At 32.9% G+C, this 69,067-nt stretch overlaps 4 protein-coding genes and 1 long non-coding RNA gene across 11 annotated transcripts; all 5 read left to right on the plus strand.

The window, feature by feature from the left end:
* Positions 1-17,574: 17,574 nt before the first annotated feature.
* Positions 17,575-20,350, plus strand: LOC111994203 (protein NUCLEAR FUSION DEFECTIVE 4). The gene has a single exon (XM_024026077.2). It carries the CDS (start codon positions 17,920-17,922, stop codon positions 19,699-19,701), a length of 1,782 nt encoding a protein of 593 aa, XP_023881845.1. The 5' UTR covers positions 17,575-17,919; the 3' UTR covers positions 19,702-20,350.
* Positions 20,351-25,319: 4,969 nt separating this feature from the next.
* On the plus strand, positions 25,320-25,928 carry LOC136066732 (uncharacterized). The gene is made up of 2 exons (XR_010628220.1): positions 25,320-25,550; positions 25,654-25,928. It is a non-coding gene; the product is annotated as an uncharacterized LOC136066732 (long non-coding RNA).
* Positions 25,929-26,442: 514 nt separating this feature from the next.
* On the plus strand, positions 26,443-36,546 carry LOC111994205 (uncharacterized). 7 transcript variants are annotated; one of them, XM_065771462.1, is made up of 13 exons: positions 26,443-26,652; positions 27,306-27,477; positions 27,608-27,670; positions 27,810-27,915; positions 28,076-28,180; positions 28,428-28,504; positions 28,651-28,756; positions 30,080-30,152; positions 30,362-30,553; positions 31,903-32,023; positions 32,591-32,815; positions 32,892-32,949; positions 36,465-36,546. In XM_065771462.1, exons 1-12 carry the CDS (start codon positions 26,576-26,578, stop codon positions 32,937-32,939), a joined length of 1,365 nt encoding a protein of 454 aa, XP_065627534.1. In that variant the 5' UTR covers positions 26,443-26,575; the 3' UTR covers positions 32,940-32,949; positions 36,465-36,546. The 7 variants fall into 7 exon arrangements, with proteins under 7 accessions (XP_065627534.1, XP_065627533.1, XP_023881849.1 ...); XM_065771461.1 differs by having other exon boundaries at positions 32,892-32,945; XM_024026081.2 differs by lacking the exon at positions 36,465-36,546 and adding an exon at positions 33,864-34,192.
* On the plus strand, positions 35,846-40,180 carry LOC111994208 (shugoshin-1). Its single transcript, XM_024026084.2, has 9 exons — positions 35,846-36,545; positions 36,651-36,688; positions 37,126-37,234; positions 37,331-37,354; positions 37,442-37,510; positions 38,655-38,693; positions 38,796-38,889; positions 38,993-39,053; positions 39,658-40,180. Exons 1-9 carry the CDS (start codon positions 36,384-36,386, stop codon positions 39,959-39,961), a joined length of 900 nt encoding a protein of 299 aa, XP_023881852.1. The 5' UTR covers positions 35,846-36,383; the 3' UTR covers positions 39,962-40,180.
* A 15,246-nt stretch (positions 40,181-55,426) lies between these two features.
* Positions 55,427-57,201, plus strand: LOC136066719 (uncharacterized). The gene is made up of 2 exons (XM_065771463.1): positions 55,427-55,626; positions 55,811-57,201. The coding sequence occupies exons 1-2, from the start codon at positions 55,573-55,575 to the stop codon at positions 56,549-56,551; spliced, it is 795 nt and encodes a 264-aa protein (XP_065627535.1). The 5' UTR covers positions 55,427-55,572; the 3' UTR covers positions 56,552-57,201.
* Positions 57,202-69,067: the final 11,866 nt, after the last annotated feature.

Here is a 69,067-nt window from a genome sequence, read left to right on the forward strand (position 1 = left end):
GCCCAGACAGACAAAAGAATGTGACTCCTAGGCTGATGATTCTAAGCACTAACTGCGGGGTGTAGTCTTTGTCAAACCGGTATTTGATTACAAATTTGTAGTTGATAATTGATATCAAACTGTTGAAGTATGCCGACAATAGCATTAGCATGTGAATCATGATATATGTTTGTTCGTGTCATCCCACTGGTGTAATATGGTTGGGATGCAATCATATATGTTATTTCTTCACCAACTACTGAGAAAGTGAGAATTAAGCTTATGCCCAAGTGGAAGGTCCTACACTTTGACAATGTCCTAGCACACACCCAAGTTTCTTGCTTTGGCCTCGCTAGTGGGTATGATGAAATTCCCTTTTCTTTTATCAATCATTGAATTTGCTACAAGATATTAACACATTATCTCACATAATATTTGTGATATAACTTTTGTTTGTTGAAATTGGATCTAATACGATTTCCCGAAGGAAATGACAGATAGCAAACGAATTATATAGATATGAGTGCTAAGAACATGGAAGAATAAGAATAAGTATCGTTAAATATGGTAAAATAGATGCAAAAGCAAAAACATAAAATATAGTAACACAGTGGTTCAATTTGATAGCCTATGTCCAAGAATGAAACCCTTAAAAGTTACATCGATCTTTAATATTTTGCTAAATATTAGCATTGATGTATACCATGTTGAACATGTTAGAGTAAATGCAGAAGAGAAAGTATAAAATAAAAACACAAGAATACGAGGATTGCATGGTTTAGTCTTGCCGGCCTACTTCTATGGAGGAAACTCTTAAGGGTTACATCTTTATTATATAAGAGTATAGCACTAGTACAATAACTTATGTTACAATTAACTATAAAATGAGTATATATATAGTAGGCTAAACCCTAAACTTCTAGTACACGTAGAAAACTTGTCTTGCATAAAAAGTAGGTGTGGGCTTGGGCCTATATTTCTAACATATATGAGTTTAATATAAATCTTTTGTTACAATAAACCTAACATAAGTATATATAGTAGGCCAAATCATAAACTAATCATACACTAACTATAGTTAATAAGGTGTAGTATAAGTAGAAGATTTAACCTACGTAGGTTTAGACTTGAACCTATTGGGCTAATATATCTCTACCTTGCTATAAAAGGGTTCCATAGCCTTTAGTTAAGAGCAAAATCTAACTTCAAACATCTATATCTATATATTATTAAAATCTGAAGCGTGACATTTATTGCTGCTGAGCTCCTGTAGAGCCACCTCATCGCCACATCATTCGCCACATAATTATTATTTATTATTTATTCCTATTTTTTTACAAAAAAAAAAAAAAATAGATTATTGACTTTACATATTCATCTTTGTCGGTTTTAACATCTATATATATATATATATATTTCTTTTTTATTTCCAATTTTTCTATAATTTTTTTTACATTCACTTATTTTTTAAATATTTACACTTTCTTCAACTTTTCTTCTTCTCTTACCTTTTCATCTCTCCACTACCCTCATTTTAATATTGTTATTCATCTTTCCCTTCATCTTTCTTTATTTGTCTCTTCTTATCACTTTCCTCTTATTATAAATTTGTCACTCTTTTCCATTTTTTGCATAGTTTTCTCTCACAAAAGGGTTCTCTCTCTCTCTCTCTCTCTCTCTCTCTCTCTCTCTCTCTGTTTTGGTGGATTTTTATTTTTTATTGTATCTCCGCTTTAGGTTAATAAATTTTTGTATTTTTAAGAACTCTAATTTAGGTTGATACGATTTAGTTTTGTCTTTTAAGTTATTATTATTATTATTTTGCTCTTTGATTGTTAAATTTTATCCAATTACATTATAAAAAATAAAAGATAGTAGATAAAAATAAAATAGTATTACATTACACAGCATAATTTGGATAATTTAGTGTTTATTGTTATATCTTTTAATTTTTCTTTTTTTTTTTCTTCTCTTCTATTTTACTCAATATTGAAATTCAACCACATCCTCTTTGTCATTAAATTATTTATATTTTCTCTCTTTTTCTTTTAAAAAATAAAAAATGTAATATTTTACTTAAATTCAAATAAAAGAAAACTGTACTCATTTTTTTTTTATCACTTACACTTTCTCCAATATTTCTCCTTCTCTTTACCTTTCATCTCCCCAAACATTCTACCTTGATATCACTCTTCCTCTTTCCATTTTTCATCCTTTATTTTGTTTTTTTTTTATTATCACCCTCTTATTATAAATTTGTAATTCACTCTTCCATTGTTTACATAATTTTCTCTTAAAAAAAGTGATTATTTCCCACTCTTTCTCCCTTAATTTTTTGGTGGATTTTTATTTTATTTTTCTTGCATCTTTATTTTAGCTTGATAAAGTTTTGTATTCTTTAGAACTCTATTTTGGTTGATGGGATTTAGTTTTGTGTTTTAAGTTTTTTTTTTTAAATTTTTTTTTAATGACTTTGATTGTTAAATATTATCATATTGCATTAAAATGTAGGGATAAAGGCCCAACATTATAAATTGGGCCTTGGGCCTTGGGCCTTATCCGAAGACGTTGGTATGTCCGAGGAGAGGCAAACAGTTGTGAGGAGTTCCAAGTTTGAAGTCTCATAAGAAAGGAGTTAAGGATGGTCCGAGGAGTGGATCCTCCTCGGATGTGATGAATACAGTTCAAATTTGTGTTTCAACAATCTAGGTGACCCTCCAAAAGGCTCCAGCGATAAGGATGTGCATCATATACGTATTAGAACGATAAAAACTCAGAAATATCTAAGGAAAAGTTGCTACCATCGCATTAAATGCATTGCATCTACTTTTCTGACCGCATTTATGTAGAGAAGACCCTTGAACAGAGTTGTCCTAGCTACCACCACTCATAGAAAGCTAAACAAGATGTTTGATGGGACATAAAAAAAAAAAAAACTCAAATCAACATGTACTTAAATATAAACACAATCACATTGGTGATAGTGATTCCTCTTCTACATTTGACTTTAGAACCATTAATGTAAAAGAGAAATGTATACTTTCAAACCAAATCAAGTAATATAATGAAATATAATTTAAAAAAAAAAAAAAACCAAAAAACAAAATAAAAGAAGATATCAATGACAACGAACCCCAATAACAATGTAAAATATAGTGTATTGGACTCCAATGACAGCGCAATCTCACTCACAATATGTTCATAGATATTAATTAAAAAAATGGAAGGAAAAGAAACTCATAATTGTAAACTCAATAAACTAAATACGAAAACACTACTGTAAACCCGGTGAAATAAATAGTACGAAGGAAAAAAAAAAGACAGAATTTGATTTCTTTTCTGGTACTAAACCACTGTCAAAATAAACTATTTTTTCTTCCCATTCTTCAATCAGTATTAATGATCTTTGGTTTGGTTCCACAGTGTCTGAACAATTCAACTAGAGAGGCTGGGATCAGGAACGAATGGAGAGACAATATAAAAAGCATGTGCAGAGAAACTTAAAAATAGATGTGTGATTTTTTTTTTATAAGATATGTGTGATATTTTTAAATAAAGATTGTGTGTGCTATTTTTTAGGAAAAATATGTCAAAGATGTGTGAGATATGTTTTTTTTTATTATTATTATTATAGAAATTGTGTGAGAATATCTAAATTAGAGATAGTATCTCCTAAAAAAAATGGATAAGCAGTAAAAATTTGATGGAAGACAATATGTGGGTTTTTAAGTATAAATTGAATTTGAAAACTAATGGGAAAGTGATCCTATTTTGTAGGTAATGTTATTTATGAGAATTAGAGATGTATTTTTACAGGGTTGTTCTTCAGCTTTATCTCTTCTAAAACCTAGGGATGTATGGGTATTTTTAAACCAAAGAAATGTCCATTCCAAATAGGAGAAACTCTTTAAATGGTAGTGTATAGATAGAAGATAATCCTATAATTCATTTCAAATAGGGAAACCCCTTAAATGGTAGTGTATTCGATAGTTACAATAATTGGAGGATTGAACCTTAGTTCTCCTCATAAAAAAAGAGCGAGCAATATCACTGAGCTACAAGGCTCGATAATCCTATAAATATAATTGGAACCATTTTTTTTTTTTCATTTACAGTCAATTGACTTCTCGCTAATCTATACCATTTATAATTATGGAGGCCATAGAACTTCTACTAAATTATGATAAGTTGTTACATTTACTTCACCCGCCTCTTCTCTTCACCTATCGTTAAGATAACAAAATGGTATTAATATTTAACGCGCCAAGTTCCAACTTTGCTGAAGAGAGCCATGGAAGATGGGAGTTGAGGTTGAAATTGCAAAGGTTGGTCTTGTAAAAAAAACAAAAACTTTTTGACTTCATTTGTAATGTCATGGTTTACAGTGTTGGAATATACATCTTGTATTGGATGAGATGAGGGGCGTAAGTGCTGTAGATGATTTGGGCACGATATGAGGTACATAATGTTATGTTGTACATGAGATGAGGTGCTTCAAAACTTTGGGGTCTGCAGAGAAAACAAGAGAATGCCATTGTAGAAAGTAGATACTGAAGCAAGCTTCGGTGTCATATGTAAACCATAGAAACCATCATTCAGTAATTTTAAGTCCAATGGGAATTAAGTTGGGAAGGGTAAATGCCAAACCAGTAAATCCTACTAAAATTGAGGTGAGTTTTCTTCCTTTGTAAGAAGGTATCTCCTATCTCGTGGATTTGGTATATCTATTATCACTCTTACAATATGTAGGTCTCATATGTTGAAAAAAAAAAGTGATGTATATGTCGAATGTATGAGATAATTATTGTTCTCTCTTTTACTACTTTTTTTTTAGAGAACTCTCTTTTACTATTTGTGTGTGTGTGTTTATATATTTTAATGGTCATACATTTTTTATATGGTCTTGCTTGCTTCTCTAATCAGCCTAGAGGTGATGGGGTTCATTCTCATGGGTCATATTATTGTGATTTAGTGATTTACACCAAAATTTTAATGTTTTATTATTTTATTTGGTATTTAATGGTTTGCTATCGTTTATTTGCTATATATATTGAAATTTTTTTGTTATTTATATTTGATTATATTAATTTGAGTAATTAAATTGAGTTATTCTTATATGCTTGTTTATTTGTCACAGTTATATTTGATATAGTAGCATGGGTAATTATTAAATTGAGGTGTTGAGTTAAAGACAAATTCACTTTAATTGTTTGGTTTTGTTTGATTGCATGCATTACATTGTTTATTTATCTTTAATGGATACATAACAAGTTTCTAAATTTAATATTCATATTTCAAAGTATGAGTAATTTATGGGGAAATTATCCATAACTTAATTCATAATTTAAGAGAAAAAGTGTTCAAAATTCATAGGCTACTACTCAATATCTCAAATATTGAAACTTTAGTTGTCAAACCCCTGAGAGAGTTCAAAGATGGGAACCTAAAGAAGTAGACATTTCTTCCCTTAGAACATGAATTCCTAGATAAATCACTAATCATGTCTTATCTAATTATGAGGATTGGCTTTGTAAGATAAATCACTTTGTGTAGGCATGATATAGATCCATATTTTCACATCACCAGGGCAGGCCAGGGTGATATTTTCCTTGGCCTAGCCTGGGCATGATTTCATTTTTCTAATTATTCAACTGTTTTTACCATTTTGTTATGCACAATCATCTTCTTTTTTTTTTTTTTTTTTTTTTTTTGCATTACAGCCTCTCAGCTAATCAATTTTGGAAGGAATGAAATATGGATTTATTATATTATAAGCTCCAAGTAATATATGATAGCTATTGTCCCTATGCAGCTCATTTGAGTGGAGATCATATTCTAGGGGACCAGAGGAAGTCACGAGTGTTGCTTAAAGAAAGGTACTATATGTTTACATAGCTAGTGGGGGTGCACTTCCTCATTGTGAACAGTGAGCATAAGATAGGGATGTAGGCTAATAATTGATGGATGATGTAAAGGGCATAAGATAGAAATTAGAAGAGACAATCACGGGCAAGTAGAAAATCTCTAATGGAAAACTAAAGGAGTTTCAACTTTTTAGCATTTCAATACGAGGCATATTGAGGCTTTAGAAATATCCCCAGTGGCCTATAATGGAAACTTTGTTGCTCTCTTTCTTTGTTCCATACTTCCATTTGCACTCTTTAATTGCACATGATTAAATATTTTCTCAAGATACCTACAAGTCATTCTTTGATGTAACAACTAACAATTATTACATTTTTCATAATTCAACTATTACAATAAGTGCAAGATGGGAGATTCGATTCTGATTCACCTCATAAAAGAAATAACTTTTTTTATAATTCAACTATTACAATGAATGTGAGATGGAGGATTTGGATTCTGGTTTTCCTCATAAAGGAAATAAAGCGGGACCATTAAACTACAAGCTTCTTAGCAAGAGTCAAGATAAAATCGAATAATTTATCACAAGTTATATAGTTGAACTTTATGTTTTGGATTAAGTGGTTTTATTTTCTAGCAGGACAACAGAAATGGGCTGAGCTTTCAACTTTCAAGGTCCCACCAATTGTACGCCTTCCCCAGACGAAAAGGTCTCGAATCCATAAAAAATGAGCAGAAATTTTAGCATTTTCTGCACTTTCTGTTTACTGTCATTAGCCCAACTTTTTTATGGTTGTCAGCCCAGACAGACAAAAGAATGTGACTCCTAGGCTGATGATTCTAAGCACTAACTGCGGGGTGTAGTCTTTGTCAAACCGGTATTTGATTACAAATTTGTAGTTGATAATTGATATCAAACTGTTGAAGTATGCCGACAATAGCATTAGCATGTGAATCATGATATATGTTTGTTCGTGTCATCCCACTGGTGTAATATGGTTGGGATGCAATCATATATGTTATTTCTTCACCAACTACTGAGAAAGTGAGAATTAAGCTTATGCCCAAGTGGAAGGTCCTACACTTTGACAATGTCCTAGCACACACCCAAGTTTCTTGCTTTGGCCTCGCTAGTGGGTATGATGAAATTCCCTTTTCTTTTATCAATCATTGAATTTGCTACAAGATATTAACACATTATCTCACATAATATTTGTGATATAACTTTTGTTTGTTGAAATTGGATCTAATACGATTTCCCGAAGGAAATGACAGATAGCAAACGAATTATATAGATATGAGTGCTAAGAACATGGAAGAATAAGAATAAGTATCGTTAAATATGGTAAAATAGATGCAAAAGCAAAAACATAAAATATAGTAACACAGTGGTTCAATTTGATAGCCTATGTCCAAGAATGAAACCCTTAAAAGTTACATCGATCTTTAATATTTTGCTAAATATTAGCATTGATGTATACCATGTTGAACATGTTAGAGTAAATGCAGAAGAGAAAGTATAAAATAAAAACACAAGAATACGAGGATTGCATGGTTTAGTCTTGCCGGCCTACTTCTATGGAGGAAACTCTTAAGGGTTACATCTTTATTATATAAGAGTATAGCACTAGTACAATAACTTATGTTACAATTAACTATAAAATGAGTATATATATAGTAGGCTAAACCCTAAACTTCTAGTACACGTAGAAAACTTGTCTTGCATAAAAAGTAGGTGTGGGCTTGGGCCTATATTTCTAACATATATGAGTTTAATATAAATCTTTTGTTACAATAAACCTAACATAAGTATATATAGTAGGCCAAATCATAAACTAATCATACACTAACTATAGTTAATAAGGTGTAGTATAAGTAGAAGATTTAACCTACGTAGGTTTAGACTTGAACCTATTGGGCTAATATATCTCTACCTTGCTATAAAAGGGTTCCATAGCCTTTAGTTAAGAGCAAAATCTAACTTCAAACATCTATATCTATATATTATTAAAATCTGAAGCGTGACATTTATTGCTGCTGAGCTCCTGTAGAGCCACCTCATCGCCACATCATTCGCCACATAATTATTATTTATTATTTATTCCTATTTTTTTACAAAAAAAAAAAAAAATAGATTATTGACTTTACATATTCATCTTTGTCGGTTTTAACATCTATATATATATATATATATTTATATTATATAAGAGTATAGCACTAGTACAATAACTTATGTTACAATTAATCATAAAATGAGTATATATATAGTAGGCTAAACCCTAAACTTTTAGTACACGTAGAAAACTTGTCTTGCATAAAAAGTAGGTGTGGGCTTGGGCCTATATTTCTAACATATATGAGTTTAATATAAATCTTTTGTTACAATAAACCTAACATAAGTATATATAGTAGGCCAAATCATAAACTAATCATACACTAACTATAGTTAATAAGGTGTAGTATAAGTAGAAGATTTAACTTACGTAGGTTTAGACTTGAACCTATTGGGCTAATATATCTCTACCTTGCTATAAAAGGGTTCCATAGCCTTTAGTTAAGAGCAAAATCTAACTTCATACATTTATATCTATCTATATATATCTAAAAGCTGAATCGTAACATTTATTGTTGCTACGCTCTGATTAAGCCACCTAAGCAGCCACGTCATTATCCTTTTCTGTTTCTAATTTTTCCTAAATATTTTAAAATCATTTTCTCATTTAATAAGGGGACTTAAAAATTCCATTATTTAAAAATTAAAATATCTTTTAATCATTATTTTTATTATAAATATCTTTTTTCTTTTCAATTTTCCTATAATTATTTTTAACATTTATTTTTTTAATATTTAAACTTCTCCAACCTTTCTCCTTCCCTTACCTTTTCATCTCCCCACTACTTTTCCAACATTTCTTCCCTCCTTACCTTTTCATCTCTCCACTACCTTCTACATTAATATCATTCTTCCTTTTCTCCTTCATCTTCCTTCATTTTTGTCTCTTTTTATTCACACTCTGTTACTATAAATTCGTTACTATCTCTTCTATTCTATGCATAGTTTTCCCTCATAAAACAAAGGTTCTCTCTCTCTCTCTCTCTCTCTCTCTCAATTTGTTTTTCATTTTTCATTGCATCCATACTTAGGTTGATGAATTTTTGTGTTAATTAGAATTCTATTTTGGGTTGATGCGATTTAGTTTTGTGTTTTAAGTTGGTATATTTTATATTCTCTTTTATTATTAAATATTATCCTACTACATTATACATATAGTATATAATAATATAATGTTATTATATTACATAGAATGACTTGGATAATTTGATGTTTATTGTTATATATTTTATTTTTACTCTTTTTTCTTCTTAGCTTATTTTATTCAACATTTAAATTCAGTCACATCCTTCATACTTATGCAGCACAAATCAAGAAAATAGCTAGACACACACTTGCCTTCTTCTACCATACATTAGGAGAATCAAAATATTTGTGTGATAAAGGGTCATATAATATATAATTTAGATAGCACTCATTGAATGTGTCTAGGCCAAGAATTTAAACCTTTCTATTTTTCATATCACTGATGTATTTTATAGTTACAACATGTGATCATTTAAGTTTTAATATTTTTAAGTTGTTTTGGCAAAAAGAAAAAAAATTAAAAAAAAAAGGTTGTCACAAAATAGGAGTTCATGTAAGGCCACCAAACTTGATATTTTGCAAATAATGGAACCATTTGCAACAATATTTGCATAGCTATATAGTTCCAGGTAAGGCAATCAAACAAACTTTTAGTCTTTAAAAAACACATATCTACCAGTGGTTAAACGTTCATCTTGGGTAGTTTTAATTTTTCATATAATTTTACCTCTACATATTCATCTATTTTAATTTATATTTTTTTTTAAAAACTTTCATTTAGATATTTATAAGTAAACAATGAAATAATGATTCATGAATAAAAAAAATCATCTATACATATTTATATTGTGTGGTCTACTATAATTTAGATGATTATAACTTAATAATGAAGTCTATAAATAAGGTAATTAAAACAATCATATCTCTACAATTCAAAAGTTCCCATTTATTTTTTCAAAAAAAGGCCTTTTGCATTTCCTTGGAATTTTTTTATTTTTATTTTTATTTTTTTAACTTTGACATACCACTAACCTAACTGCTTCATACATTAAAAAATTTAATGTTCATTATTACTTCTGTTAAGATATTATGGATGTCTTAATTGATTGAGACCAAACTAGAGAAATGTCTTTCATATTTCCTTGAAGAAAAAAAAAAAAAACATTTGATATACTACTAACATAACTATATCTATAACTATTTAAGTCATTCATGATATCTATTTTTTATTGATAACTATAAAAACTACAACTAGCGAGGGAACATACAAAGTAATCAAGAAAAAATGAAATGAAATCAAACGTCAATAGTAACCATTATTTGGAAAATAAAAAAGTGGCCAAGAGGAGTAAGAAATAAAATAGAAATGACTATATAGATGCCATTGAAAACTTTATAGTGCAATAAAATCGACCATTAATTACATTCACTTAATTAAATCAATAATCAAAAATTAAATATAATAATACAAAATTTAATTGGAAAATTTTATAATCTCATTTTTTGACATTTCATTTAACCTTTATATATATATATATATATATACCATGACTTAAAAAAAATCTAATGAACAATTCTATCTCTTATTTAATGTCTATGTTATGCAAATCATCAACTAATAAATATATGATAATGGTAAGAAACATTATAAACAAGATTGTAAAAAATATGATAAAACATTATTTTTTAAGTTCTTTACAAAGTTTAGAGACTAAAATAGTATTTTACTTAAAAATTATCACGCGCAACGCGCGGGCCTGCGACTAGTATATTATTAAAATCTGAAGCGTGACATTTATTGCTGCTGAGCTTCCGTAGAGCCACCTCATCGCCACATCATTCGCCACATAATTATTATTTATTCTTTTTTTTTACCAAAAAAAAATATAAATAGATTATTGACTTTACATATTCATTTTTGTCGGTTTTAACATCTATATATATATATATATATTTCTTTTTTATTTCCAATTTTTCTATAATTTTTTTTACATTCACTTATTTTTTAAATATTTACACTTTCTTCAACTTTTCTTCTTTCCTTACCTTTTCATCTCTCCACTACTCTCATTTTAATATTGTTATTCATCTTTCCCTTCATCTTTCTTTATTTGTCTCTTCTTATCACTTCCCTCTTACTATAAATTTGTCACTCTTTTCCATTTTTTGCATAGTTTTCTCTCACAAAAGGGTTCTCTCTCTCTCTCTCTCTCTCTCTCTCTCTCTCTCTCTCTCTCTCTCGTTTTGGTGGATTTTTATTTTTTATTGTATCTCCGCTTTAGGTTAATAAATTTTGTATTTTTAAGAACTCTAATTTAGGTTGATACGATTTAGTTTTGTCTTTTAAGTTATTATTATTATTATTTTGCTCTTTGATTGTTAAATTTTATCCAATTACATTATAAAAAATAAAAGATAGTAGATAAAAATAAAATAGTATTACATTACACAGCATAATTTGGATAATTTAGTGTTTATTGTTATATCTTTTAATTTTTCTTTTTTTTTTCTTCTCTTCTATTTTACTCAATATTGAAATTCAACCACATCCTCTTTGTCATTAAATTATTTATATTTTCTCTCTTTTTCTTTTAAAAAATAAAAAATGTAATATTTTACTTAAATTCAAATAAAAGAAAACTGTACTCATTTTTTTATCACTTACACTTTCTCCAATATTTCTCCTTCTCTTTACCTTTCATCTCCCCAAACATTCTACCTTGATATCACTCTTCCTCTTTCCATTTTTCTTCCTTTATTTTGTTTTTTTTTTATTATCACCCTCTTATTATAAATTTGTAATTCACTCTTCCATTCTTTACATAATTTTCTCTTAAAAAAAGTGGTTATTTCCCACTCTTTCTCCCTCAATTTTTTGGTGGATTTTTATTTTATTTTTCTTGCATCTTTATTTTAGCTTGATAAAGTTTTGTATTCTTTAGAACTCTATTTTGGTTGATGAGATTTAGTTTTGTGTTTTAAGTTTTTTTTTTAAAATTTTTTTTTATGACTTTGATTGTTAAATATTATCATATTGCATTATAAATGTAGGGATAAAGGCCCAACATTATAAATTGGGCTTTGGGCCTTATCCGAAGACGTTGGTATGTCTGAGGAGAGGCAAACAGTTGTGAGGAGTTCCAAGTTTGAAGTCTCGTAAGAAAGGAGTTAAGGATGGTCCGAGGAGTGGATCCTCCTTGGACGTGATGAATACAGTTCAAATTTGTATTTCAACAATCTAGGTGACCCTCCAAAAGGCTCCAGCGATAAGGATGTGCATCATATACATATTAGAACGATAAAAACTCAGAAATATCTAAGGAAAAGTTACTACAATCGCATTAAATGCATTGCATCTACTTTTCTGACCGCATTTATGTAGAGAAGACCCTTGAACAGAGTTGTCCTAGCTACCACCACTCATAGAAAGCTAAACAAGATGTTTGATGGGACATGTACTCAAGTGAGGATTTAAATAATCAACAAGTGTAGGATCAAGAGGGGACCAAAAGGAACTATATAATGGGAGAGACCCTGTATGAGAAGAGGATCAAAAAAATGGAGAAAAGACTACTGTAGCAATTAAAACTGCATTTGTAATCAGTTCTGTTAATTAATATCATAACTGGCCTCCTTGGACAATGAACTCATTCAATTTTATAAGCCTTGTTTCTTGCTTGGTCACCTTTTAAACCTATACTAGTTGTTGTTAAATTCATAAAGGGCCTAGCTCTTTGACCCAATCTCTACAAATTTATTGTATTGGGCTCGTTGAGCCAATATCCCATATCTGTTGGGCTTGGGCTGCAAAACATGACCTTACAATAAATAATTAAAAATAGTATATAAGAATGTACTATTATTATATTACACAGAATTATTTGGATAAGTTAGTGTTTACTGTTATGTATTTTATTTTTATTTTTTTTCTCATATCATTTTATTTAACATTTAAATTCAGCCACATTCCCCATATATATCATTAAATTATTTATATTTACACTCCTTTTTTATTTTAAAAAATTTAAAATATAATATTTTTCCTAAATTAAATAAATAAAATTGTCCACATTAAGTGGAGTAATGTTAGGGAAACACTCATTCTCACACCCAATGCATCAAAGGAAGAATGAAATATAAAACAAATCATGTTAGAAACACTAAATTAAAAAAAAAAAAAAAAAAACTGCCCAGGGCCCATGCTGAGGAATAAGGAGCGCCCAAGGACGAAGCATGAAGGACTGAGTTGCTTGGAGCTCCGCCGAGGATGACCCTGTCCTCGGAGGACCGTGACCAACATTAAGTGGGGGAGCAAGCCTAGGATATATTATCACCTCCACACTAAATGCGCTCACCTAACCCTCTGGCCGCACTAATGGGGATGTGACTTTTGGACAGGACAGCCTTGGTTGCTGCGACTTACATGAGTACTGGTAAAGCGGCTGATGGGACGGATGGTCAGAAGGGAGAGGCATGGATGACCAACAGGTGGAAGAAAGAGATTGTGAGGAAAGGGGCTATATAAGGGGAAGAAGCAGATAAATGAAGGGGGAGGGTGAGGCTCCTCGGATGGGTGAGGCTTCTCGAATGGGTGCCGAGGAACGACTTTGGAAGGTAACCCTGGTGCGCCAGCCTTCAACGGAAGGGAATTCTACATTGGGCGTTGTCCGTTTGCTAGGGCCTAGTTCTTGAATCCGCTCTCTACGAATTCATCGTAATGGGCCAACCGGGCTTGAGTCCACTCTCTCAACCGTAGAAGTGCTTAAATTCAGTCCCTACACTAATCAAACTCTAACTATGGAAACTATATTAATCATAACTAAAAAAGAGATGTTCTCTGATGGTAGTAGAAATTACATAAAAAATAAAGTTAGAAAATTTTAAAATCCATTTTATTGACATTTCATTTAACCTTATTTATAATATATATATAATTTTTATATGCTATTACTTTCAAAAATCTAATGAACAATGCTACCTCTCATTTATTGTTTTTGTTATGCAAATTATCAGTTAATAAATATATGATAATATGATAATGGTAAGAAGCGTTACAAATGAGATCACTAAAATATATATATATATATAATTAATTAGCCATTATTATTATGGAGTAGTAGTCTATAATTTTACGCATCCAAAAAAGTGGAATATATAGAGTTTTCTTAAAGGTATGTGTAAAGATTCACTATGTGTGTGTGTGTAAAGGTAAAGAAAAAGGTATATTCAAGGTTTTTATTAACTTAAAAACTAATAAAAAGCCAATGGTTAATAACTAAAATTATAGTATTAATAAAATATTTAATAACACCATTCTTAAAAAATTATCACGCACAACGCGCGGGTATGTGACTAGTATATATAATTATTAGATCTTTTTAAGTCAGCCACGTGAAAGGAAATTTTCTTTTTTCTTGAGAGCAATGGCTTGCTATTCCTTAATTTTTTAGGTTCAGGAGGACGAAATCGTAGAGGTAATCTTATTTTCGTTGAAGTTGATCAGTCAATCTATTATAGCATGTCAATATAGATAGATAATTTACTTAATTGGCTAGGGTGGATGATTTTTAGGGAATATCATAATGGGTCCACGTCCCATTGATTTAATTCAATTGAATAGTACATTGAACTTTTCTTGTGGGTTTCAATATACATATATGTTCAGCATGTACCGCAGGTGGTATTGTATTGGTTTCCCGTTGGATTTGAAGACCTTTGGTCTAACAATTAAAGGATTAGATATATTAGATTAAGTGAGTGTTTGGATTGCACTGAAACAGAGAGTGTTTGTGCGTTTTGCTTAAAAAATGTGGGTTCTATAGTACTGTTTATGGACCCACAAAAGTCATTAAAACATAAATTTCAATATAAATTTGAGTTTCATAGTACTATTCACACATTAAAAAAATTAATTTAATTCAATTGAATAGTATATTGAACTTTTCTTGAGTTTCAATATACATTTATGTTTAGCATGTACCGCAGGTGGTATTGTATTGGTTACCCGTTGGATTTGAAGACCTTTGGTCTAACAATTAAAGGTTTAGATATATTAGATTAAATTTCTGATAGCAAGTACATGATTTCCTTGAGTTGCCAACAGATTCTAATATATACGTGGAGTAGCATCACATTTTATAGGGTGGTGTTCAGGTGGTCTACATATATATATATATATATATATCTCTAATAGATTGTAGTATTAGGGATAATATTAATACTATAATTTATATAGAATCTGGTATAGACTTGAAGTATATTAGTGATGACTAAGGAAAATTTTTATAAGATGACTTTTTGGATTATCAGATGCCATATTCGCCTCTCTTGCCAACACTCATCACGATTTGACAGACCACATTAACATGCAACAATAGCAACAACCAAACTACTCTCAAAATTTTGAGATCAATTATGAATCTTTAACAAACTAATCAGGGTTGGCTACACGTTTTTTTTTTTTTTTTTTTTCATTGTTCTATATTAACGTCTTAATTAAAATTGTAGTGGCAGTGCGGACAAAGGAGAAACAGAAAGTAAATGATGAAGGCCTTCAGAAACTGCGTCCTTATCTTTGTGAAGGTACAAAAACAATACTATGTAGAACAACATATGAAAAGGTTTACAGTACTTATGTGCTCAATAAGATAAAAAAAATAGAAATAGCAGGACATTAATATAAGCAATGCTGACTTGTGAGACAACCAGAAAGGTCCAGAATACGGAGCTTCTCCACATGTTCATTATTGATGTAAACTGTTGCATTGAAGAACAGTGAAAATGAAAGTTTGCACCAATGGCTTGAACCTCTTGTCTGTCAAAGTGGTATACACTTGCAGATAACAAGCATCATACTAGTGACAATTAAAAAAGCAAGCCATATCAAGTAGCGATTAATTTTAAAGTATTCATGAAAAAAAAAATAGTAATTTAAAAGTAATAAGTCTAATTTTTATTTTTTTGTTGCTAAGGAAGTTTAAAAATATTCATTTGTTTGTATCATTCATCACTTGCTCGAATTCCTAGATTTGGCTAATCCAAGCTGTCGAGCACCTGCCTCATATACTTAATCCCATAATCTTTTTTGGAAAATGCCAACTAGTACCCTTAAGATACTAGTTAATAATTTATTTTAAAAAAGTTATATTACCACTTTTATAGAAAATGAAAAAATGTGTCAAAATATTAATTACTGTTTTTCTCATTTCTCATAAAAACTTTCTTTAAATGAATTATTAACTAGTACCCTAAGGGCACTCGTTAGCATTTTCCATTCTTTTTTAGTTGGGAATCCCTGTCTCTTTGTTGCACTTAATCCCATAATCTAAAAATATGGGTCCCTTTCGTTTGTTACCATTGTTTAAATAATAGTTTTCAGTGTTTAAACAACATACACGTATTTTCATACACTTTTTCACATACATGTATTTTCAAAAAATACAAATAACGTCACTAGCACAACGTTACCAAACGGCCCATAATATCTCAACCAAGAAATGTATTAAGAATTATATATAAATAGAAATAACTCTCAGATTAGTCCTCTTCCAGTCCCGGAAAGAACCTATTTATAGGATCAAGATGATTATTTATAATTATTACTACTAATTTTATTTCTAGGATAATATAATTAGATGTTAAATGACTTGGAATAAAACAAAATGAGTCACGGATGTTCGTTATTCGTTATTCAATTTTATCTGAAAACTTGAACAGATCAAAGTGCCAAATATAGGATTAATAACTAATTATCTTCCTAAAAGCTTTGTGATACCTAAATCTAAGGCCTTCACATGTCCAGGCCAACTCAACGGTGAACGAAAATGGCCTTTATTACCCTTCATAAAGAGTAATTTTAGTATCACCTAAAAAGTCACAATTATCTTACATGGAAAGTTGTGATTGACTGCTTATTATTTTTACATAAACCTTTTACTTTTTCTCCATCATTTACTGTCTGCCACGTGTACATTTGCGGCAAAAAAAAACGAGTTTTTATGTGGTCTCAAAATTTTTGAAATTGAAATATTTACTTCAATAGAAGTAAATATTTCAATTTTTAGTTAGTAGTAAATATTTACTTATGTTTATGACACTTTCACAAAAAATCATAGTTAGTAGTCAGTTATTTTTTGTTCGAATTTGAATCCATTGCTGAAATTATTTTTTTGCCCATCAATAACAATTAATAACAATTTACTACTTAAAATTTATTGTGAAAATGTTGTGTACTTGTCTTATTTTTCTTACTTGAATTTCATAACCACAAGATTCTCAAAAAATAAAGAAAAAAACAAACAAATTTCATGGTCACCGCCGTAAATTCAGGTGAAATTTTCTAAGATATTGTGAGTTTTATCTGCAACTTGAACAGATCAGGGTGCTAAATATAGGACTAAAGTCCTAATAGATTTGGTACTAAATTTAATTCTCTGTCCTCAAATGTCCAAGCCAATTCAACAGTCAATAAAAAGGGACCTTAGTACAATCGAAATTCAAATATTTACTTGCAATTTTTCATAACCACCATGTTAATCCAGATGACATTTTCTAAATCATAGTCATCAATGTTAGTTAAATATAGCTGTCAAAGACAAAATCCATTGGTTCCAAGAATAGAGAGCTTTCACTTTACCTCTGATCCTTACAGCTCCCGCCGTTAAGATTAAGCCCCCACATAAACTAACCATAGATGTTTACTTATTTAAAGCCAAGGACCAGTGCATCTTTTTTCTTCAATAGTGCTATCCTTATCCACGGAGTGTCCGAAGTTTCTTCAACCCCTCTCATTTGCCTAACTCTAATGTGAATCTCTTCTCATTTCTGCAATCTAGTTAATCTCTCAATGTCCCTCTGGTTTCAAACCAATACCATATAGGCAAACTTTTACCTTAATTTCCTATACGCTTTTTAACAGCCATAATCAGAGAGCAAGAATGGGCTACACATCAAGCAGTGGTGGCGGAATCAGGGGCAGTGAAATATTACCATTCACCGTGCAAGTGGTAAAGGGGCGATGGTTCACGGTGTTTGCTTCCTTTCTAATCATGACCGGTGCTGGTGCAACATACCTGTTTGGAATCTACTCCAAACAGATAAAAGCTTCACTTGGTTATGACCAAAGCACACTCAATCTCCTTGGCTTCTTCAAGGACTTTGGAGCCAATATTGGAGTCCTGTCTGGGCTAATAGCTGAGGTAACCCCAACTTGGTTTGTGTTGATAATAGGCGCACTTATGAACTTTGCAGGATACTTCATGATATGGCTAGCTGTAACGGGCAAAATATCCAGACCACGGGTCTGGCACATGTGCATATACATATGCGCTGGAGCCAATTCACAAAACTTTGCAAATACAGGAGCTCTTGTCACTTGTGTCAAGAACTTCCCTGAAGGCAGAGGAATTTTGTTGGGGTTGTTGAAGGGATTTGTTGGGCTAAGTGGAGCTGTAATGACACAGCTTTACTTGGCTATCTATGGAACCGATGCAAAGTCTCTAATTCTTCTAATTGCGTGGCTTCCAGCTGCATTATCCATTGTTTTTGTATATACAATCCGAATATTGCATACTGCGAGGCAACCGAATGAGGTCAGAGTCTTCTATCATTTCCTCTATGTGTCAATTGTACTTGCTTTGTTCCTCATGGTTATGACTCTACTTGAGAAGACGGTCACTTTCTCCAAGGGAGCCTATGCAGCAAGCGCCACAGTGTCTTGGTTCATGCTCTTTGTTCCACTCTTAATTGCAATTAGGCAAGAGGCGGCCCTCTGGAACCTCAAGAAAAAGGCTGCTTTTGCGAGAGATGAGGTGCCTGTTGAAAATCCACCAGAAATTCAGCAAAAAAAGTTGCCATCACCAGCACCATCACCACCACAATCACAACCTCCAGAAGACGAAAAACACACATCTTGTTTTGCAGACATATGTAATAAACCACCAAGAGGAGAGGACTACACCATACTGCAAGCACTCCTGAGCTGGGACATGGGGATTCTGTTCCTCGCCACGCTATTTGGACTCGGAGGAAGCTTGACAGCAGTTGACAACTTGGGACAGATTGGAGAATCATTAGGATATCCAACTAAAACTATTAGTACTTTTGTATCGCTGGTTAGCATATGGAATTACTTTGGCAGGGTCTTCTCCGGCTTTGTCTCCGAAACACTAATGCTAAAATACAAAGTTCCCCGCCCGCTTATGATGACATTTGTGCTTCTTTTGTCATGCGTAGGCCACTTGCTCATTGCCTTCCCAGGCCCTGGTGCTGTGTATGTAGCATCAATCATCATTGGATTCTCATTTGGTGCACAATTGCCATTGCTATTTGCAATCATTTCTGAGCTCTTTGGCCTTAAGTATTACTCTACATTGTTCAATTGTGGCCAATTGGCTAGTCCACTTGGGTCCTATATCCTCAATGTAAAGGTAACCGGGTGGCTTTATGATAGAGAGGCAATAAAGGATTTAGCAAAGAAGGGTCTTACTAGGTCATCTGTGAAGGAGCTCACTTGCATTGGGACTCACTGCTATAAGCTGCCTTTCATCATTTTGGCTGCCGGCACACTCTTTGGAGCTCTAGTTTCACTCATTTTGGTAGTGAGAACCCGTGAGTTTTACAGTGGTGACATATATAAAAAGTTCAGAGATGATCCAATGGTCACAGACATGATAGAACCTGAGAATCTCAAAGTCAAAGATAAGGAACCAGAGAAGTAGTTAAAGAGACAAAAGTTCATAATCTATGTTCAATCTATAGCTCATTCAGAAGCAGAAGTTATCAATTCCTGCTTCGTAATCCCTGGTTATTCTCTATTCTTTGTTATCAAAACCATATTTCCATTCTTCTCAAAAAAAAAAAAACCATATTTCCATTTTGTGTTCCAAAGGTCTAAAAGACAAAAAAAGAAAAAAAAAAGAAAAAAAAAAAAGAAGATAATTTGAAAATGTACCAAAAATTAGTTTTGTCTTTTGGTTTCTTTGGATATTAACTAAATTCTGTATGCATCGTTTTAGTTTCTTTGTAAGTAAACAAAAATAAATGTATTTATCTTTCCTTATATGCCTTACTTCCTGGCTCTTAAGGAAGAATAATTGCGTTTTATAGTTTTTTTTTTTTTTTTTTGGCTGAATTCTTTGCTTTTATATAGTTTTATTGTTTTTAGTTTCATCTTGTGAATTTGTCAATGTGTTCATGACTTTTTTTCACCTTTTGTTCATCCAGTGGTTTACCTATCAATACGATATGGATTGTGTCATAGTCATCCGGCCTTCCTCAATTTTTTAATCTAAAGTTAGGGACATAATGATTAAATTTTTTTTTTCAAACTTTATTGTAATTGAAGCAACTTCCCTTTTATGGGGTTCACTATTGATGTCACTTTTATTATTCACAAATTATACCTATCATATCAACAATTAAAAAAAAAAAATGTTATTACCCTATGCTTCTTTAACTTTTTATATGTCACTTTTATGGGGTGGCAAGGGTCAGAATTCAAGTCTGTAGAAGGGAGATTCACACACATATATACTTAAATTAGACTAGAGTCTATCTGGTATTAAAAAAAATAAAAAATAAAAACTTTTTATATGTCACATGTGTGCTTCCTTTGTCCATAGTCTCTTGTCTACACCATCACTCTATAAAAGCAAGACAACCTTGAATTGAACTCTTTTATTCAATTGTTCTCACTTGCTTGTCTATATCCACAACTACAAGAGATGAAGATATCTGATTGGAATAAAGACATCAACAATGGATAGTGGACCAATAAATCTAGGTACACAACAAAAGTTAACATTTAGCATACCACCTCACACATGATCAACCACAATGTATATTTTTTTTTATTTAATGCCAACTTGGGAATATTGTAAAATTGTTGTGAATTTCTAGTATATCCCTAAGTGGGACTAAATAATTTGTGAAGTTTGAAAGATAAATACAAAAAGAAAAGAGTGAAACATGCTAAATGGAGATTCCATTAGAAGTAGCTCAGTTTAGATATGTCTCGTTTCTTTTTTTTGGTCAAAAGGAATTAAATTAACAACTAAAGCTCAAACAAAGAAACAGGGCAGAGCCTATTCAAGGACAAGCCGTTAAGATTAAAATCTAAAAAACTAGAAATGTCCACATGTGGACTTTCAAAAACAATAAAATTAATGTCTTGAAGACCTCCCATTCTAGCTAAAGCATCTGCACACCGATTAGCTTCTCGAAAACAGTGCTTAAAACGCATTTGGGGAATTTGCTTGATCAAATGCCTGCAGTCTTCCATGAGCACTGAAGCAAGGATATTAGAATACTTAGGATTGGAGACAGCATCCCACAATAGCCTTCACATATAACTCCACTTCAACTGCTGCTATGCCATACCTAACACATAGGTTAAGACCATCTCTAAGTGCCCAAAGTTCAACAATAAAACTTGTTGTTATTCCTATTTTTCGAGCAAAACCAGCTACCCATCCGCCCACTTCATTGCGTATCAACACCCCCTCCCCCTGCCAATCCTGGATTTCCAAGGGAAGAACCATTTGTGTTCAATTTCATCCATCCTGCTTCAGGTTTGGACCACCGAATTTGTCTAATAACTCTAACGACGGGCTCTTTGGCAGGTGCAACACAAAAATTGTACTCAAAAGCTCTTTGGATTATTTCTTTTGCCAACTGGGGATTCGGCCCATGATTCCTGAAGACTGTATGATTTCTGCGCTTCCAGATCAACCAAATGGCAAAAAGAAATATACTACTCCAAGGAATGTGAAACTGACCCATGATGTGTTCGTTTGTCCCGTTTACTTTTAACCACTCCTGAAGCTCTCTTTCAAAGAAGTGATTGTCAACATCACGCACTCCCAGTTGAATCCAGATAAGCTTCAACACATCACAGTCCCTTAGAGCATGCAAGATGGACTTGTTGGTTGTGTGACACAATGGGCAAGAGCTCTTAGATGCAATACCCCTTGAAAAGAGGCAATCCCTTACTCATATGCTGTTATGCAAGCAAAGCCATACAAATGTTTGAATCCTGGGCAGGACCTTTGCCTTCCAAATCCAATTCCCTTCAAATTGAGCATCATAACCCACACTTTTGGCTAACTTATAAGCTGACCCAATATTGAATGTGCCATGATCCGAATCTATCCAAGTTAACTTATCTCCTCCTCTCGAAGCCAACACAACAGGAACTGCCTGAAGCTCAACTTTTGTTGCATCCGGGAAAACCAAAGGAATTTTGGTCCAGTCCCACCCACTAACGGAAACAACGTCCCTTACCCTTAGCCTAGCAACTTCTCAGGTCATTGGGCCCTGAATAGTTTGCGTAGTGGACCAAGCTTGGTCTAGTTATCATTCCATAGACTGAGATTACTTTCCCTTCCAATGGTCCATCTAACTCCTTTTCTAAACACCTCATCTCCCTTCTTCATTGCTTACCACACCCTGGAGCAAGGTAGTTTGTCACCATTTCTCGAGTTCATTCTTCGAGTGCTACAGTACTTACCTTTGAGCACCTGAGCCCATAGGGAGCTTCCTTCTGTCTGATATCTCCTATTAAACTTGGCTAAAAGAGCCAAATTTCTTCCTTTAGCAGACTGAATCCCTAAGCCACCCTCCTCCTTGGTCTTAGTAACCTTTTCCCAACTCACCCAATGAGTCTTTCTAGCAACTTCCGAAGAGCCCCAGAGAAAATTTCTATTCACTCTATCAATGCCCTCTGATATTTTGCCAGGAAGGTAGGCACATTGCATCACATAGTTGGAGATAGTTGAGGATACATGCTTGACCAAAACAGCTCTGTCTCATTTCATATTGTCGTATTATATTCTTAAAGTCTATCCTTGCAACCCCATACTCCTCAAGAAATTTTGGGTTCATCACGAAGCTGAATGTAGACAAAATTGGAAAGAAATGCTAAATAACAAATTGAAGTGTCCTACATTTTTCAGTCTTTATTCCATGCCACTTTGGAGAACAAAAATCACATAACTCATTATTACATTGTATCTATGAAGACAGACTAACCTTGAAGACATAACTCTTGTTAGTGATGCTTTAGACCTAAGAAATCTTTTGTTAATTGTACCTTTAATTGGGTTGGGTTAGGAGAGAGCTTAACACAGCAACTCAAAGTTTAGATAAATTCGATGCTGCTCATAGTCATAGGTCTTCCTCTTGTTGCAATTAGCATCTTCTTCTTTTCAGCAGTTTTTGGATGCTTGCAAGAAGGATGCTACTACTATTTCTTTTTAACGATATTCTTAGTTATTAGCCAAAAAAAAAACTCGAATTCAGCCACGGAGCCATGTTGATTTGAGTGAGTGCAATTGCATTTAAAATATATATATATATATATATATATGTAATCAAGAATAAATAAAGGAATATATGAAGGTCTTATAGGTGGAAGTCTCAAACCCACCTTAAATGAGTATTTTAATTATCAAGGCAATTTAGATACTTATAAAGCTAACATCTAACTCCTGAAACAATCGTAGGAATCCTTTAAAAAAATTTATGCGATCATTTGTTATTGTTATGTATGTGATTATTTGTTTTTGTTTTTTTTTTTTTTTTTTGAGGGGGATTGTTTTGATAGTTACTGTTATGTTTTTTGCTTTTTTTCTAAACATAAAAAAATAAGTTCGAACTTTAAGAAGTGTGCTTCTTTTTATCTCTCAATTAACTGAAATGCACAATTTCTTCTTTGCACATTTAATAGTTTGCCGTTTTTTTTATTTAAAGAAATTAAAAGTGAGGGATAGGAACGTTTAGATAATAAATAATAGATTAAATGAAGGCGAATGGTTGAGTAAGATTAAATGAATGGATTGGTAAAGTTTCTTATGTTTGAATTTATAAAGTTTTAGTTTCTTAATATTTTTTACCTAAAATTAAATGACTGGATTTGTAAAGTTAATATTTTAATATTGTTTAAAAAATAAAAGAAAAATTGATAAATAAAAAGGTAATGACGTGTGTAGGGTCACAATTTAGGGCCCAAGCCCAACGAAGGATTGGATGATGGCCCAATGAACCCAATATAATAAATTTGTAAAGAAATAGGTTAAAGAGCTGGGCCTTAATGAAGCTAATGACGGCTACTATGGATTTAGAGGATGATCAAGCAAGAATAAGACTCATTGGATTGAACAAATTCACTGTCCGAGGAGATCATTTAGAGTATAAATCAATATAACTGTTTATAAAATCAACTTTCATTACTACAATGTTTCTTTTCTCATTTTTTCTTTGATTCCTCTCTCATGGGAGGTCTTTCACATTATATAGTTCATTTCAAACCATCTTGATCCTACACTTGTTAATCATCTAGATCTTTACTTGAGTGCATGTCTTATCAGACATCCTCTTTGACTTTCGGTGAATTGTGATAACTGTGACTGCACTGTTCAGAGGTCTTCTTCAAATAAATGTGACCAGAAAAGTTGCTGCAGTGCATTTAATGCGGTGGTAACAGCTTTTTCTTTAGATATTTCTAAGTTCCTATCGCCTTTGTACGAGCTTGAGGCTCATCCTTATCGCTTGAAACTTCTTGGAAGGTCATCTAGATTGTCCAAATACAGATTTGATTAATATTCGTCGTATCCGAGAAGGAGCTCTTACTCGGACTGTATTCCTCCAATTTCTTTCTTATGTGATTCTTAATTTTGGAGTATTTTCCAATCATTTACTCCTCCTCGAACATACCCATGTCCTTAGATAAGGCCCAAGGCCCAATATACAAATTTGGGCTTTTACCCCCACAACGTGGTTAAGGAAGTGACGTTACATGAGTTTTGTAAAATTAAATGCAAAATTTTTCATTATTATATAGTATAGATAAATTACTTAATCTAACATGTAACACTAAATAAACATTGTCATGTGGCATGTTGGTTATCACGTAAGCCATTAGTCTAGACTTGGGAGGTCTTAGGTTCTACACCCCATGACCCCGCATTCTCTAGTTTGGAAGTTTCAATTAATTTAATTGATAAAATCTTTTATCATTGAATAAGAAATTTATGATTCAAATCCGTAAAACGGACGTCATAGTTTAAAATTTTATTATATGATTTGTATTTATCACAAAAAAAAAAAAAAAAAAACCAAAGGTGTATTTAGGTGGTGAGCTTATCATAAATCCAAAAATCTCAGGTTCAATCAATCGAACATACCACCTAGTTTTCTAGTATTTCACTACTTCCTTATATCCAACCCAAAAAAAAAAAATGTCATTGGGCTGAAAATTGACATACTATGGAAGCCCACCCAAAACTATTGGAAGGATACAATCGTAAGTACACAAAGACAACAGTCACACACAAGTCCAATAAGAACCGATCACTCGGCTTTCTCAATGCGCTAGTCTAGTTTGCCACTCCGCGGTTTAAAGCCACACGGTTTGGCGCTTCTCTCATATTGGAACCCAAACAACCAAAAAAAAAGGGAGGGTTTTTGCACAGAGAGAGAGAGAGAGAGAGGTGATGATGGATATGGATGATCCTCTAGATTTTGAGTTCGAAGACCAGCTTATCAGTTCCTCACTTGTTACCAAGAAAAGGTTCTATTCTCCCACTTCAATTTATTTTCTTTCTTTTACAATATTTACCCTTATATGGTTTTATGTAATTTTTTTTTTTTTTGGGTTTCATATTATGAAACAGTTTCTGGGTAGTTAGAGCTATAATCTTGTTGTTTGTCACTGTTACTGTAATTGTACATCTGGGTTCTTAGAGATTTTCACTGTTAACAACTTTTAATGTTATATATGTGATCGTTTGTTATTGTCTTTTGGGTTTTTATTTTTTTTTAAACATCAAAAATTACTTTGAACTTTGAAGTGTGATTCTTTATCTTTCTCTTGATTAAATGAAATGCACAACTTCTTTATTGCACATTTAATAGTTTGAACCATTTTATTAAGGCGATTTAGGCAAAATTTAGTTGAAAATAACCTCTCCCATTTATTCATTTTGACTGCTTCTCATTTTCTATGAAATCTTTAGAGTTAATTTTGAGACCCAAAACATGCCTTCATTTCTGGTTTATATTGAAAAAGAGTTGATCTAGTCTTAAACATTGGAGCTCATTCGTGCAGCACTGCCTTTGAATTTGAGTTCATAATGTTTGTTTAGTAACTGGTGAAAACCCCCATAGGTGCTGTGTTGGTATATATATATATATATATAAAAAAAAAAAAAAAAAAAACCAAAGGTGTATTTAGGTGGTGAGCTTATCATAAATCCAAAAATCTCAGGTTCAATCAATCGAACATACCACCTAGTTTTCTAGTATTTCACTACTTCCTTATATCCAACCCAAAAAAAAAAAATGTCATTGGGCTGAAAATTGACATACTATGGAAGCCCACCCAAAACTATTGGAAGGATACAATCGTAAGTACACAAAGACAACAGTCACACACAAGTCCAATAAGAACCGATCACTCGGCTTTCTCAATGCGCTAGTCTAGTTTGCCACTCCGCGGTTTAAAGCCACACGGTTTGGCGCTTCTCTCATATTGGAACCCAAACAACCAAAAAAAAAGGGAGGGTTTTTGCACAGAGAGAGAGAGAGAGAGAGGTGATGATGGATATGGATGATCCTCTAGATTTTGAGTTCGAAGACCAGCTTATCAGTTCCTCACTTGTTACCAAGAAAAGGTTCTATTCTCCCACTTCAATTTATTTTCTTTCTTTTACAATATTTACCCTTATATGGTTTTATGTAATTTTTTTTTTTTTTGGGTTTCATATTATGAAACAGTTTCTGGGTAGTTAGAGCTATAATCTTGTTGTTTGTCACTGTTACTGTAATTGTACATCTGGGTTCTTAGAGATTTTCACTGTTAACAACTTTTAATGTTATATATGTGATCGTTTGTTATTGTCTTTTGGGTTTTTATTTTTTTTTAAACATCAAAAATTACTTTGAACTTTGAAGTGTGATTCTTTATCTTTCTCTTGATTAAATGAAATGCACAACTTCTTTATTGCACATTTAATAGTTTGAACCATTTTATTAAGGCGATTTAGGCAAAATTTAGTTGAAAATAACCTCTCCCATTTATTCATTTTGACTGCTTCTCATTTTCTATGAAATCTTTAGAGTTAATTTTGAGACCCAAAACATGCCTTCATTTCTGGTTTATATTGAAAAAGAGTTGATCTAGTCTTAAACATTGGAGCTCATTCGTGCAGCACTGCCTTTGAATTTGAGTTCATAATGTTTGTTTAGTAACTGGTGAAAACCCCCATAGGTGCTGTGTTGGTATATATATATATATATATATTTTTTTTTTTTCAATGTGAACCAGGAAGAAGGTTATTGGGTTGGATGATCTTTTGAGTGATTACTACAAAGAGAAAAGCAAAGTTGTTGAGAAGGAATATAAACAAGTAAAGAATCAGAAGAACTACAACTCGGACGAGGATGTCAATACCAAAGAAGAATCGCTTACCAAAGTGATCAATCAATGCGAACATCAGGCACAACAATTCTCCCTATAGTATAGTTGTTATTTTCAAAATGTTTCTTATCAAAGAAAATTTCAAAATGTTGTTACTAAATTATATATTCACAAGAATCACAACTGAAAATATGCAATCCTTTGTGTAGATGACAGAAATAAGTGGTGAGGAAGAGATGGCCACGTGGGGCATACGGGTTTTTGGAAATCAGGTTTTGTGAATGACTGAAATTTCATTATCTCGGTGCTGCCCAAATAATTGCTTTCTTAATATTCTGAAGATTTTTAAAGTAACCCCTTTAAGATAACTGATACTATCTTTATGTTTCTTTCCCTCTCCATGAATTGCAGAAAGTTCCACCACCTCTAGATTTTCCTGAGCTTCAAAGTTGTGCGCTTTTGCAGTCTTTCATGAAGAATGAGCTCAATTCCCTGTTGGAACTCACTTCAGAAAATGGTGATTATTTTTTTCTATGTATTTGCTTATTAATTGTCAATCATCATGCTTATTTCTCAGAAATATTAATTTTTAATTATACACCAACTTGAGTTTCATATAATACATACTCTGTTCAGTAAAGATTGTATTCATTAACCTCGTTGATATATTCTTGCAGGAAACACTTTCCTTGAAGGTTTGTTAGCAAATGGCTGGCTTTATAAACTGGTTTCTACATGTGGTCATGTACAAAAATCAATAGCCACATGGACCTTTAATTTGAGTAAGTATGTCCATCTATGTGGCTTGGCCGTTAAATAGTCTAGTGTGTGCGTGTGTGTGTGGTGGTTGTTTTGTTTTGTTTTTTTTTTTTTTTTTTTTTTTCCCCTTCTCATGATTATCTTTTGGTTTATCAGTGCTATATTCATTAAATAGTCTAGTGTGTGCGTGTGTGTGTGGTGGTTGTTTTGTTTTGTTTTTTTTTTTTTTTTTTTTTTTCCCCTTCTCATGATTATCTTTTGGTTTATCAGTGCTATATTCACCAAAAGAAGAACTGAGGACATCTGCATGTGACTTTTGGTGTAGTGTTCTTTCATCCAAAAATGAGGTGTTGATAAAACTTATATCATTTCTTGGAAGCAAAACTTGATTATTATATATTGCAAAACTTGAAAGCGGCCAATTCTTGTTGATTGGTATTCTATGAGTTACCATGGCTTATCTGCTGTCACTTTTGACCTGGTTGATCTACAGACTCTCCTAATTGAATGGTCTCCCAGCTATTTTGAATTAAAAGGAGCTCTTGAAATCTATGGATTTCAATTTAAGTTATCATCCAACATAGAATCTTTGCATGCTGGTAAGCTTTCTTGACTCTTTTCGAGTTTTTTCATTTTGTAATACATTTTAGACAGACTGTGTCATGGACATGATAAATTTATTTTTCTATTATTTAGAGTGTGATATTAAAGTCTTTTCCTGTTAATTTATGAGAAGTTTGGGAGAGTTTACATGTGGGTAACAACCTAGCAACATCCAAGCCTTAGTTCCAAAATTTTGGCGTTGGTTATGGATCTTCAATAGATTAATCAAGGTCGGCCACATGTATGGGGATGCCCTAACGTGTATCTTTAGTGGAATCCATTCATAATAAAGTGATTAAATTTTATTCTGTGGACTTTGGATCTTGTATATGTGGGTACATAAGATTATTAATATTGGTGGCAAATGTATCCTTTTTCTAATGCAAAACTACAATGAAATGAAGAAAATATTAGTTGGTCTAATATTTAGAGCTCTTCTTTGTGTTTTGTCATCATAAGTATGTTTTAAAATCATGGTTTAACGGCAGCTCATGTTAGCTTCTGGAGTACCAGTTACTTTTCTTTTCCTCCCCATTCCATCTTGACATACACACCCCCAGCCTCACCCTCCACCTTGCTCATACGAGGGGGAAGGTCCCATTTGAACTAGAGTTCATTCCAACATATGGCAAAGTAAGATGAAGGATATTTGGCATGATGCCAATGGCCTTCGGGCTAATTACCTCCTCCACCAATATGTTGGTGGATGAGAGTGGGTTTGTTGGTATCCTCTCAAAGTGCACAAGTACGTTACCTAGCAAAAAAATTTAGCATGATGATTTGATATGCATTTGTTGCAGATTATGCTAAAACCCACTAGTCATCCAATTCATTCTTTGATATTAGAGTTTGAGTTATTAATGAGTATCATACATTAAATGCTAAGTTAGGACTTAAAACTCTATAACAAAGCTTCAGTCTTGTCAAAAATCATTTAGTTATGAATACCTGTTCTGTTTTTTATGTTGTGTCAACTTGCAATGATTGAGGAGCTATGTTGCATACTTGCATCATATGATTAAAATGATTGTTTGTCTCATTCTCATATATTACCCTAATTTTGCATTGATTCAAGAAGGCTGTCCTTGCTTCACATACAGTTTAGGGTGCCATCTTTTTCTATGGGGTAATGGATATAGTGTTTGATTGTTCATAGAGTCTCTTGAATTAATTTGTCTAATATATAATGAAGTATTACTTCTTCTTTTTCCCCCCATAATTTTGTGTTACATAAAATACCCCCAGTCTTTGTGTAGTGAAAATTTTTGTCTTTTATTGTTAGCGGTCTTCTTACAACATTCTTTAATCCTGTCTTGTAGATTCTAATTATGGAGGGCCACCTCAAAATATTAGAACTTGGATCAAATTTGCAGCTGCTTGTTGTTGTGTAAGGTAAGTGACAAGTGGAATTACTTGTCTTGGAAACACTTGAGCTTGTAGGTTTGGTGGAATCATGTGCTTTGGAATGGTTGATCGTTTGTTGGAACTTGCAAATTTAGTTGCTAACATTGCATATTGTTACTGCAAAAGTTGATCCTAGCATGCTGTTGATGATGGAGGTTTAAGATCTTGTTAATTTTTGTGATTAATTTTCATTGTAGGAATAAACAGTCTATCTTTTCAACATCAGAAGCTGAAGAGTTAATTGAAATCATTATTTTCCTGTTCTTGGATCGCCAGCTTCACGGTCTGGTGATGCTTCTGTACAAATGTATGCAATCAGTAATCAGTTACTTCACAGATAATGAGTGGAAGACCAGCTGTAACAAAATAGCAAAATCTCTTGCTTGCAGGTTTTTGACTCATACTAGTTGCTTGTTTTGGATTTATACATTGTAATATTGACCAAATATGGTGCCATTCAGATTGGTGGTCTGTTCTGTTATAGAGAGGACTTGATCTATTTATCATGATCTTTTGTAGCATTTATTGATATTGAATATTATCTCCTTTGCTTATTTATTGAATTTAATGAGTAATTATTCCCTGCCTTTTTAATTTGTAAAAGGATGGATGTCTGTTTTTTCTTTATATGGTTACCGTTGGAATCAATGTGCTGCAGGCATCATTAATATTTTAGGCCTGCATGATCCAGAAAGTGACCTAGTTTTGAATATTTAAGTATGTAATGTGTTTCTTTCATGACTTACAGTTTACCCACACATGGTTTATGCTGAAGATTTGCAAACCTGTGGTTTAGGATGTTGCACTTTGCCCATATGAGGTTTAATTCCTTAGTAAAAATTATCCCAAAATCATTAAGAATTGAACATTTGAATTGTGTTCTTTGAAACAATAAATCCAGAAAACAAAATAGCAGTCTCATTACAATATGAATACATTAATACATGAACCCAAAGCAAATACATTAAACCTCAGGTGTGCAAAGTGCAAGTTTTCAAACATAGGTTTACAAATTGATTCTCAACCCAAATCATAAGTGGCATACTGTTGGGCATTGTTGATGATGGATTTAGAGCTTTGGAATGACATCTTGAGTACTAGGGGTGGTGCCAAGAGTGGTATAGGATACTCTTGGTGATGCTAATGGTATATGTAGTGCGCTCTTGATGGTGATGGTGTCAGTGGATTTAGAGCTTTGTAATGACATCTTGAGTAGTGTAGTGGTTCCATGAATAGTAGAGGAAACTCTTGGTGATTTTAATGGTATATTGCAATGTGTTCGTGATGGTTTTGGGTTCTGTGAGAGACTGGCAATTACTTATAATAATTTCTCTAAGAACATTACATCTATGTTCAGAGCCATACAACCCTGCCACCACTCACATGCGGGGTGTCGGCAGGACCTTGAAGTTGTCACGCGTCCCATGCGTGCCTCGTGACTCTTGCATTGCCATTGTGGTGCATGTGGCCATACTCATGGTCTCTAATGCAGAATATTATGTGAGCAAACACAATGTATCACTTTCTTTGTTTTGAGGTCAAATTAAGTGGTGGCTCCTACATGAGAGTTGCTAAGAATTGAGATTCAATACCTTGCTTAGATTGTCATACAACCTTTGATTGATAGAATGAATGATTGGAGATTACTATTATTTAAGTATATTATTTACTTCCCTTCTGCTGTTCACCTTTTCCACTCCCTATCTCTGATAATGATCATTTCTTGTTTTCAATGCAGGGTCCCTAGGGACTTGAACTGCTTGCGAGCTGTGGAATGCATTTCAGGAGTTAATACTCGTAGTAAGCAACTTAGAAGTGCAGTTTCCTATCAAATACTTCTCGTTGGTTTTGATAATAAGGTAGCTTATATTCTCTTTACATTTTAGCTTAGTGTCTTTTACAAGTACTTTTGTGTAGAGGCACAAGTTCCTCTCTCTTAGTTTAACTAATATGTTGCTCATACATCCATGTTAACACGGACTTGGCCTGTATTGTAATCTATGGTCTGTATACAATAATCTTCTATCCGGATTGTAGTTCTTGCCCTTAATAAATTTTACCAACAAAAACAGAAAATTGCACAAGTTTAGGGTGGCTGTAAGTATGCAGTTTCTTGCACTATATTAATGTTTATAAAATCTTGAGGAACCATGTATCTTATCTGATTTCTGTCATTTATAAGAGAACATCTCTATTGTCATGTGTTTAAGCTGGAAAACCCTAATTATATCTGAAAAAAGCATGAATTTATGCCACCACAGGACTGTGGGGGTTTCTTAACACGAGAACTCTGTCAAATAAGTTAGCTCTAAATAATAGCAAATGATTGCTTCAGCCTGTTTACACTTCTGTTTGAATTTAAAATTTTCATTTTTAAGCCAGGTCAAGTGTTCTTATATGTTATAATTTATTTTTCTTTTCCTCAGGCTTGTGATGAAGAAGAGATCCTACGATTGCTTATCTCAATTAATGTAAAAGAAAAAGGTTGTGATCTTTTCAAGATGTACATTTACCTGGTTTTGACAGAGAATTGGCTCTTGGTTAATCAAATGCTGGAAAATAATGAAGAAATTAATGCGATGTGGGGTCTTTATCTTCGAAACTGTTCTTACCAAATTGCCAGCACTGACTTGAGAACTTATGCGTCAAAGGTATGGAGCCAAACTGTTGCTTTATCTCTTTTGTTCTAGTGTTTTTACTTATAAAGAATATTTTTCTATGTTGCAGGTCCGTAATAAGGCTTCATATCTTCTACAAGGCACCATCAACAAATAGTGTAGAGTATGTAAGCTTTCCACAAAAAGAGTGAAAAAATTTCATTTACACACCTTCATATAATCTATAGTGATGTTTGATATCTATTAGCTGTCTATTTCTTGCAAGGCATTTGTTATAATGGGGTGTAGCAGAATTCAAATGAAAAATTATGGTAGATGAGTAAACTAAACTAAAATATATAATTAAATTTCTTTTAACTTTTTATAACCTTTTGGCAACAGAACTTTATCTGAAGTTGTATTTTAAACTTTATATATTTTAATAATAGAGTTTTACTTTTACCTAGAGCAAACTATCTTTACAATTTTAATATACTTACAAGAGCCACTTGTAAAAAGCATATGGTACAACAATCTTCAATGTGTAAAATAAAAAAAATAAAAACAATCCACTAGGTGCAACCACAACATGTGATTTCCATTTTATTGTATAATAAATGACTATGAAGAAGAGATATATTTGTGTTGTTAAAAGGTGTTTTGTGTGTAAAAATGATTGGGAATCGGTGGATCACGTGCTCATTTGTTGTCCTATTCCACTGTAAATTATGTGGAACATATGGAGAGAATGGAACAACAGAATCTTTGAAGGGGAGGAGTGTTCTTTCATCAAGTTTAATTGCATTTTCCTTCTGTCTTTATTTGAATGGAGGAATTCTTTGAGTGGTCTTGCCATGCCCTCTGTTTTTAGATTTCTTAGATTATATTGAAGTCCAATTTTATGTCTGAACTCTGAATTAGGAAGAAACTAAGTACATCTTTATGGCCAAAAAAACAAATATTGCCTTCTTCTGACGTGAGGAAAGAGGGGTTACCATGTATTGGTTGTTCTATGTTCATGATCACACCTGGTCTGTGATTTTTGTCTATGCCTTGGTACAAGATTAACTCTAATATGATTTTTTGAATTTTGCCTTGTCAGTTCATTGCTTGCTTTGTAAAAAATTTGCTAGTGTGAAGGCTAACTTCCCACTTGAAATTGTGGCATTCAGTATTTGCAAGAAATTTGATTCCGCAAAATGAAAGTGTGCAATAGATCAAAATCCAATCTCTTTTGTAAACCATGAGTTGGCCAGATTCTAATCCAGAAGGTTTTGAAGAATGTTGAAATTTGCCTACTCATGATGTCAAATTCTTCGGGGATGCCCCCCCATTTTTTGTTTTTTTGTTTTTTTTTTCAATAGCTGTTGGTAAATGGAATCTACTTTCTGGATGTATATAATGGTTGACATTAAGTCATTAATTATTACACGTGCTCTCTCTCTTGCTTCTTTTTTTCCCGGGGTTGTTGGCATGCGCATTAACATAAAGGTGTTGACTTTAGCGTTGCTGTTAATTATTCTTAATGGCATTACTAGTACTTCACAACTCTTTTCTACTTCACATTCACAAGAGATCTCATTCTAGTTTAATAAACAAACAAGGGCCTTAGCATTGTTACCGTTGCTCTTTGACGCTATTGAGATCATCTCAGCATCTCTAGCCCCTCATCTCCTGGAAGCACTTGCCCATTACCCAACTGTTTAAGACATCACCAACAACCCCCAACATGAATTTGGTTTGAAGAACTGCCATGCTAAACTTACAAGTGATGTTTGTTGGCCAGCAACTGAGCTATACATAACAGATGCAACGTCAATTGGATACCATCAAGAGCCCCCTCATTTATAGTAATAAAACCTTTTTGAGTGATTTGAATGCGGTAAAGCAGTAAATGAAGCCATGGAGGTATCCTCTTTTATTGCTAGAGAGGACAAACGATGGAACAAAATGATAAACTCCACCAAATGCCTGTTTTACTATTTCTATCCATATTAAAATGAATTTGTTGAAATGCTAGGCCATACTCGAGAAGGTAAGGGAACCAAAAAAGGAGTTTTAAATAGAGCTTTATAATGTTAGGAAAATGTTAACAAGCACTGTGGGGTGCTTGTTAAGATTTTCATATATGGGTCCCAATTAATAAAAAAGACAAAATTATTAAAAGGATTATCAAAAATGATAATAAAAAATAAAAAATAAAAAAAACCGCTAAAAATTTGTCAAAAATGACAAAAAGTTGCAAAAAGTTGTTGTTAACAAGCACCTTATGGTGCCCGTTAACACAACCAATAATTTTAAACATCCAATTTTACAAAATAGTTATATCCTATGGCATTAAATCCAATGTCTTATCTCCATAAAGGTGGTATGGTTAAACCCTAAAAATTGGATTCCAAATTTACAAATATATATATAGGTATTTCAAACCAAAATTTGAATGCTTTCATACTTTTAGTGAGAGACAAATTTTAGGATATAGAGGGATTTTGAATTTGGGATTTTTTTTTAAACCTTTTATTGTGCCCAACAGTTATGTTGCTATCTACTATCAAAAAATGATGTGAATTGTTGTCACTTATAAATTATTAGCAATAAACGTGACTTCATTTATGTGATCATGCATGTGATCATGTGTGGCTTTTATGTGACAAATATATGTAATATTCTCTCATACATGTGATCATGCATTTGATACTAATGTTATATTACGTCTACCTCTTAACTTAATCTAATTTTACCTAATTGTACCATAAATGAAAAATTAATTCTTTTCTATAACATGTTAACAAGAATTTATATATAATTTTTCCTAATTATAACAAAAACAAAATAAGAAATAAATAAAGCATTTCCTATTCTCTCTCAAAAAAATTTAAGTACTTCCTATAATATGTCAAGGATTTGCATAACGAAATCGATGATGATGTCAGCATGTACAAATCTAAAGATCAAAACGACAGGTCGTTCTTATAAAAAAAGGAATAGCAATTTTAAAACGAGGTTCGGAAGCGGGTGACAAATTTGAAATCAGGTTCGGAAACTTTGCTTCGGAGATCCGTTGGGCTACCCAACCTCCTTCTTCCAACCCATTTCTACTTTACCTTTCTTTGCTTTCTCAAATGCTCCTTCTTTTTCTTTTCACTTTCTTTCTTCACCCAATTTTCTCAGAATCCAAGCGTTGTTTCACAGCCCAAAATACACTCTCAAAGAAAAGAGAACAAAGATTTTTGAGTAAAAAACAAAAAGGGCTTTGCTTAAATCTTTATTCTTTGCAGCCCTTTTGAAAGAGTAGTAGTAGTAGTAGTAGTTGGTTCTTGTATATGTAATAATTCTCATTCTTTAGTATCACTCTTTTGTGAGTAACCAATAATCTCTAAGACCCTTATCAGAATATCCCTTTCTTGCTCTCTGAAACCTCCTCCTTTTTCTTCTTCTCTTATCTATAATTTTCATTTCATATCTGGGTATCCCTTGTTTTGTCAAATCCCACTCTTATTTTTCACTTGGGGTCTAGTTTTTCTTCACAATACCACTGTTTCTCAAGTGGGAATCACATTTCTTGGTGACCCTTTTGAGTTCTTGAAAGTTTGAATTAGGGTTTGTGCTGTAATTTGACAGCATGAAAGGTGATAGAATGGCAAAGAGATCGTCTTTCGGAAGCATAATGAGGAAGAAACTATCTGACATTACGAACTTGCAGGCGCAAGGTTCCCCGAGTCAAGATGAAAAGCAGCCTGAGATTTCTCAACCAGATAAGGACTACATTGACAAGCTCCTAAAGGTACAATCTTTCTTGGTTCTCTTGTTGATGTTTTGCGTTCTTGTTATATGTGATGTGGGTTGGTTGCTTAATTAGGGGGTTTCTGTTGTGAATTTTCTGAACCAGGAAAGAATGACTCTGGTGAAGCTTATTGCAGAGAGGAAGTATCCTTTGATTGTTCTATTTATTATGTTGGTTTTTTATTTTTTTAGATTTGTTATATTTTATGTTTGGTTGCTGCGGAAAGAAATTAAATGATTTAAATTTAGTCTTTCATAATTGAGTAATTTAACATGACAATAAGTAATTAAGAAATTTATTTTTTAAGTTGTTAATGTGGCACCAAATTACATTCACTGTCACCTCAGTTTGTAAACCTTTTGTGGTAAAATTGGTAGTAGTTTTAGCATTTTTCTTCATAATTTGGGACACTAGTAAGCCTTGAAGTATTGGGTGTTACTGGAGCTGGTTCTCCAAGTTTAACAAAATTTATCAACCATTTGCGTTTTCTTAAAATTTATTAAAAAAAAAAAAAAAAAAATCTTAGTTATTTTAGCCACCATCTATCAAGAATGGGTTTTCCTAAACTATGTTACTATAGTAAAATCATTGAACTGAGTGGAGCTGAGTTGCAGAAAATGCGAGTCAGTCTTCAGAAATTGCAGATGCAGAATTGGAACCTTGCTCAATCAAACAGCCAGATGTTTGCGGTGTGCTTGCTTTTCGGTTAAAGTTTATCTTTTAATTTCATATCTAGAATGATCTAATTCTCTGTGATACTGACTATGTTTTTGCTGATTGTGCAGGAACTTAATTTAGGAAAAGACAAGGTAAAAGTCTGTTTGACATTCAAGTGCATTGGTTATGAGGCCATTGCTTTTTCTTTGTGTTTAAATTCCTAACATTGTTCATTTCAGCTAAAAGAACTTCGGCATGAGCTTGGATGCAAGAATGCCTTACTTAAAGCAAAGAATATGGAACTTGAGGTTTGCTCTAATCTCTGACTCTATTCTGTTCTATGAAACATGGATACTTTATGCCCCTATGTTTCTGTATCAGATGGTAACATGGTACTTGCTTTGATACTCCTGGATACTTGCCAGGATACAGGTCTTACTTCTCCTTTAAAAAAAAAGGGTTTTTAAGTTTATTTCAGATGCATGTCAAATATATCTGGATACATGTCAGATACACAAAGACGAACATCTAGGACACATACAAGCTTAAATTTTAACTTTCACTACAAAAAGGGGAATTGGACAGTTATTTAAATTTGGGGACAAGGGACTTTAATTTTGATTTTAATATTTTCCACCTTATTCAAATTGAAAGGGAGAGAAATTATATTCATTACAAGAGGTCTAAATCTTGATGATGATGCTCAACAAATGTTTTGTTTGGTTTAAATAGCACTCTTGTCCAGGCCATCTACTCAACCTGTTCTGCAGATTTAGACTAGTAGTCTTTGCATAATTATTCTGTGAACATAAAATTCACGTCAACCTTTTTCTCACTCATTTCCTTCTCCAAGATTCAAGTCTTCTGTTCCTTCTTTAAGATTTATGACCATCTTTACTATATGGCATAGAATAACATGACCAGGCATGGCTCTGTGAAAGCACAAATTTCATTGCTAGCTTCACTGTATTTAGGCGCCTTCCGACTTTTTTGCTTTCTGCATTGTTCAGAAGTACACCTAATCTAAGAGCATACAGATTAGTAAGTGGTATACTATAGATACTTCATACAGGTCACTGGAATGAGCATTCATAACTGTCAGAAACCTTAATCAACACCCTCCAACCATGGTAGTTTTTTAACTTTAATACCCCAGTTTTCTTTATTGTGAAGGTGTTGTACAGGCATATGTTGAGTCCCATGTTGGTTATTTATTAGGTTGATATAGGCTATATAAGAAATTATGAAGAGCCCCGAATGAGAGTAATCCTTTTTGGGCTATAGCATAGATGTGGCTAGTGCATGAAGCAAGCTAGATTGAAAAAAAAAAAATAGTGTATAAAAGGAAAACATAGGTAAACAAAATCCAACCTAAGCTAGGTCTTCAGGTTTAAATGTTGAATTTCAGCATTATTTTGTTTGATTTAATCAGAAATTCTCCTTCATTTGCAGGGAAAAACAGAGACAAAGCGTAAAAATGCTGGCTCTCAGGTGTGTGAATTAATCTTCTCAGTTATGTTTCTGCTATATTGCTAGAGCCCTTTCAATTTATCGCATTTCTATCATTTTACCTTTTTATTTTGGTGGCTTAAGGAAGGAGAGGTGGCAGCAGAGCAATCATTGCATGTAACTAATGACGATGACAAAACTTGTAAGCGTAATAGAAGGCGCACAGCAAGAAGCCAATGTAATTTTATTGTGACCTAAAATGGCTTTTTTTTTTTTGGTTAAAACTTTTATTCTTCTTCAGTATAGTTTATTAATGTATGGAACTTTCAAATTACTTGCAGCTATGGGCCCTTCTACTTCACACCAAAAAGTTGTAGATAAAGAGAAGGTTGAAAATAAAAGGTTAGTTGACATGAATCACTATACCTTTATATATGTCTTTAACTGCATACTGGCGTCACATGACTCGGAAAACATCTAGCTAATCCTTTGTTCACATACCTGTAAATATGTGATGTGGGCATAGGCTCTCAGTTAAAATGTAATGGATAGTTGATTGCTTTTTGTACCTCCAATTATAATGCCATTGTCATGTCTAGATTCTTGCAGTCATGCATACAGCTGTGCAACAAGTTCTGTTATCATTTCTTTTTAGCATCCCTTCTTAAAAGAAAAGGGTAAAATCCTAGTCAATGCTCAAGTCTACTATATAACTCTAGTCTAAGTTGATGCATATAATCCTACTTGGCATGCAAGCAATGTTGTAAACTTGGGTTTGTGTAAAACACAGAGCTTCAACAGTAAAGACGTAGCCATCAGAGGCTTCCCACTATGAATGTAAACCTCTGAGACTGGACCACATTAATTTCATGCGTCTCTCTCTGCTTTCTTTTTTATGTTTCTCATACACTTTATCGTAATATCAAAGTTATGTCTTGCCTTTTCTAACATGGTGTCAGAGTTATATTTGATATTTTCTAATAATTCTTACTTTCCCTCTGACCAGGCGTTGTTTGAGAAGGCAATCCGCTAGGTTTAAATCCCATGAGAGGGAACCTACAGAGAACTTATTCGAAATAGAAGATGCTAAATTTCTGGTAAGTCAATCACATGAAAATTCTATACGAGAGGAGCCTGTTCCATTGAATTCATCTTTTAAAAATGAAGAGGAAGGCGAAAATTGTGTGCCAAGAAATGAAGCACAAGCATCACTAAGATCTTCAATTGGAAGACCATTACGCAAAGCTGCTGAGAAGGTTCAGTCCTACAAGGAAGCTCCTCTTAAAAGTAAAATGCGAAGGTTAGAGTGATTGGAATCTGTTCCATATGAATCTCCCTCCATATGTTCACTTCTTTCTGTGCGGGTGTAACTTAGGATACTCTATGGTTGTGGTACTGTTATTTCACATTGTTGTGATATTATTGTGATGTTATTTTAATTGCAAAAAATTTGTATATCCAATCAAGAAACATTGATGATGATGTACTGGTTTTATTTTTTATGGAGAGCAAATGCATTTCTTTTGTAATTGTTCATACTAAATTATTGCCATAGAAAACTCTCTCAACTATGAGTTATATAACTTGGAACAATGCTATGACCACAAAAAATTTGCACAACTCGCCATGTGACTAGTTGTAGCAAAAGTTGTGTAATTTTTTGTGGTCCTAGCATTGTTCATAACTTATGAGTCTTGCTTAAAGATTTTCCATTTGGCAGCTGAAGACATAACTGACTTTCATGTATCTTTGGGCTTAGAAATGAGTTTGGTTGAATTATAATTATATATAGCATTGAGTTGGGCTTTGGAAATTACATCTTGACTCAATTGCACCCAACTTCAGATTAGCCCAAACTGTGCATGCATTACAAACTTCCATCAAATATGGGGGCTCTCTATAAGTTGTCTTGTAGGAACTTCCATCCTCGGAAGCTTCGCTTGCTACTCATTAAGGGCCGTCTAATAATATTGTTTTAGTAATGTTGTTTAAATATTATGAAAATACGTGTAGATGAAAAAATGTTATGAAAATACCCATTGTGTTATTTAAACAACGAAAACTGTTATTTAAACAACACAACCAAAAACCCCCTAAACACCAAAGCCACAGTTGTCCAGATTGCTAAAAGATCTGCCAGATTTTTCTCTACCTCCAACCTAAACTATTCAAGTTACTAGCAAGTAGCAATTAGAAAAAAATTGAAGCTGTCATTAGAAAATGATAGTTTATGTAATTCAAAATTTCAATCACAATTTCGAACCTTTCGGTAGAAATTTATCTTTATTAGTCTTAATCCTGAAAACCTTTTTTTTTTTGTTATTTTCTTTAGCAAGAGTCTTTACAATTAACTAGTGGTTATGTACCAAATTGTTGAGCCATGTGATTTGGTACTTAGTAGTCAAGACTCGCACACAAATCTTCAATGGTGAACTGTCTCTCTCTATATCACAACAATTCTTCCTAAAACATGCTTGGCATGTTATAGAAAGTTGGAAACCGTGTGGAGCCCATTATATTGGAGTCTCTTTCTTTCTTTCTTTCTTTCTTTTTTCTTTTTTTCTCTCTCTCTCTCTCTTTTTCTTATTTTTACTTAAATTTCTTTTTGTGTATATTTTATAAACTATAATGCACATCAAATTATTATATCCCACAAGCCAAAATCATATTCATCTAAATTTGGTGGATCATGCCCCTATAAATCTATATATTTGTGATGGACATGTCTATTTCATAATCAGATTTCACCTGCATTTTAAAAAGCCTGGATTTTTTTTTTTTTTTTTTTTTTGGGGTTTAATTTGGCCAATCCCGTGAGCTAATAGACATGTGTCCCCACGAATCCAAAGCACAAAACACCATTTTTACCATAAAGATTACAGAGAACTCAGTGGACCACGTGGCATGTCCAACTAACACTTAACTACTAATCACAACCCTCACATGCAAAAAGAGTTTAGTGAAGTGACAAATGGGCCGTTGGTTTTTTCTTTTTAATCAACTTCGAGGCTCCAAAACCAAAACCGCGTGAGAGAGATCACTTCACGGACTGTTTCCATCTTAGGATACAAGTTAAGTTTAGTTAAGTAATGTTACTTGCATAACAGTTTTCATAATCATTAACTTGTGTGGTTTTTGTTAGTTTTCATTTGGAGTAATCAACGATATTATGGAAAAAAAAAAAAAAATCTCCAAACTAGTTTGAAGAAACACTCTTCAAATTAATGAATTGCATGTTCTTATTATATCCTTCATATTTACAAAATTTCAATAAGATAAAAATAAATAAATAACTATGTCATCAATTAAATATTTAAATTTCAAGTTTTTATAATCTAAAATTATGCATAAAAAAATAACTTTATTGATTAGATAGTAAATAGTATTCGATTTGAAAGAAGTTTGACATACGTGTTAATAACATTCGATCCAACAATTAAATTTTCAAAATTTACATCCAAACAAAATATATAAGAGAAGTTTAAAGAGTTTCTTTCCAAACTAGTATGAAGAGAAAGTTTGTCCTATCATTATAGTATTTATTGTTAACAACTTCTCACATAAGTAATTATGAACTCTTCAAAATTTGTTGTTTTGGTTAATTTTTATGCAATTACTAATACTACAGAATAGAAGATCCCCACATATGCGTTCTATTCTAAATTGTTATTTCCAAATTCACCATATATTCCAAATCAATTTTAGTTCAACAATCAAAGATACAATAATTTATTTTTATAACGTTGAGAAGATATGTTATAATTTATGTACAATAAAAATGATGTTTGTGAGAATATACCATGCGAAAGTGATATTACATTATTTGTAATCTACCGCTTTAACAAGTTGTAAAATTTATTACAGCAGTTGCTTTATTATTATTATTATTATTATTTTGACAAAATATCTTTTGCTTTATTGATTTTATCTTTCCCGTGAGATGTAATACTTGAGTGGTAGACTCGAGTCTCATCCAAGCGTGCAAGATGGACCAGTGTGGTGTGTGTTAAACACTGTGTGATGTGTTTATCAAATACAAGCAAGTCCCTAAATTTTTATAGGCTGAAATCACTAATTAGCTAGAAGCGGATTTCAAGGTTTGGGTCATGTTTTCTCCAAAAAAAAAAAAAAAAAAAAGGGTTTGGGTCATGTCTCGAATGTCTCAATTAAATGGTTATAGGGGCTTATAGATTTTCTTTTTCTTGTTAATTTACTCGTGCACTCAAGGACTTCATCAATCATCCCATACTTTTCGGGTAATAAGCTTCCGTTTGCCCAGAGGTGTTTTAGTCTAAAAAGTTGGAAGTTATTTGCTAAAATAAATTCAGTCTATGGATTCTATTCATATAATTGAGAAGAGATTATATTCAAAGGGTGTTATCATTTCCTCTCTCTTTTTTTTTTCTTTTTTTTTTTTTTCTTTTTAAATTTACTTACAATCCTACTAAAGGAGAGAAATGAATATAATAAAAAGGGTTTTCATGAGATATTCTATCGATTCAATTTCTTGGGGATCTAAAAGAATACCTATTTTATTTCATTCTTTCCTTATTATTGTTTTCTCAAATAAGAGGAACATTCATTCTTTTAGTGAAATACTAATTTTATTCGTATTTTTAAAAAAGACAAATAAAATGTGAAATGTATACTTGTAAAATATTATATTTCTTCGCTTTCTATTCATCTTTTCATAGACTCTCAAACAAATTAGAAAAGTATATCATATTGTATTTCATTTAATTCAATTCCATTTCATTATAACATGTTGTAAAAAATGAAACAAAAGCTAGTAACTTTCACAAAAAGTTGAGTTGGTCAAATTGATGGTTAGGTTTTAGGAAATTCATGTCTAAGGTCCAATCCTTAGTCTCATTTGATATATGAGATTTACCATGCACATTGACTCAAGAACATTTTCCTAAAACATCTTAATCTCTAAACCTATCATAATCCAGACTCTTCCATAATTGAAAAAAGATAAAGATAATTGTTGCTGCTTTTAACATGTCCACGCAATCTTCTCTCTACACGTTACAATGGGAATGTTCCTACAATATCATTTTCCAAAATAATGTAGATTCATGATAAGATATATTAAAGTATTAAAATATATATTAGAAAGTTTTAACTTATGACGTTCGTTTTTTTATTAGAGAGTTTTAACCAAAAAACGATAAAGAAAATCGTTGCTATTTTTAACATGTCCACGCAATCTTCTCTTTGCACGTTACAATAGGAATGTTCCTATAATATCATTTTCCAAAACAATGTAGATTCATGATAAGATATATTAAAGTATTAAAATATAATATTTATTTATTTATTTATTTATTAAAGAGTTTTAACTTATGGAATCAGTTTTTTTATTAAAGAGTTTTAACCAAGACATTCAATCAATTTTTGGAAGTGGAGATTAAATTTTAGATCTTTTATTAGACGACAAGAAAAATTTTACCAATTGAGTTAATTGGAACCCACGTATTAAATTATATATAAACATGGTTAGGAGGAGGTTAATGGTTAATATAGCTTTAACTTTTTTGTATAACGACCACTTGGGATTCCAAAGATCCTTTTACAAATAACATGATATGATTTGAGACGGAATTGACGACCCACCTAAAGACTAAAGAGGCCTATGTGAATGTGACCCTATTAATTCTATTTTTATAATCTAGGTTTATTTGTGTTTATTAATGGAGCCCACACGGTTTAAACAAAGTTGTCATCCATGATTTTCTAGGGTTTATACGCCGACAGGAATTACCGTTACGACCCCACTAACAGTGGACTTTAGCTCCTCTGCATGGTAACATGTGTGTTGTGTAAGTGATCCAAACTCACAATCTGATGAATCTTCGAATATTCGAACTTGATGTAACCTTAATGGTATGAAATTAAATTTGTGCTTTCCCTGTATAATTAATGTCTAAAAATAAAAAATAAAATAAAAAGATATGCAAGATCTTTGTACCAGATTACGTTAAGATCACACAATTTGAGTACTCGTTAGGAAAAGACAAACTTCAGTTAGAAAATTTAACATGGGTATGTAATTTGAAAATTTAATCATTGTATTGCATTTTATTTATATTCTTTAACACACATGGAAAATTCTGTATCACTAGGATGTTATTTACTATTCGATTTATAAATTTTTTTTTGCATAATTTTATATTACAAAAACTTGTAATTTAAACATCTGATTAATGAAATAATAATTGACTTTTGATTTTTTGGAAATTTTACAAGCATGTAGTATATGAGAAAAAAATATAATTCAATGGTGAATTTATCAAAATTCACATCTAATAAAAATATATTGCCTAAAATTATAACCAAATTTGTTGTCAAACTTTGCCTTTTCTTTTGTTAGGAGGTGGGCTTATTAGAGTTTAATTTAATGTATTCTAAAGACAATTAATCCGAGTTTATAAGGCTTGAAATTTTTTGGCACAATATATTTTTTTAAAAAAAGTTCTCTATCTAAACTAAAATACGCATATAATTAAAAAATTTCTAGTAGAAATGCTTGCAAAGTAGCAATATTCCTGTCTGATTTAAGGATTGATATATAAAAATTCATGCATGAAAAAGTGTAAGAGTCAAAGAAAACAAAAAGGGACCTACCTTAGACCGGTATTTATTCATTTTTATCTTTTGGTAGAAATGATTCCATTAACCGTCCCCAAAAGCAATTAGTTAATTCTTTTCAAGAAACCCTGTGTTTCTTTACTAACCTCTTGTAACTTTATATTACTTTGAAGCAAAAAAATAGCCCTAGATACTATGATTCTTCGTCAACTACAACCATATGCGTAAAGAAACCACTTTTCGAAAGCAATGACTATATGCTACCACTCTAAACATAGAGAAAGACTATATATTGATAAATCTTCTTTACTCTATTTTTTTTTTTTACAACCATATATAGAGTAAATTAAATGGTGTGACATTTGATGCCAAATTCTATAATTGAACCACTATCACGTGTCTAAATCTAAGCAATTAAGTGCTTATCCATACCTTAAAAACCACTCAATATTGAAAATTATATTTGGCCGACAAATTATTGCAAGGAGTACCTAAAATTCCAACCTAAAAATTAGTAAATTGAAAACAGGCCCATATATATTATTCTTTTTGGTTCGAACAATGCAGGCATTGGGACCTTGTAGGCTTATCATGGTATCAAACTCATAACAAGTTACTACTCACCAAAGAATTGTGCTCACCATGTTGCCAACCAGATCATAGTCTTTGGTGCAAGCTAGTGCATGTTTGATTAAGAAGGCATCAAAGATACGATAATGTGGGGTCCTAGAATAAAAAAGGGACATAGGGTCCTACCAAAAAGTTTATGATGAAGTTGATTCCCATATTACATTTTACATGCTAATTTTTTATTTTATTTTATTTGTTTATGTATTTAATAGTTAGAGTATAATGTAATAATGTTGGTAAAAGTGATCTTGTAATGATATACATGTCTCCTCTTTTTATATGTTAGTATGACTTTCTTAAAGATTGCTACATTCTACCAGGAGCTACTAGCTAGGTGGATCTTGTGTGTGTGTGTTTTTTTTATTTACTTTTTATGGATATATTAACTTTGTCCTTATAAGAATTTTTTATTAAAATAATCATTATAATCACTAGTATTATAAACTTGAGTATCATCATTATCATTATCATTCTTCATAACATGCCTGACTCAAACTAATATTATGACATTGAAGACCGTGGAAGTTGGAGGGGGTAAAAAAGATGAGATAAGTTGATGCCAAATTCTTTCTGGGTTTTCCTTAGTTGCTTTTGGAGAAGCAATTAATTAACTATGTTGGTTTTGAAAATTACAGGAAAAAAAATATATATATATATATATGTATATATTTTACAATACTAACTTGTTTTCATTTTGATCTTAAAAAGATTCTAAAAACATTTCATATTATTTTGTTCACATGAATAATATCTTGTAATTCCAAGTAATTATTACGATAAACACTTTCTTTCACCAAAACTATCCCAAATAGGAAAATATTTTCTATTTTTTGGTTTATTTGAGAGCCTTAAATGGAAAAACATAACTCAAATTTAAAATTTAAATGAAAAAAAAAAGTGAAAAAGAAACTAATTTGAACAAAATGTTGATTGAGAAAAAAATTCAATGGTAAATCAATGAGTACGTAATAGAGAGGTTAATATTGTGAGACTTTTTTGTGACGTGAAGTTTATATGTGGTGGTATGTTGAGTATGTAATGTTCTAGAACATGTTTTTTGTTTAAGCTTGGTTTTCATTGAACTCAAAAAAAATGTTTTTTTGTCAACTTACATTTTTTTTTATTGTACATTTGTATCAAACACTAGAAAATTTGAAAAAAGTTTTCTCCAAAACAAATAGAGGAAAGAGTAACTTAATTATTAGGGATAAGCAATTAAGAGCAATCAAATTTAATAGTACCATAAATTATCAAAAAATTTAGTTTAATTGTTTCGATCTTGATCATTTAATACCAAAGAATTGCCTAGTTCCTCTCTATTTCAAATGAAGTGGAGAGATCATTGTCCCTAGTTTTATACCCACTCCGATCTTGTTCTTTTTCGGAGAAGAAATACCCACTTCGATCTCATCGAGCTATATGTATGTTTTGGCCATATAAATCAAATTTGTTATTTGGTTTGTTAACCCTTTATATAATTACATTAAATTCTATGATCATAACTAAAACCAAATATTACTTTTATGGGGATATAGTACCTGCCCTTATGAGATCAAGCAAGGACAGAACTATTAAGAGACTAAGAGCATCCCTATTAGTGGATGCAAACTTATCATCTATTTTGCAATCAAAAAAACTACTTTTTTTTATTTTACACACTCATTTTTACAAAACACCCACATCAGTCCATCTATTATACATTATATTTTATATAAATAATATTTTTATATTCTTTTTTTAATATTATTTTATCTCCCGTTTCTTTTTCCCATTCTTCCTCTTCTTTCTTCTTGTTTCTTTTTCCTTATCTCTCTCTGCCGTTTCCTCTTTCTTTTTCTTCCTCTTCTTTCTTCTTCTTTCTTTCACGATCAGATCAACATCACCATCAAAACCCAGAACGCCTCTCCAATCCACCGATCTCCGTCAACACTCCATCACAAGCACCACAACCATCAAAACCATCAAAACCCAAAAGCACTGACCAAAACCCACATCACCGATCAACCATCAAAACCCACATCACCGATCAAAACCCACATCACTGATCGCTGATCCAAATCGCCTCTCCAATCCGCAATCCACGATCACAGATCCAACGATTTTGTTCTAGTGGTTGACTTTGTTGTTGACTTTGTGGTTAATTTTATGGTTGATTTTTTATTTTTGTGGTTGATTTTTTATTTTTGTAGTTGATTTTCGATTTTGTGTCTGTGGGAGTGTGTGCATCCAAGGAAGAAAAAACATGATGAGGGAGAGAATGTGTTAGTTTTGCAGATAGAGAAGAGAGAGAAAAAAATGAGCGAATTAAAAATTATTAAAATATTAAATGCACAAATGCTACAGTAACCGTGCATATTTGCACAGTTATTGTAACTTTTGTGCATTTATGCATAATTTTACACCCACAGATGTGGGTGTTTTTTTGCTCAAAATGTGTAAAATCAATTACTTTTTCTATTTTGCAAGACTTTACGCATGCTGATGCTGATACTCTAAAGGGGCATATAAAAAATATCAAGTTCTATTTTGATAGATGATTAAGTTGGAATATATTAACATACAATTATGTTCAGGGGCATAGCCAGGAATTTTTGCATGGGAGGGCTGATTCAAACCATGAAGGTGGAAATCGATGACGATGAGTATCATCGTTGTATGGATAGTCTATATTTTTAGGTTGATATGGACCTTCTTTGAGATAAGCTCATCGAATTTCATCTTGTTTGTTGATAGGAAATTCACATATTTGTTTACGTGATCCTAGATCACGATCTATCTCTTCAGATTGAATTCTTGAACATTTGGAGGGATCAGGGTGTTCATCAAGCATTGAAGTATCAACATTTGTTTCTACAGCCACAGGTATCCTAATTTCTGAATTGTTAACATCCTTTTTCTTAAAAAATGCATCAATTGTTTTTTCGTTTGCTCATAATTCTTTTAGCTTTAAGAATATGACTCCAAAATTAACCTGAAAAGAAGTTTAAAAAATAAAATTTTAATTAGTAATTTTTACTTAGTTATATGAATGTTATTCATACTCAAGAAAAAAAAAAAACAAAATTTCCACTATAATTTAAACATACAACCCATTTTTAATACGACTTTAATTTATAATAACCCCTCAAACAAAAACAAAAATTAAACACACAAGTATTGATACACAACATAAACCAAACAATTTAACAACACCCATAGCCACATCCACAGCCATATGATATCTAACTAATCAAAAATAGGTAATAAATCAAAATAATTTTACCTTAAAAACTTTGTCTTCACAAAGTGCAAAGTGGGTCACCCGTGTGGCAATGCCTACTACCTCTGCCTGACTGCCTCCAACTTTAGATCTTCTCTTCCAGACTCATCACAAACAATCTCCTCATGCCTTCAATCATGTATTTCTCTTAAAATCTATGAAAATATAAAGAGCATGTGAATATTTAGGTGTAGATAGTTGAAGAAAAAAAAAAAAAAAGACACTAAAAAGAGATGAATGTCTAATGCTTAAGAAAGAGAAGAAAACTCACCAGTCACCAAGTAGTCACCAAGTTCCAAAACTAAAGCTGATGAAGAAAGAAAAAATTGATCAAGATTTTTTTTTTTTTTTTTTTTTGGGACTGTGAGTACAAAAGACTGGAGTTTGGGGCTGGTAGGTAGGCAAGGTATAGTGCAAATGAAAGTGTATCAAAGAAGACCAAAAAAAGAAAAGAAGTAAAGAAAGGGATTCCTGGGTCATGGGTGATTTTTTGAGATGAAAGAAAGTGAAGTTTTGTTTTTAGTGTTTGGACTTAAGCGGCCAGCTTATTTTATTTGGAGTACATAAGGTGATAAGGTTTAAAATAAAGCTGGGCTTGGGAGAATATTTGAGCTGAGTTGGGAGAATAGTTAGAATTGGTATTGGGGGGCCGGCTTCCAATATGGGGGGCCAATTTTTTTTCTACCTACTCTAATGGAAAAAAAAAAAAAAAAAAAAATTGCAGGGGTCGGGGCCCCCCCAAGCCACTACATGGCTCCACCCCTGATTATGTTATATCTTTCATTTTATTTATATTTTGTTAACATATGGTTAATTTTAGTTTTGTATCATAGTTTTATTTTTTATATATTATTTTTATTTTTGAATCTTAGAAAGTATATGATAAAAATTTGTTTGGCAATTGAAAACAATCAGATAACAAAAAAGTGTTTTCAAATCTCAATTTTCAAATTTTCATAAGAAATTGGGGACATCGGACCAAGCAAATATGTGTTTTCAAATTTTTTTTTTGATTTTCAAATGAAGCTAGTTAGAAAACAATATGTAAGAAGCAAATGCATTTTACTTTGCACTTAAATGAAATTCAAACTTCGTAATTCAATTAATAAAGCCTTTTATCATAAAAGATAAGAGATATTGATTGAAAAGTCTTCTTTTGATTGGTTCAAATTTTTTTTTAACTTATTTATAATTTTACATTTCATTTTTTGACTTCTGTTACCCACATTAGAGTAATTACACAGTTCTATTGGATCATATCCAAATCCCGTTAACAACATTTCACTTCCAAGTCTATTCGTTTAGATACTTCCGTGACGAAATTGGCTACTTGCCAACTCTTATGCAAACTATATCTTCATATAACAAGATATTAGTAAAAAAGAAAAACATCTTCTTATTTTATTTTATGGAGTTTTAATCTATATCATCCGTTTCTGTAATTTTTACTCTTTATCAGCAGACTAAAATATCAACAATCAGAAACTTTACCAGTTGAGCTAACTGGAACTCATAGGAAAAAAAAAATCTTCTTAATATATATATATATATATATATAAACTTTATGCAGTAATTGACACATGCATTTCTCATGTGAACTTCCGTAAAAAAATAAAAATCAATCAAGAATTGATATGTTGCTTCGTAAATGCACATTGGAAAAGTAAAATAATAACAAACAAGAAACCATTTCAGGTAACAAACATCAAACTTCAATTAAAAACATTAAAGTCATTCAGCAAAAAATAAAAATAAAAACATAAAAGTCATGGTTGTCAAGCATATGAACTGCCTTTGTACACAACATATATATATATGCATACATATAGGATGGGACAAGCAAACACCAATAAAATCCAGAACTATGCAAAAATTATGCACACAAAGCTAGTGTCCCCCTCTTTACTCTTTCTTCAAGGTGAAAAAGGATGGAGAAGTTGGTGTCCTTGTACTCTGTGTAATGCTTAAATTTGCCGCATCCTATATAGCTAAGGCCTAAGGGTATCACACACAAATGCAACATAAAATCTGAAAAAGTTTAAGACATAATGCCAAGGATAATCACCCCTTTGGATGGGACATAAAGGCGCGGCGCCCCACCTTATTATTCCTTTTTAGAATTGGATTATTGTTTTGGATTTTTCACCTCTTTTTTTCGAAAGTTAAAAACTAAGATTACCTTCTAAATAGTTTATTAAAATCGAAAAAACCAACTACACAAAGCTTGAAAGATATTAAACAAGTCACTCTTACATTGTACATTTTTTTAAGGGTCATCATCATTGATATTATATATGTCTAACGCTTCACACAAATTGTACATGTGTCCCAATTTGATACAAGCATTTTTTGATAGCTTGCTTAGTCTTGAATTAGTCAAATGGAAACCCCTCTTTCCCTTGAGTAGGACTTTGTTGTTCAAAAGGGGTCCATCAACTTTCTTTGCGAAAATATTGGTGGGAAAGTTTGGTTACCAGCTCCTTTTTCTGACCAATGAAACTATATTTCCTTGACCCTTTTTTTGAACAATGTGAGACAGGATATGAGGTAGAGGTTGAAATGGGAAATTTTTATTTTTGTAAGGTTCTATTGTATTCCATGCCTGAGCTTAAAATGGCACATGAAGCCAATCCTCAAGTCAAATTAAGTTCCCATGAGAAGCTCATGAGTAGGAGATTTCATCTTATGCTTAGTTTTTGTCAAAAAAGACATGCTGGTTCATAAGTTATAACAATATTTTGCAAGACTTTTAAGACTTGAATAATTTGAACAAAGCTCATCTTTGAGACAACTTTGGAGGGCAAAACTATAATATTGTTTTTTGAATTCCTATTTTGTTTACCCTCAACTACAATGCAGAAGTGAAGTTCATGAAACTTCGCAGTAAGGTAGCCTCATTTGTTGTGCAATTTCGTTTCTTTTCTTTCCTTTTTTGTTTACTATCATTCTGGGAAACTTTTACAAAAGCTATAAAAAAAAAAAATTAAAGACCCTATTTGTCTTTAATGTTAGGAGTTATTTATTGATCTTATTTTTTAAGTTACTTTTCTCTGAAAATAACTGTTTACAAATATATTGTTAATAGGATGTATCTTTATCTATCACTCATATTATTAAATAAATCTAATACATATAATTATGAATAATTAAGGTAATCTCTCATGTGAGTCAAATTAAGTCTACTAATAGAGAATCAGAGATAAACTTACATGAAAAGTGGGGAAAAAGAGAGTATTCTCTTGCATTAATTAAGTGTTCCAATATCCAATGGATAAATAATTCATAGTTTGCTGATTAATAAAATTTGAAAAAAAAAAAAAAAAGTTCTTCATTTTCTTTGGGATATTATAAGCTGCTAATAATTAAAAAAGTACGTTAGGTTTATCTTTTGTATAAAGTGAGAAAAAAAAAAATCAATATGATTGTACCTTGAAAAAATACTCACCTTTTAAGCTGGAAATGGAGAACGTTTATTGGGTGTCCAGTTGAATACATGGACTAAGGTATAAGGATTATTCAACAGACTAATGAAAATATGTGAACACAAGAAGACCGGCGAGCAATCATTCAACCAAAGTCTATGCTTTTAAATTTTATCAAAAAAAGAAAGACTAAAAAATATATCATTCAACTAAAGCAATATTTTAATCCAAACAAGCAAAAAATTCTCTCGAAATTCGAGGCTAAAGTTAAAAGAATTCTACCTAATATTAGACCTAAATTATTTTAATAATAACGACTTAACATTAAAATAGTATAAAAATCTATCAATTATTAAAGCTTGGCCATCTTCAAGAGTCCTGTGAGGAAACTGTAGAGACATACTATATAATTGGGAGGTAATAGTTATAGCAGTGAATAAAATTCAAAACTTTATATTATAAAATAAAATAAAAATAAAAACTCTATGTAGTTATGTGTGCAAATATAATTTTAGAATAATATTTTAAGCTCTCACGTGGCAATCATTAGCCTATTTATTAACAATTTTGGTACATGGCAAAAAGAAAGCAAAACAAAACATAGGAGAAGAAAAAATCAAAGCAAGTCATTCAAATTCAAATATTCAATCAATTACAAAAGGAAAATTTAAACAAGAAAACCTTGTTTGGATTTATTGGGAAAGGCAGCCCACGTGTGACAAAAAAATCAACAAATTAGAAAACTTGGCTTAATTTTGTAAAATGATCTTAATTTAGAAACTCGTAGTACAATGAGTACGTTTCCAAATGCAAAAAATAAATAAACCTGTCTTATAAATTTTCAGCAAAAATTAAATAAATAGGGAAGAAAACACAATTCCAATGAACTATGGGATTGAGTTCGAGTTCAAAACTGGTTGGGGGACAAAATTCCCCATTTATGTAGAAATTTATAAAAGTAGATAAAGAAAATGTTTTTTCAGAACTAAATATGAGAATGCTCTACCATAACCTAATTCAAGGAATACTAAATGTTGAATTCCAATGAAAAAGGAGACACCTCCTTATGCTTGAAATCTTTGCCTCTTCACAAAATTCCGAGTACCATAACTAACCATTCTGTCATTGGAGTCAATATTGCATTTTCAAGTCTCAAAAGGGATGAAAAATGACTTCAAAATTTTAATAAATATCCTCTTATGAAAATATATATTTTAGGATAATACATTTTTGATCTCTTGTACGTGGAACATGCTTGATTTCAATCTTTCAATTAAAATAATAATGCAAATAATTTAGTCCTTTAAATTTTTGAAGGGGCACAATTTTTTTCATCCTTCAATTCTTACTTACGTGACAAACAACATGCTAAGTAGACCACTAATGCAGTAAATTAAGTTGATGTCGACATTTATAACTTAAATTTTTTATTCTTCAAATTTAATATTTCTTCAAATTTGATCTCTCAATTTATAAAAATAAAAAAAAAAATTGATTCATTTTTTTAAGTTTCAAATCGAAAACACTTTAGTCATTTGGTCTATTTTTGTTAATATCTTGCTTATGTGGTCATTAATGGTATGCTTAGTAGATTGATTATACAACATTTTTAATTAATGTGACATTGTAAAATCTCTCAGAGAGAGAGAGAGAGAGAGAGAGAGAGAGAGTTAGCAATCCATGATTTGCATATGGGATTGGTGATGCAAGGAAGGAAGGAGGGAAGAAGAAGAAAGCTGAAGAGGGGATTGAAATCTTATAGAGGTATGTGGCCTAGGTTTGAGAAGATCATCAACCTAAGAGACCAAGAGAAATGTCTATCTATTTCATTAAGTTATTCAATTAAACCAACACATAGCAACAACAATTTCATCCAACAAGTGTATTTTTCAATATATTACATATCTTATTAATGAAAATTTTTTTATATAGTAAATAGTAGCTCTAATTGTTTGATATCAAAAATTATTGATTAGCCGGTCTTAGTCATACAAATTTTTTATCAAAGATTTCAACTCTTCTTATTATAACATTAATAAGTGTATTATTCCACGGAACTAAGGATCGACATATGAGAGAAAGAAACATTTTCACGACTCTACCACCCAATTTTGGCCGCATCTTCTCCCATTTCATCTGTTTCCAATTTTTCCTAAGGAAGCAAACAAAACATTTTGAATATTTGATGTGCTTATGGTGATATACTATTTAGTCATGGAAAAAGGCTATTAGAAGACACTCTTGTGATTAGGTTGAACGTTCTCTCCTTTACTTAGCAAAAAAATAAAAAATAAAAATAAAAAGAATTTTCCCTCCTTTAACCTAATACATAAGTGTCTTGTTCTGACCGCAAAACCATTAATATAAAAAACCATCGTTATAAGTTCAAATTTATTGTACTCATTAAAAAAATTAGAACAATTCTGAGATAATATTTTACTAATTGTGTTGTTTAATAATATTATTTAAAGTGGCAAAACCCACAAGAACCTCTCTCTTTGTCAAATCAAGGTCATTATAATTATATATATAGAAACTTAAAGAAAGAAAAAAATTACATTTTTATATCATTTTTACTCTTACATAGTTTGGTTTCTATCAATAATAACATTATTTGTAATACCCTATTTTTTGGAAGTGTTTGGTAAAAGTAAATAAGGAAGCCGTTTTCATACTCCCCCGCTTTTGTCGCTGATAAACGATTCCCCGCGCTAGTTGGTATATAGAAACATAGACTCGGTAAAAAACACTGTGACTCTCTCTGTCTCTGTATAGGATGTTAGAAATTGGCTTGCTAGGCTTTTGGCCTTTTATGCTTTTGTCCAACCCCTAGCAAGAAAAGCATAGTAGAGAACAAACACAAAACAGTAACACCCATGTACTTATTATAAGAGGTAGAAGAGCCACTCAAAAAAAACCCCACATCCCCCTTTCCCAGTTTCCCTCTCTCTCTCTCTCTCTCTCTCTCTCTTTGAGAACAACTTGGTTCAATTTTTTCTGTCTAATTATAGGGAAGATGGACAACCAGCGTAGTCCTCTTCTCAACTTGGTTTACTACTGCCAAGGGAAGGTAAGAGGTTTCTTCTATGCAATGATATTTTGTAGAATTATTAGTTAACTATGTTTTGGTTTTATGTTGTGGAAAACAAAAAATTAGCTCTTTCTTACTAGAGCTTAAAAATGCATAATGGGGTCTCTTGCTTTGCTATATGAGAGCTAATTTTTTCTGGGTATTCTCTGTTTTGATCATGCAGACCATGGAAGAGCTAAGACATTCCCTTTTGTTCACTACTCTGGAGCTTGAACAAACGAAGTTGGCAGTTCAAGAGGAGCTTAGAAAGAGAGATGATCAATTACTTCATCTCAAAGATCTGCTTGACAAAACCATCAGAGAAAAAGATGAAGCGCAAGAGAAATGTCATAGACTGCTCCTTGAGAAGCTGTTAATCCAACAACACCAACACCAACACCAACAACAGGCAGCTCCTCTCTCAGGAATTTCCAGCATTGAAGATGAACCCAGAAGAGGAATTGACTCCAACAATGGCTTCTCATCCTCAGATTGTGAGGAGAGCATTGTTTCCTCTCCAATTGTTGACCCAACTCCACCACCCCAATTGCCTGCTCCATCACAATCATCACTAGAGCTAGTGCCTGAGAAGCCATTACCTGAAAAAGGTAAGCTTTTGCAGGCAGTGATGAAAGCTGGTCCACTTCTTCAAACTCTACTTCTCGCTGGACCACTTCCTCAGTGGAGACACCCACCACCACCACTTGAAACCTTTGAAATTCCTCCTGTGACCATTCCTTCAGCAACAGCACCACCACCACCACCACCACCGCCACCACCACACCTCCTCCACCAAGACTCTTTGTTCAACATTAATGGTTGCAATTCTCTCACCAACTGTGGAAGAGTCAATAGAAAAAGGGTTCTTTATGAAGGCTCTGATTCCCCTACAGAGACCAAATACCAAAGGCTTGTTCTGCACTGACTACAAATTTAAACAGTAATCCCCATATTTATCATTATAATTTTTAGAATTTAATACTACTATAGTATAGGCTACTGAGCAGATTAAATTGCAAGTTGGGTATGTGACTGATCTAGCATTTTGTACAGAAGTTTGTTCTAGACAAAAGAACCTATCCCAAGGTTTTTTTTTTTTTTTTTTTTTTTTTAACTCGCTGAAGAGAAGAGAAAGAGCTTAATGTTCTAGGCTACTTTCTACCGGGTATTTCGGGTGGAGATTTTTGTCTCTTTTTTTTTTCTTCTTCACATTTTTAGTTTTTACCCCTATGATGTGAAAGGGGGTTTGATTTCTCTAATGTTGCTGTGTGATTAAAATTGTAACTCTGATAGTATAGCTCAGCACGCGCCTCTGTGTGTGTGTGTTTGTGTGTGTGAGTGAGTGAGTGAGAGACAGAACAGAGAGAGATAGGGATTACTACATGAAACATTTAAAGCTGATGGGTGTGGAGTTGTTAAGGTTTGAGAAGAAGGGATAGGTATGGTTAACAACCAGAAGGGTTAGAGAGAGCCTTGCTTCTCGGGGGTTTGAGTGGAACCCACAAATCAGAATCAGGATCTACCACTTTGGTGTGATGTATGATTTTATTAATGCAAAGTATAGTTTGATTATTATTGGAGTCTTTACCTCTAATCTTTTGTTTCTTAATATCAACAATATCTTCTTCTTCTTCTCTGTTTATTTATTTATGACTATTTCACTAAAGCCTCTTTTGTCTCTCTGTCTGCCTCCACTCACTTTGTTTATGCTTTTTCTTTTTTTTAATAATGGAGCTAAAATTGTCTATCATTAGCTTAATCTATCCCCTCTTTCCCGAGTTAAGCAAATAATGGTTCAGATATCCAAGTAGCAAATGAAATTGCAGTACTATTGGACAAACTACAATGAATGGGCAATTTACTAATATAAACCTTTTGAATTGCGAATGAAAGCAAAAGGGCGTGGTCTTCAATTCACAAATCACAAGTCTACATAGACAGATTTCATTAATTGGGTCTCCACCTTTAGATGTCCAAATCATGGAATTTCAACTAAGAGCAAAATGTTATATTCACTAGACATGTATAAACAAAAATTACTCAAATTTTGCTTCTTTGTGCTTAAATCTCGATTCACACATCTACAAAGACAAAATTCATTTATCGGTCTTGACCTCCAGCTATCCAAATCAATTTGCCTGTTCTACTACGAGCAAAATTACTCGCTTATTCTCCAATTTTGCTTTCTTGGGCGTAATTCACAATCCACACTTTTTTTCTTTTTTTCTTTTTCTTTTTTTTAAGTTGGAACCTGACCAAGCGAGGGGCCCTTTGGACCCAACCCTGGTAAGTAAACCACTTCACAATTCACACCTTACGGAGTACGCACAATTTACAGGTCTTCACCTTCAGCTGTCACATGGACCTTGCAATTCAATTCTCTCTGGCCCATGAAAATAATAAATCCTTTCATACAGTATCAAGATCAATTCAATGACACAGATGCATCAATTTGCCGTTTCTAATAGGATACCCACAACCGATAATGAAGCTGAAGGCTTGTTGGAAATTGTTCACAGATAACAGTTATCATTTATTTGATTCTTAAAAAATAAAAATAAAAATAGTTTATAGTTTAGACATGTTTTAATATTCAGTTTTTTGAAAACTATAACTCAAAATAGGCGTTTTTTATTAATTCCCAGAACGAAAATGATGACTTCTCAAACTTTATTGTTTTCAGTTTATATAGGGGAAAAAGACATNGCAGAAAGAATGGGAGAATCTGTGCCATGAGTTCCTTGGCTTTCGACTTATAAATCAAGAGCATACGCAACTTACTGGCCAGAGGATTCTCATCAAATGGCTTTTGGAGCAAGTTGCCAATCCATTGCCTCCTAATGCTGTAGAGGATCAACTGCATAAGTACACACGATGCTACATCCTAGCGCTACTAGGGAAAATAATCTTCATGGACAAATCCAGCGATAGGGTGCATCTAATGTGGGTGCAATAGTTGGAAGACCTTCGCAACCCACGAAGGTACAGTTGGAGAAGTGCTTGCCTTGCATGGTTGTACTGAGAGTTATGCAAAGCAAGCGATAAGAATACCAGTCAGATTGGTAGGTGTTTACTGTTGGTCCAGTATTGGGTGTGGGCCAGGTTCCCCTATTTATGCCCAGTAGTTAAGCGTGGCCCGCCAGTGGGTGCTTATGGTCCTCCAGTGCATGGTCCACTATCCCTTAAGTAAGTCTCTACCTCATACACATCATATACATTATGTGATCATTACCTAAGCCCATAATCATGTAACTTGATTCTATTTATTTATTTTAAAGGCTTCTAGGAATTATTTATGTCAACATTAAAAAATTTTAAACAGAGGTTCAATATATATGATTACGTTAATATACTCTAATTTTATGACTGTCATGTGGCTTGTATGTGCTCTGTTTTTTATAAGGACCGTTTCTTATTATAGTGATATTATTAATTGAGTAAATATCTATAAGATTATCTTAGTAGTTATATGTGATTACATTATAGTTTTAATCATAACATTATGTTAATAGGAAAGTTCTAGATATTGATCCCTTGTTCTTGAGTGTAGGTGGGTGTGGGTCCCAAACAAGAAAAATAGTCCCGCCCACATCTTCAGGGACATGTATCACGAGCAAATAGCTTTAATGTTGCCAGGCCAAGTATAAAAATGCCTTGTTTAACATGTTTAGGAACAAGATATACGTTTGGTGAACTTTGAAATATAAACATAGTTGCCTAATGTGTTGCGTACTTGTTTTTGGGCTGTTATAGATGGTGTGGCCGCCGTATGAAGTTGAATTCGAGGACCTTCTGCCATGGTGCATTACAAGGAGGGCCGTGTGGACGGCAACAGTGCCGCTTGTATGTTTCCACCTAGTAGAGAAACATACACTGGATCGTGTCGTTCGTCAATTTGAGATGATCCAAGAAATTCCCCGCGATGTTGACACTGACACAGTGCTTCATGCCATTGATTTGAGGGGGAAGGTCGGTGTTGATTGGATGCAGAAACATGCTGTACATATCATGGAGTGGGGTAATCGCCTTCAACAGCATTGTGAAGCAGTTCTTGGTGATATGCCTCCATAACATGAGTACTTCGACTGGTTCAAAAGGGTAACTTAGAGGTTCATCGATATCCCCGATGCTAGATTGATTCTAATGGTAACTTCTCCATGTGTTCTACGTCTTACCGTACTTTTTAGCATGAAACCACTGTTTAGAGAACATGATATATGTGGTCCAATGTCTACTTAGCATCAAACCTCCCTTTTAAATTGTTGTTTGCTTAAGATTCCTTATAGAGAATTTTGTTGATTTACCTTATAGAGAACTTTGTTGATATAAAAATCTAATTTGAGATGCTCTAAGGTCATATTTCCTATTTCATCCTTTAGAGTTATGGTATACATTCTTCTTTCCATTTTTATTGTCTTTTATTTTTTTGCTCATTTGAATTTTTAATTAGCATTTTTGTCTACGCTATCCTCTAGCTACATCTTTAATAGAAAAGATAATTTAAATTTAGTCAAAGGTAACACTTGGTCTCCCTATAATTTGCAATTATTACTAGCAAAACCAATTCAGAACCAACATTTATTTTAGTATTGATTGGCATTGTTGATTTGGTATTGCATTACTAATATACTTGGTTTTTCCATGTGCAGATTGAAGGATACGTCCGTTTGTTGACACATCACCCAGTGGGCATGAAGGACCACAAGGACATTACTGATGTGTTGGAGGTAATGCATGAGATTGGCCGTGTACAACCTCCGAACTCTGAGGCCTCGAATGTGGAGGTAGCTACTCCTGCGGTAGTGGCTACTCAGAGGCCAAGCACTACTGAGAGCCCAAGCACTAGCACAGCTCCTGCCAGACATTGCTCTTGTCCACCTGTTGCTACCCCTCAGGTTGTCCCTACCCCCGATCCCTCTCCATCCACCCCACATCCATCCCTTAGGCCCACCATCCCTTCACCCATCCCACATCCACCCCCTAGCCCCACCATCCCTTCACCCACTCCACATCCATCTCCTAACCCCACCATCCCTTCACCCACCCCACATTCATGTCCTAGGTCTGACGTCCGTCCACCCACCCTACGGTCATTTCCTAAACTGTCACTCATTCCATCCTTTGACCTGGGTATTAATCCAACCCCTCCTGCCATGCAGTAGGAGCCACCCTCCCATAGTATGTCTATTGGCTCGTCTTTGGGCATCGACCCACCACATGTTCAGGCTAAGCAAGTTGTTGGGTTACCTATAATGGCAGAAGATCGGCCGAAATGCATATCAAAGGCACCTCCTTGCGGGACAGGGGGGCATAAACATGGACACTAAGCTAGGCCTGAGGCATCTGTCGAAGGACATGCAAGACCTCCCCCTCATTATACGAGACAGAGTAAGTTTCAAAAAAGGTAACTCAAAGGTTAATGTGAAACAACACACTTTATTCTCCAGTGGAATTCCTTTTTTCATATTTAAATTTGGTGTTGAATACTTCATGATATTATTTTTGTTTTCAATATGGTTTTAACGTACATTATTGGAACTAGGTGAATGATACAAATAAGGACATTAATTGGAGGTAGATATTCCAACAAGGATATTATTGCTGTTGTTACCGTGAAGGTAGATATTCATGTGTTGGTTGTTATCTATGGTTCTTTTGTTATTAAGTATCTTAATTTGAACCACAGGTTGAGTGCACAAGTTCTGAAGTTAGTCTGACATGTTTAGGTATAATGCTTGTTGTTGCTGTTTTCTTTTATGCATTTTATTCATTCACCCTCTAGTGTATGCATTTAGAGTCCTTCTACATATAACTCAAATAGAAGTTATGAATTATGAATATGCTGATTTCAAGTATAGTGCTTGTTGGCTTCCCTTGCTTGCTAAGCATTCCAAGTCCCAGATTTCTGAAGGGCCTTTGGTTGTGCCTTTTGATTGTGAATGGATTTGGCATTGTCACAGGCTTAATCCAGTAGGCTTCTGAACTTAAAACATATAAATTCAGTATCCCTTTTCTATTCTTTGCTCAATGGAGTTGGATTACTAAGCTCTTTTTTGTTTGTGGTTTTTTTTTTTTTTTTCCTACTTTGTTTGTGGTTTTGTTATTAATCCTTAGTTTTGCAGTAATAGTAGTTGTTAGATCTAAGGTTCTTTGTTCTTATGATTAATTACTGATCTATATGTATAGTTGGCTTTATGTAAGTTGAATTTAATCAACCATCTTGTTAGCTTTATTCCGTGCCAAATTTGCTTGTAATTCAACATTTAGAAACCCTGTATTTAGGTGATAATCATGTAAGGGTAGTGTGTGAGAGAGTGAAGAAAAGCTCAAAAGTGTGCACTGAAACAGGGCCTCGCAACTGGATCTCACGACTGGCTCGCAGCTTGCAAGTCGCCAAAGCTGGCACACGAGTGAAGCATGCAGGGGAGCTAAAGAGTCACGCCAGCTGTTGCACTACAGGACAAAAGTCTCAGGCTGTTAGCTCGCGGCTTGAACTCACGACTCAGTCCAGTCACGAAGCCAAGTCGCCAGACCACTCTATTTGGGAAAAACTGACTCTTCGTATTCCAAATACACACCAGTATAAATATCCCTTATACCCACGAAATGTAGAGAGCTTCTAAAGAGAATTTTGAGAGAGAAACCCTAGAGAAAAATAAGATTGACTCATCCACAAACTTCATCTTTTGATTCTACAAATTCCTCTACTCTTACCCTCTCCATTGTTACATCCTTGAGAGGTACATTAGCCAAATCTTTTTCTCACCATATTCATATCTGTGAGAAGGCTTTTGGTGCTTGGGAAGCAGTTAGGAAGAGACCAATTAATATTGGTTGATGCTATGGGCTATAGCAGAATCTGGTAAGCCAAAGAAGACAAAGGTTCGGCGTAACCTTGTTGGAGCAAGAAGTTTGGAGGGCTTAGGTACACTGGATAGATTAGGCTTGGAGTGTCTTCTGCTGTTCATGTATCCCAACTTCATTCTTTAGTGAATTATTGATCACTTAGAGGGCGGCGGAGAGGTTTACGCCGAGGACTTCGGTTTCCTCTTCGATAACACATCTCTGTGTTGTCTTTGTGTTTGCATCTCTCTTCCTTCAATCTTTGCCATTTAATTTCTACTGTGGTTGTGATATTATTTGGTTTAGATTGTTTTATCAATTCTGTTTTAACTTATTTTCATATTCTACACATACATCGTTTGATAATAAGCTTGAATTGGTAATTTGTAAATTGGAGGTTTAAATGTTCCAAGAGTGTTTTACACACATTTTGAACATTCACTTTGTATTTTTGTTTGGTTGGGATACTAGCTTTCCTTCACCCTTATGTGTCTTTAGGAGTTGTGTAGTGCTGGTTTACTGGCCGTGGATACATTCTTGTAGTTTGCTTGCTCTTGAGTCTCCCAACTTGTTTTAAACTTTTAATAAAAATTTCTTACTTACCAAAAAAAAAAGGCTCTATGAGATATTAGAAAACAAAATGTTACAAGAAATTGGTTTTCTTCTTGTAACTTTTTGTTTCCTGCTGTACAGCATGTTTTGCGGAATCAGTTTTGGGCCTTTTGAAGATCATTCTTGGCGGTTAAATGCTAATAAAAGCCGTTTCCAACGAACATTTGCTAATCAGGTACCTACTTACCACTTGTTAAAGTTACTATTGCAGTTTGCATGTTTTAGACTGCAAAGTGTTTCTTATGGTTTATCTTGGTAACTCAAATGTGCGAAACATTAGTTGTCACATTAGTAGGTCTTCTAGAGATGTTTGCTGCAGGAGGTGGTATTATGTGTATCCGATGCATGAACCATCCCTGCTGCATCCAGTTCTTATTGTAAGTGTGTTGTATGTACAGGTTGGTTAGTTCCAGTAAATAGATTAAGAAACCTGTGCTAGTTTTTACGTGCTTGTTGTGTTATAGTAGTGAATTGGTAAGCATAAGCATTTTAACATCAAGCTTTGATTTTATGTCTTTTACTAACAATTTCCATAAGATAAAATCCTTAACTTATATGATTTTTTTAAGTATATATGATTTTATTAGTATTCATTTTTCTCTGTAATCTATACCTCCTAAACTTATGTCTGCAACTGAATGGTGTAATGTTGAAGTCATTGATCATCTAGGTATTATTTCTAGTTCTATTTTTTTTATAGTTTAGAATGGTCCTAACTTCAATTGAGAGCTTTTCACAGGTGAAGAGATGTGCAGAGATGTCAAGAAAGCTACGATTCATTAAAGATCAAATTAGTAAAGCCAATCTACTATCTTCTATGCGTCCTGTTATGCAACCCGATATTGAGCTGGAAGAATTAGAGGTTATTTTCACTAAAAACTGCTCTTATTAAACTGGGAGGGAGATTTATTTATTTATAAAAGGCTTTGCCTTCAATTTTTTATGTTGTCAGTTAAAGCATGAAGCTTTTAACTTATTGTAGGGAGCACTCTTTGTTGGAATCTAATAATGTGTATTATATATGTTTTTCATAATTCCAGATACAGCTTGCTGAGCATGAGCATGAGCTAATTGAAATGAACTCTAATAGTGAGAAACTTCGACTATCATATAATGAGCTCCTGGAGTTCAAGATAGTATTGCAAAAGGTGATTTCTTGGCATATACGTATATAAGTGCATGCACACGATCACATGTAGACACACGTAAATACTTAGTAATAGTTTTGTGCTAGGAGCATCTTATCCACTATGTTTCTTGCCTTTTTTATTTTATTTTATTTATTTTTAATTTGGGGGTGGGGTGGGGTGGGGTGGGCTTATGTTAGCTATAATGTGTCTATGACATTCTATCTCCAACCCGCATTTTTATGCTTGTTGTGTTATAGTAGTGAATTGGTAAGCATAAGCATTTTAACATCAAGCTTTGATTTTATGTCTTTTACTAACAATTTCCATAAGATAAAATCCTTAACTTATATGATTTTTTTAAGTATATATGATTTTATTAGTATTCATTTTTCTCTGTAATCTATACCTCCTAAACTTATGTCTGCAACTGAATGGTGTAATGTTGAAGTCATTGATCATCTAGGTATTATTTCTAGTTCTATTTTTTTTATAGTTTAGAATGGTCCTAACTTCAATTGAGAGCTTTTCACAGGTGAAGAGATGTGCAGAGATGTCAAGAAAGCTACGATTCATTAAAGATCAAATTAGTAAAGCCAATCTACTATCTTCTATGCGTCCTGTTATGCAACCCGATATTGAGCTGGAAGAATTAGAGGGTATTTTCACTAAAAACTGCTCTTATTAAACTGGGAGGGAGATTTTTATTTATTTATTTATTTTGTTTATTTATAAAAGGCTTTGCCTTCAATTTTTTATGCTGTCAGTCAAACCATGAAGCTTTTGACTTATTGTAGGGAACACTCTTTGTTGGAATCTAATAATGTGTATTATATGTGTTTTTCATAATTGGTAGTTATTGAATATAATAATAATGACCACTCTATTGTTTTGGATACAATTTTGGGTTTTTGGTTGCAGGTTTCATTACGTCTTGCTGATTTGGAGAGGGCTGGGGTTCTATATTTGCAAAGGCTCAGGTAACTTGTTTTGCCTTCTCGTTAGTATTGATTTTGTTTTGTTTAAAAATATGCTCCACAGTTACGTCAAGTTTTTACTTGTACGGGACCATTGCAAATTAATAGGTTTATTTATTTTTTTAATGACTCAACAGATTCAGGCTGCACTGCAACGTGTGACATCTGATAGCAGTTCACAAGTGGGCATTATATTTCACACGATGGATGCTGTAGAATCACCTCCCACATATTTCAGAACTAACAAATTCAGAAATGCATTTCAGGAAATTGTTGATGCATATGGGTGAGTCAAATATGCTACTCATCATGGGTAAAAAGGGTTGGAGTGTGCCTCTATCATTTAATATTGGACAGGCCTTTTCCTTTTTGATCAGAGAACTAATAAGGCCATTTCTTTTTGCTGTGATGTTTGGGGATTGGGGTCATGGAATATGCTTGTTGCTGGGAGCATTAGTTCTCTTAGCTCGTGAAAGTAAGCTTAGTACACAGGTATGTTTTTTTTAGGAGTTTAAACAGGTGTTCTTTCAGAAGAAGCTACTGATGTGATTTAGGTTCCTACTTTAGTAAAAAGGAAAGTTAGTCATGATATTTTGTGTGTTATAAACTTATAATTTTTCCTTATCACAAATAATTGATTACTGGAGGCTGGTACAAAAATAATAGGCATTCTTTTTATAGGTAATGAGGTCATTAGTATATATGTCATTGTTTGATTCAGAAACATCATTAATAGTGCTAGAACCCCAACTATGACAGTCATAGCAACCACAAAACTACCATTACGACTGATCTCCACATCTTTGATGGCAGTCAATAGTATTGTTTCTACAACAATTTATTAGGAGGTTACGTAATAATAGCAATAACATGCATATGGGTATTAATAAGCAGCACAGAGATGATGGCTTTGATGTCTTTTGTTTGAGAGGAACACCAGAAAAAGAATATGCTGCTGAACCATTTTTTTAAATGGATGAAATTGATGATCACTACTTATGTGGTGATTTTTCTTACCTAAATACCTGAACTAAATATGTTATCTAAAAGTATAGTCATTAATGTTTTATGCTTCTGGAATTGCATTTGAAAATAGGGAATATTGTGTCAACCATGTTAATCTTATTACCTTTTTGATATATGCTTCCTGCAGAAACTTGGAAGCGTTATGGAGATGCTATTTGGTGGGCGTTATGTACTTCTTTTGATGTCACTATTTTCAATTTACTGTGGGTTGATTTACAATGAATTCTTCTCGGTTCCTTATCACATATTTGGTGGGTCTACTATGCGTATAGTGATTTATTTCTTCTAATTACGATGCTTCCAATTTGTTATGGAGTAGTCTAGGAATACTTTGCTGCCAATATATTGATTTGCGTGTGTTTTATGCAACGTGCTGGTAGCTTATATGACTAGCAAGGTAAAAATTGTTAGGTTCTAAGGTCTTAGGATTTTATGTATTTAGAACTCTAATTTGTAATGTTGGCAAACTATGATCAAAACAATGTATTTAGTCTTGTTTAGGCTTGCTCAAAGTTGGTTTATTATTGTAAAGTTGGAATCGAGTGGCTGCAAATTTAAAAGAGAAAAAGAAACAAAGAATCACAACATTAATACTACATATATTATAGCTTTACAAACATGATAGGAATGGAATGATAGGGATGGAATGATACACATACATATGTCGCTTCATCGTCATGGTGTATCAACATATTTGTATTTGGATTAAAATGAACATCTTTGAAGATTTTTGCCAATTCAGGAACTTAATTGTCATTATTATTTGTCTGATTAATTAACATTCAAGTGTTAGATAGATATACTTAATTAATCATAACATGTAATATACTAAGGTTTAAGAAAATAAAAAAACACGCATCTTCTCATCAACCCTAACAGCAAGTGCCTTTGTCTCGCATCTATGTTTGCTTGAAGTTTTCTTCCTATTTTCAGAGTTCGTTCATGATTTTTTCTAATAAACAACATTCAAGATATATATTAGATCATGAATAAATTAGTATATATTCACTTCATCTAAGTATTAATCTAATCAGTTTACAACATAATATAGTAAACATTGGATAATAATAATAATATATGCATAAATAATTTACCAGTCAATCCTCATTGGTCCATCTCCCATCAATGAGTTAAATCTACAGCTCAAGTTGGGCATTCTTTGGCAGGTGGCTTCTTGCATAGTTAGCACCATGATATTGTACGAGCTTTTTATAGGCCTGATGCAACTTGTGGGAGCTAGAGCTCAATAATCTTCCACATTTTGTATTTAATTTTTCTCTTACCAAGTTGGAATCCCTTTGTAGCTCAAATTGATCCTGTAAAATGAAGTGTACATATATTATAAAAATACTATTATATGAATTTAATATGCTTAGTGACAACAAAGACGAGTTAAATGTTATCAATGTAAATTTACCGCCATATTTTGAAGCATCACATCTCTAGTAGTAGCATCAACATTTTTCCAATTTTTCACATTGTAACTGGACAAATTACTTCACACTTATGCGTCGATTTTGTTAGGTTCTAAGGTTTTAGGATTTTATGTATTTAGAACTCTAATTTGTAATGTTGACAAACCATGATCAAAACAATGTATTTAGTCTTGTTTAGGCTTGCTCAAAGTTGATTTATTATTGTAAAGTTGGAATTGAGTGGCTGCAGAAGTACTTGGGAATTTCGGCCTGGCTCGATTGATCGAAGAATAGACTCGATCGATCGAAAATCGCACAGGTTGATTTTTCTGCAGAATTTCCAACTCAGCCCTACTTCATTAAACGTTTAGGGTTTTATGTTTTTACCCTAGGTATATAAACTAAATCCTAGCCACGTTTTTGAAGGTTGCTTCAATTGTATTGTTGCTCATACATTGTTGTTTTGTGTAAGTCTCTTGTGAGATCTTTGAGGAGCTTTCCTTTACACAAAGCTTAAGGTTTTCAAGTTGGAGATCTTATTTACATCTTGATGATCAACTTGGTTGCTACCATTGAAGCTTAAAGAATATCAAGCGGGGGTGCTTAAAGCTGATTGAAGAATCCAAGAAAGAAGGAGTCCGTGGATTCGGAGCTTGCACGTGGTCGTGTCAGTAAGTTCTACTGGTGGGTAGCATTAGGAAGTTAAGCGGGGAGCTTGTAGTCCTTCTGTATGAACTTCGATTCTTTCGCATAGTGGATTCAGGTTTACCTTGAGGATAGCTAGGTCAAATCCTCCCCAGGTTTTTACCGTGTGGTTTCCTGGGTCATCATATCTTGTGTTCATTTATTTTCCACTGCTTTATATCTTGATATGATTATTTGATTGCTTTAACCTAGAATTGCATAATTTGACTAAGTAACAACTTCCAAGCAATATGAGCAACCTCAACATTAAAGATCCTCTTAAATTCCTCCATGGAAATAGCGTTGAAGATGGCATTCATAACTTTGGCTATTGAAGCAGTTGCTTTTTTTCAGAAGTTTGCCACTCACTCACAGGAGTAGTGGGCTTCTCCCATCCATACTCAACGGAATTCCAGACTCTCTCATCAATGGATTTTAGGAATGCTTTCATCCTTACTTTCAATAAGCATAGTTGTTCCCATCAAAGTGAGGAGGAACAAAACAGAGAGTGTCCATGCTCCATGAGAACAGGGTCAAGGATCAGCTTAGAGATTAAGAAATCTCCAAGAAAAAGAGCTACCTGCTCTGATACCACTTGAACGGTTTTAGACCCTTAAAACAACCAGATTGGTTAGCCTAGATTAATTAGCCAAGTTGTTACTTAGTCAAATTATGCAATTCTAGGTTAAAGCAATCAAATAATCATATCAAGATATAAAGCAGCGGAAAATAAATGAACACAAGATATGATGACCCA

The sequence above is a fragment of the Quercus suber genome, unplaced genomic scaffold, assembly GCF_002906115.3.
Source record: "Quercus suber isolate HL8 unplaced genomic scaffold, Cork oak 2.0 scaffold_44, whole genome shotgun sequence".
NCBI lineage: Eukaryota > Viridiplantae > Streptophyta > Magnoliopsida > Fagales > Fagaceae > Quercus > Quercus suber.

Excerpts from the sequence above, each read along its gene's own strand:
- LOC111994208 (XM_024026084.2), top strand. The coding sequence starts at position 36,384 with ATGAAAGGTGATAGAATGGCAAAGAGATCGTCTTTCGGAAGCATAATG. Across the intron at positions 37,511-38,654 it reads CAAAGAATATGGAACTTGAG|GGAAAAACAGAGACAAAGCG; the intron begins GTTTGCTCTAAT and ends CTTCATTTGCAG. Across the intron at positions 38,890-38,992 it reads GCGCACAGCAAGAAGCCAAT|CTATGGGCCCTTCTACTTCA; the intron begins GTAATTTTATTG and ends AATTACTTGCAG.
- LOC111994205 (XM_065771462.1), top strand. The coding sequence starts at position 26,576 with ATGATGGATATGGATGATCCTCTAGATTTTGAGTTCGAAGACCAGCTT. Across the intron at positions 28,757-30,079 it reads CATAGAATCTTTGCATGCTG|ATTCTAATTATGGAGGGCCA; the intron begins GTAAGCTTTCTT and ends CCTGTCTTGTAG. Across the intron at positions 30,554-31,902 it reads GCAAAATCTCTTGCTTGCAG|GGTCCCTAGGGACTTGAACT; the intron begins GTTTTTGACTCA and ends TTTTCAATGCAG.
- LOC136066719 (XM_065771463.1), top strand. The coding sequence starts at position 55,573 with ATGGACAACCAGCGTAGTCCTCTTCTCAACTTGGTTTACTACTGCCAA. Across the intron at positions 55,627-55,810 it reads TTTACTACTGCCAAGGGAAG|ACCATGGAAGAGCTAAGACA; the intron begins GTAAGAGGTTTC and ends TTGATCATGCAG.
- LOC111994203 (XM_024026077.2), top strand. The coding sequence starts at position 17,920 with ATGGGCTACACATCAAGCAGTGGTGGCGGAATCAGGGGCAGTGAAATA.